Source organism: Glycine soja, chromosome 5 (genome assembly GCF_004193775.1).
Source record: "Glycine soja cultivar W05 chromosome 5, ASM419377v2, whole genome shotgun sequence".
In the NCBI taxonomy this organism is placed as follows: domain Eukaryota; kingdom Viridiplantae; phylum Streptophyta; class Magnoliopsida; order Fabales; family Fabaceae; genus Glycine; species Glycine soja.
The window spans coordinates 5,455,294-5,506,395 of NC_041006.1; the positions used below are offsets into that span (position 1 = coordinate 5,455,294).

At 32.2% G+C, this 51,102-nt stretch overlaps 2 protein-coding genes across 3 annotated transcripts; both read left to right on the forward strand.

The window, feature by feature from the left end:
• Window positions 1-5,077: 5,077 nt before the first annotated feature.
• LOC114412163 (protein arginine N-methyltransferase 1.6) lies at window positions 5,078-11,402 on the forward strand. Of its 2 annotated transcripts, none has more exons than XM_028375958.1 (14): window positions 5,078-5,682; window positions 5,781-5,988; window positions 6,769-6,894; window positions 7,268-7,432; window positions 7,509-7,627; window positions 7,721-7,800; window positions 8,009-8,280; window positions 8,432-8,662; window positions 9,714-9,787; window positions 9,931-10,024; window positions 10,170-10,319; window positions 10,444-10,518; window positions 10,776-10,872; window positions 11,054-11,402. In XM_028375958.1, the coding sequence occupies exons 1-14, from the start codon at window positions 5,348-5,350 to the stop codon at window positions 11,206-11,208; spliced, it is 2,181 nt and encodes a 726-aa protein (XP_028231759.1). In that variant the 5' UTR covers window positions 5,078-5,347; the 3' UTR covers window positions 11,209-11,402. The 2 variants fall into 2 exon arrangements, with proteins under 2 accessions (XP_028231759.1, XP_028231758.1); XM_028375957.1 differs by having other exon boundaries at window positions 5,081-5,682; window positions 8,426-8,662.
• Window positions 11,403-31,985: 20,583 nt separating this feature from the next.
• LOC114412164 (protein CWC15 homolog) lies at window positions 31,986-36,361 on the forward strand. Its single transcript, XM_028375959.1, has 7 exons — window positions 31,986-32,252; window positions 34,082-34,185; window positions 34,326-34,367; window positions 34,518-34,605; window positions 35,356-35,449; window positions 35,774-35,877; window positions 36,002-36,361. Exons 1-7 carry the CDS (start codon window positions 32,122-32,124, stop codon window positions 36,123-36,125), a joined length of 687 nt encoding a protein of 228 aa, XP_028231760.1. The 5' UTR covers window positions 31,986-32,121; the 3' UTR covers window positions 36,126-36,361.
• The last annotated feature ends 14,741 nt before the right edge of the window (window positions 36,362-51,102 follow it).

Below are 51,102 nucleotides of genomic sequence, written 5' to 3' on the forward strand. Positions count from 1 at the left end.
AATTAGAAGTGGTATTGCATTCCCAATAAATAAACTATGCAACTAAAAAGTGCAAATAAACACTTAATCTAATAATGCTCCAAAAAAAGAACTGAACCTAATATAATAGATATTGTGGTGACAAAATATATAATAGAAGCTCCTTGAGGCACATGAAAAGTGCTCCTTTAGGTCACAGCGAAAAGAGTCATCTCAGCACAATTCGCAGGCAAAATAATAGCTGCTAAATTTGCTGGTTGTGGCCCGTGGCCCACTTCCGGCCATTAATGGGACAGTGGGTAATAGTAGGTAATTGGGTCTTGCAAGTAACATCTTAATTCCAACGAATTTGTCTCTAAACATTGGAAGCAAAGGAAAATGGGCTTGGGGTTTTCCATGCTAACGTTCCTTGTGACATGTTCACTAAAGTTCAAGTGAACATAATTTGGATAATCTGCTTCCTTTATAATTTAAAACACACTTATTGTCATTGTTATTTGTTATTATTAATATGGTCGGCAATATGATAAAAGTGTGAGATTAATTGCTTCCAAAAAACACAAAGTCATATATTGTCTGTTGACTCTACCTAATGGATGGATCATGGAACACCAATCCTATAAAGTAGTATGTAGTGTCTGGTTCTGTATAAAGCTATTATGTATTATAATGCTTCCATGACTTGTAGGCGGTGGCAGAAAGAAGACATAAACAAGATTGGCCATGCACCTAATATTTGACACAATTCAGAGGCTACAATCAGTCTTATGAACCAATTCTCATATAGGCCAACCCCGGAAAATCCAATTCATCCACTCATTTGTTTGTTTCTAATTCATGCATACATTGAATTTTGTGGACCAAATCCTTTTTGTGTTCCCGGTTTCATTATTGTGTTTACATATAAAAGTAAGAGAAGGTGTATTTGTATAGCATTTTTATACAAATTTTATACAACAAAAAAAGAGAAAAGAATAAGATAAGATGATGTCACAGAAAAATAGAAAGAAAATGATTCATGAATAATACAACGATATTAGACTAAATATAAGATGCTTTGACTACTAAACTTCATTATGGATATCATCTATGTTCATGATTCTTATGTTAGACCAACCCCGAAAATCCAATTCATGAAATCATTTCCAAGGTGTTTAAGTCATGCATGCATTAAATTGTGTGGACCAAATCCATTTTTGTGGCTGGTTTCGTATTTTGTTTGGATATAAAAAATATATAGGGCGGTTATAAGATATCTTAACTACTAATTTTCAGGTGATGTAAAAAACAAAACTAAAATATATTTATGATTTTTAATAAATATTTAATTTTTTGTTTTCTTTTTAATAATTTTTTTTATATTTGCTTCATGATAAAAATAATTTTTTTTGTCTTTGACGCTTTTTTTAGTCTTTAATAAATCAATAAATTTTGTATTTGTTTTCTAATAAAAAAAATCATTTGTTATTAGTCCCTGAAAAAGACTAACAATAAATAAAAAAAATTATTAATAAATAAATATAAAATTCGTTAATTTATCATAAACTAAAAAGTATAAAATTACTAAAAAAATTTTAAGGACTAAAAATAAAATTACTATTTTATTAATAACTTGATGTAAAAATAATTTTTATTAGAAAACAAATACAAAATTCAGTTATTAGGGATAAAAACATTTTTTAAAAAAAAACTATTAATTTTCAGATATTGGATCATCTATTTTTCGTAATTCCACTTCTCAATGGTGGAATTTGACAACTGTAGTCCTTCTTTGTTTACATATTTCCTGGCTACAATTTCTATTTTACACCTAGATACCTACTTTTGTTCATTTGGAACCCATGAACACAAAATGTTTATTAATGCCCTCTTTTTTGTGAATCAAAAACTGGCATGGCGTCCTACTTACAATCTTTTTTGTGGGAAAGCTCGTGAGATTTTGGTGCTAAAGGTTTGTCCGATTGCCACTGCAAAATATCTTTCGTACATGTTCTTCCAAAAACACAAGCACTGAATAGGGGATCAAAGTTCAAGCCCACCAATACCATCTATGGAGCCTTTGCTCCCAATAATAAAATTCATTCATTGTCCTATGTAAAATGAACTCTCATATTTCAGACCTTAAGGGCAAGGCTTATAGTTTACTTTCACAAAATCTCAACTGGCCATTGATGAAAAGAGAAATTTCCGAGTCAGATTTATTGTGACATAAAGAGAGTCTTTTCACCCCACCCTCCTATTTATGAGCAAGTCATATCAACAATCTTTTATATAAAAAAAAGTTCACATGTACCTACAAATTCAATAGCCTCGTACATTACAGACTTGTAAGTTTACGTACGTTGGTATGTAGTTGCTTAAAATCAGAAAATCTTTACAAAAGCATTTACTTTGGAATCTAGACACAACACACAACTCTTGGAATAATCAATAATTTATCCTCTAAAATTGGTTAAAGTGAAAGTAATTCAGGATCTGTGTGCTTTGTTGTCACAGACATATAAATCCCATTGATTGCCTCCGTAGTCCCACACATCAACGTCCATTGCAAGATATTATATCCAATACTTTTTCTTTTCTTTGTCTTTTTTCCAAGTGCCAAAGATTTCATTCACTGTACTGTCTCTCGTAATGTCTATGTAGTTGCCCTAGTTACCAGCTAGAATTATGCTATGTAAAATAATTTTGAACTCAATTATTGTATTCTTTAGCAGAAAGGGAACTACCATATCATATAATAGAGACGAAAAAGTTACCAAGTTAAAGTCATGGTGACCAATGCAATGTTGTAACTGTACTGGACATCCCATATTTTGATTTGCATTCATTAATCAGAAAACTAAGGTTGCCATTTTGATTCTGACCAATTCACGAACTACAAGTCCCCGACATAACTCACAACTTTACCACTTTGTAATCTTTTGCTTCCTGTGTCACCTCTTGTGTACAGTTGAGCTCCTTAATAAAATTATTTGCTTATAACAAAAAAAAGCTTGTACTTGTAAACTCAGGCATGAGTACTCAGCATCTCCCTACCAATAAGTTTCAACATAGATAGTAAATAGTTAGATTTTTTAAACATGCTGAAAGAGTTTGATTTTCTGATTTTGTATATTGAAAAGATCTTATTGAAAAAGATGAAACACACTTCAATCTTTATGTCTTTCTGATTACAAGGATATATCGCTTTCAGAAAAATAAAAATAAAAACTTAGCATATGGAAGAATTCAGCTTTTGTTCTTAATTTTTTTTAGTGAACTCTAACGATAAAATTCAACTTGAGAGTTAACTTATTTGTCATTGACACTAACCCCTGTTTTAACTTAAGAATTGTTTTTTAATTATTAAGTAGTCTTATTTGTCGTTATTTATATAAACAATTTTTTTATAAGAATTAAAAAAAAAAACTTATTTACTCCAGTAATATTCTCACGTTACATAACTTTAAGAAATACTAACGTATACAAAGGCATTGGAGTTGCTCTCATAAGGATGAAGAGTTTAAGTGGGTGCATAACAATGGAAACGTAAGTGGTTAATGGTGGCCACTCAAGGGTGATGAAATAAATTCAAAGTGGAGTAAGTCAGAAATAAGTAACAAAAAGAACTGGATGGTCATGCTTAAGTGTGACAATTGACTGAAGGTTGAGTCAACCAATTTATTTATGCTAAGTATACATTCTTGTCCACGTTGACGCCATCTATTCATTTTTAGCAGTCCAGGTTTCACTAGCATATGCAGTGGCAAAAATCTAATTAAAATAATCCCAATGAACTTGGTCCATAAAGATTATTATGTCCACCAAATGGTATTACATCAGCTGCTCAACAGATATATGTATCAACTGCATCCCAAAAATTGAGCCAGGGGATCGGAAACTTTCCAACAGTACGAAAAATATCCACTTGTTCTTTTATTGCATTAATTATCATTTTTTTCATTAACTTACATTTTCATTCTTTACAATTAAAATACGAAGGGTAATATTTTAAACACCCACTAGCAATTTTCATTTTTTTTTATCTCTATTTGCCTATCACATTATATTTTCTATCATACTTATATTTTTCTCTTTTTTTCTCCTTTCTCAATAAGTGTTTATAAACATTTGAGTGTCAAAATATATTTTTCCTATAACATAAACTAGGTTAACATAGCACTTCACTTATATTATCAACCTGTCATAGCTTTGCCTATGGGCCATAAGCTTGGTGAATTTTGGACCAAGGCTAAATCGCTAAAGTAATCTTGTACTTGAATAGAGTGTGTTGTTTCGTGCATTCTCATCGTTGTTTCTTGGACTTCCCTTTACATTTTAAAATGGATTTTTGGGAATACAGAGAAAAATGCAGGAAACAATAATGGGAGTAGATCAAGTTTTAGGCTTGACAAATTCAAAGTATTAGTGACAACTTGAAATTAATGACATCAATTGCAGTTAAAAAAATACTATAACATTTGAGAAGTCCAATAGTATACATTTGAAAAAAAGAAGTTACTCAATTAGTCAATTAGCATTGCTTTTGACCTTTTGTAAAGAAAAGAATACAATAACTTGTACTGCTTGGATTGGAAAGCACCTCTAAGTTTTTTTTAATGGAAGAGGCTTAAGAGTAATAAGGGTAAAATCTTAATTTGATTTCTAGATTTTGTTTTTTTAATTTAGAGAATAAAAACCGCCAATTAATTATGTAAAATAATTTTATATCATCATATAATCACAATTAGTATGTATGTGACTTTATTATCTTATATCATAATTAATTTAAAAGTTATACTAATGATAAATTATGATCCAACGAATCATCATTAAACTCTTTAATTTATTAATCTCTTGTAAATAAATACTATTTAGTCCCTTAAACCTTTATTTTAAACCTTTATTTTTTCCCATCTGTCACTCGTTTAAAATGAACATTATCAAATTCTAATGTAACCAATCAACCAATTTATACAATTATCCATATTCATTTCCTTGTTCCCTTTCAGTTTGAGTCGTTTTTTCCCTAGCCCTTCTCAGACTATCTAGTAAATCTTCAAAGTCAAAACAAAGGAAAGTACACTAGTTCAATCTGAATTGGTCAATTGGACCGAAGAAATTATCTACGTTACACCATTAATTCATTACATTACTTTGTGTACTAACACTCTCCAGGTTCCAATCTTGCCTTTGTGGATCTTTCCCTCTAGTGCCAATACCACCCCTAGTTCGAACGAGGTACACATTCAAGTAGTTATATATTATTTAGGCAAATGCTTAGTATTGTGTAATTAAATTAAACGTTCAAATGCTTAGTATTGTTTAGATATAGGATACATTTTTCTAGTTCATCCACAATGTCATTGAAACACTGCCATAGAGTTCCATGATTTCTGTGTTCCCCAAAACCCTAATCGCCACTCGTTTCCTTTCCCGAACCCGACCTCGAATACATACTCCCAAACTAACCGCCATTAGAACCATGAGCTCGTCCACCCAGCGCATGTTCCAGCTCAAGCTTGACCCAATAACGGGTAACTCTGAATGGGTCGTCATCGAAGACAACGACGACGGAGACGAAAGCTTCGCCCATAATTTCCACCAACCCCTCCTCGCCACGACGTCGTATCTGGACATGCTCAACGATTCCCCCAGAAACACTGCGTTTCGCCAAGCCATTCAAAAAACCATCACCAAACCTTGCCACGTTCTCGATATCGGGTACTCCAAGATCATTTTAATTTTTAATTTTTTTAATAAAAAAATGGCTTCATTGTGCAGTTTTTGTATAATGCGATTCTACTTCTTCAATTGTGTAGTGCTGGAACTGGGTTGCTTTCGATGATGGCTGCACGTGCCATGGGTGATGAAGGGAGGGTCACGGCGTGTGAGTCTTACCTTCCAATGGTGAAGCTGATGAAGAAGGTGCTGCGAATTAATGGCATGGAGGGAAGAGTCAAGGTCATCAACAAGCGCTCGGATGAACTCGAAGTTGGTCTCGATATCCCTTCGCGTGCAGATGCTCTTGTAAGTGGCATTCCTAAATTTTCCATGTTGGTGAACTTGTGAGTGTGCTTGTTAGCAGTTCCTCGATCTTCATGTTTCAATTGATTAGTCACTTCAGAGAATGTGAGGCAAAGTTAAAGCTAATTGCAGGAGCTTCAAAACATGTTGGCATGGTTTTAAATTGCGGTCTGTTTGGCCGCGACATCAAGGTATTTTGACATTCTGCAATTGCATCACGACCACAATTGCGGCCGCATCAGCCGCATTTTCCCACAATGTTTTTGGCTCACTGAAATGCGATCGCAACTGCAATTTAAAATCATGCATGTTGGTCTTTTAAGCAAGGATTTGATCTTCTAGACTGAGTAAGGCTAAATTAAGCAAACTAAGGGCCTGTTTGGATAAGCTTATCCAAAAGCATTTCTAGGATAAGAAAATAAGAAGAAAAAAATGAAATTAGCTTATGCATAAGTTTAAAATAATCTTTTAGAGAAGTTATATGAGAGTTCTACAAATTACCCTATGATTAAGCTAATTTTAGCTTATGGAGAAAGCTCATTTCATTTTTCTTTCTTCTCCTAAAAATGCTTCTGGAGAAGCTCATCCAAACAGGTCCTAAGTCGTTAATGAGAAAATCCATAAATTGATATTTATAATTTGTGATGCATGTGTAGATATCAACCTTTGATTTTCACACTTATATTATTCTTACTTTAGAGGAGTAAGATCCTATGAGCACAAGCTAGTGCCTTTAATATCATTCCTCCTTCAAACAAAGGTAAATTGGGATGATTGTTACAGGTGAGCGAGATACTTGATTCAGAGCTGCTGGGCGAGGGGCTTATACCGACCCTACAACATGCACATGACAATTTGTTGGTAGAAAATGCTCTGACTGTGCCATATCGAGCAACTACATACGGACAGGTATTCAAAGGACATGCTACATTCTTCTGTGTCATCATTCAGTTTTTAGTTTTATTGAATTGTAGGTTAAAGATGATATTTAATATGCTTTTATCATTAGAGAAATGTCAGTAACACACTCTCTAATGCACTCGTTTGAACACACTTTCTACTTTCATAAAATTTTATGGATCTCACTTCTTATTTAATGAGTCCCACTCATGATTTTGTAATTTTCAATAAATTTTAACCAATGGTAGATAGTGTGTAAGGAGTGTGTAGAGAGTGCATTGCTAACACTCTTCTTTTTCATTGCATTCTTTCCCTTTCTTTTAAGTTTTGACTTTTGAGTCTAACACAAATTTGTGCTTCTTCATTCATATTCCTTCTTCAGCTGGTTGAAAGCACATTCTTATGGCAGTTGCATGATTTGCATAGCATTGAGGCTACTGTATCTGATGGCATTCAACTTACTCCTCCCGGACTTGATAGTGTGTTAAGTGTCAAACGTCAGCAATATGCCATGCATTGCAATCCTATACAAGAAGAAATAAAACTGGTGTGTTTAATAAGAATTCTGCAACTCCATAAACATTATTAGTAGTATCTTGCCTACTCAAATTAAGATCCTCCAGCTTTCAGAACCCTTCAAAATTTTTGAATTTGATTTTTGGAAACGGCCAGAGAGTTCTGGAGAAACTGAGCTGTGTGTAAAGGCAACTAATGATGGGAGAATTCATGCTGTGGTCTCTTGGTAATCATATGCCTGTTTTAATACTATTATATGATTGTATTATCAGAGTATTTCCTTTCCTTTCAGTTTATCACAGTCCTGTGTGTGCTTCAGGTGGGTACTTCAACTTGATCGTGAAGGGACCATCTATTATTCCACTGCTCCTAGGTGGATAAGCTCACCAACAATTACAAGTGAGAGTTTGTTATGATTTAATTTGTTTGTTAGGTGTATTGACTTCAATTCCATTATTATGATAGATTGCTTTGATTAGTTGATATTGTTTGAAAGTTACATGGAATATGAATTATATTAAAATAAATCATAGCATGTCTTATGAATATTTATAATTGTTAATATTTTAGAGTCTTCATTGATGATGCTGCATTGGTTCTACCCTAGGTCCTGTTGGTTGGTGTGACCACTGGAAACAGTGTGTTTGGTTTGTTCCTGGCAGTGGTATTTCCATATTCAAAGGGGAAGAAATTCATTTACATGCTACTCATACTGAGACAAGTATCTCATATAATTTAGATACTCAAGTACCTACATCTGAGATTTTGAACCATAGGTGTATGACTGGAGATTTGCAGCTTGTACTGCCACCAGAAAGGGTTGCAATCTATGGAGACAAAGGATGGAGGCTTTCAATGTTGAAAGCAGTACAAAGCATGGTAAGTTATTCCCCCTCCTTCTCATGGCATATGATGTGACCTTTCACTTCTATGAGGAACAAATTTTAAACAGATCTTTTTGCTCTTACTTTATAATTCAAGTTAACCTATCCTTTTTGTTTATGAGAACTAATAATTTTCACAGTTGCAGGGAAGAGATCACCCGTTATGCTTAGTTGCAGATGATAGTGTGTTTTTACCTCTTCTTGTGGCACAGCTTTCAGAAGCATCACATGTAATGTCATTACTTCCGGGGCTTAAGGAAAGAGGCCTACAATATTTGCAAGCGGCTGCCCATGCAAATGGTTTGTCACGTAATTGCATAGAAGTTCTTGAAAAAAGGGTGAAACAGTTAACCATGCATGATATACACCAGAAAAAGGTTGTATTTTCCTGATTCCAATTGCTTGGTGGATTTACTTTGTATTTGATTAGAAACCTATATCATAGATCACTTTGCTTATGTCTATGAAGCATAAATCTGAAATTTAAATGACTTTGCAGATGAATGGTGAGGCTTGGAAGCCATGAAATTGAACAGATTAATTAAGCAGATATTTTTTTTACTTTGTTTCCTATACTTTTACTATGGAACTTTGTTACTTATATTGAACTCGTGAAGAATTATTCACCTTAGTAAAATAATAGTAAATGCATAAATTTTTACAAATGCCTTTTTCTGATTATTGCATAATGCATACAAACAATATTTGATTGTGTTTCTTCCTAGTAATAAACCTGATGTGAATTGGACTACTACTTACTTTATTATTTATGGTTTTTATTTGGGATTATTAATTGTTATTTGTTATCTAGGGATTTTATTTATCATATTCCAGCTTAGAGTATGAATAACTTATTTGGGTGTTTGGCTATGCCGGGTCTATAACTAGATCTTTTGTGTAAGCATATAAGACTCTCTTGATTAATATATGATATTGAATATCTTACATTTAAAGAGTATTTGATATTTGAGTTGGAGGGCATTGGAGAAAGTTGTTAATAGGGATCTCATGGTAAATAATATCTTTGAGGATTAGGTCTTTAACCGAGTCCAATAGCATCGCATGATTCATACAGTCAACCTCATTTAGTGAGATAAGGCTTTTGTTGTTGTAGAGTGTATTTGATACTTGAGTCAGAGGAACACTTCGTTCAAGAGGATTACTCTAGGTTTTTCAAGGAAGCACCCTGTCAAGAATACTAATGGGTTATCCTACTCAAAACCTTTCCTATTCTTTTAATATTATTTATACTAGAATATATTCACTACATTTTAAGAAGGTATTTTGTTTAACCGAATGTTGCGTTCAGTAGAAAATAAATCTATGTTGTACATGTGACATTAATTCCTTTTCCTTGCATGTTTAAGCCGTTTGTCCCTTTTTGAATTGTGTTAAATATCTATGCTTATGTTTTTCTTTTTTCTGTAGGTTGATCTGTTGATAGCAGAACCTTTCTATGTAGGGCATGATGGCATGCTTCCATGGCAGAACCTGCGGTTTTGGTATATTTCTTAATAGCTCCTCTTGCACTGATCAATTTGAGTTTCTATGTCATATCAGTTGTGCTTTAATAATTATAAAGTATCAATGATATATGATTTTAACTTGGCACCTAACATTCTCAAGTTACTTTTATTCATTTTAGGAAGGATCGTACAACACTTAATGATATCCTCTCTGAAGATGCTCTGATAATTCCTAGTAAAGGAATATTGAGAGCATGTGCCATCTCTCTTCCTGTAAGTTACTGTGGATTAAGAAAAGCTATCATTTTTTGTAGCTTGGGAATTTTTCTTTTATTTATGCAATGGACTAAGAGAGCATAACTACTGTTTTTTGATTGGTAGTTGGGCTGTATGGATTAATGGGACAAAAAAATTTCAGGATCTTTGGAAAAGTCGTTGTTGCTTGAGTAATGTTGAAGGTTTTGACCATTCAGTTGTAAATGCTACACTGGGGGCCTGCAGTAATCTACCTGAACTAGAAGAGGGTCCTTGCCTGCCTTTTTTTGTCTGGCAGTGTGGAGAATTTGATGTAATTAATCTATTTACAGTTCACGTTTTGCAATAAGCTGGTTCCTTGAAGAAAGAAAATTCCACTTATCCAATGACAATAGTGTACTAATATCTATTTGGCCTTATTACGTATAATGTTTCAGGTGCTTAGTGAGACATTTGATGTGATGGAGTTTGATTTTTCAAAACAAATATGCCTATGTCAAGGAAAATCCCAGGTATTATGATACATCATCATGTTAGTGTTGGATGCATTTGCATGATCAGCAGTTTGGTACTTAGTGTTCTCAATTGTCAGGGACTATGATGTCTAATGATTATCACATGGGGAAAACTTGACCTAATTATTAACCAGTTATTAACAGAAGATTACATAGGCAATTCTTTCATTATATCTGCCTTCATATCTTACAGAATAGTAATTTGCAAATGCAATTCTTCATACATATTGAATACTGAAAATTGTCTGTTGCAGGTTAAGTTCACCAAGACCGGGGTATGTCATGGATTTGTGCTGTGGATTGACTGGGTGATGGATTTGCAAAATTCTGTTGTGATATCAACTGGTCCAGGTCACTCTCATTTCCATTTCCAACATTAACTAAACCTCTGAAGCCCCACTCTTCCATCTAACACCTGTGGCAAAAATTATAGATGATAGACTAAATCAAGACTAAAGATAAAACTCATCTTGCAAAGGATCTAGAACAATACTATGAGCTATTGCTTATTCTTTCCATTTTAAGATTGCAGATAGGAGATATTGGAAGCAGGGAGTAAAGCTTCTTGGAACACCTAGAACAGTAGGACCTCAAAGATCAAGAAATGTCCAAGCATGTTCTGCAGTTCTGGAAGCTTGTTTCAATCCATTACAGGGGGAACTCAAAATTATACTTGATTTCTTATGAAACTTTTTCACTCTAGCTATTATGTTATTATACCCTGGCTTGATAGACTTTTTCACAATCAGTGGCAGACAAAATCGGCTGTCAGCCAAATGTTGGTTTGAGATTTTTTTTTTTGTTTAGTTTATGATTTGCATGCATGGTGAACTTTGTTCTTTGTTCTTTTCAATGAAACTAATTTCACTGACTTTATATCATTGGAGTTTCGCTGATGTGATACTATAAGCGGTTGATGCTATACTAAGATCTGGTGGGATTTTATGAAATTCTCAGAGGACAGGCTGGTAATCTTACTGAACACCATTTGTGGCCAAGAATTCTGAAAACGACTTGTAGCACAATTTACTTACAGAGCAATGTTACGATCATTGTTTACTGCAATTTTGAATGAAATTTGGCAAATCAGTAGGAACGCAGACAGATAATATTTTAATTAAAGAATTACTACTAAATCCCAGAATACAGTCACATGAACAAAGAATATAAAAACAAGAAAATAAAAATTGTCTTTAGGTTTTGATACGAGACCATGCAGCTAATTTACAGTGGAAAAAGAATTGATTTTTCAAAGGTCAAATTTCTAGAATTTAATTAAAATATAGAGATAATATAAGATTTTTACATGATCTTTTAATTATGAATTGACATAATAAATAATTATTGTCTTTTATAATGATCATTTTAAAAATTATATTTAGAGTAATTTTTAGTTGATTGTGTATAAATTTATATATAGCATATCAAAATTATGCTTTCTTGTTCTGACCCAAAAAGGCCATCATCGTGTGTTGTAATGAAGTGGGAAAATGTAAGAACAAAATCAAAAGTCTTCTGTTATAACTATTAAACACGTAAATCAATTGGCGGGTTCAGTTTAATCAGAAGTTTAAGTCTGAAGAAAAAAGTACGCTGTTAAGCTGATTAAGTAGCCACGTTTTGCATGTTTACTGGCACTTAGCACCACTTATACTGTAACATAAGCTAGGGGCGTTTGATATGATCCAATTTAAAATAAAACTGTAAATTGATTAAAAAAACAAAATTTGATGAAAAATGAATTTTTTTTAGATATTTTTTGGATAACTGATTAAATCGGATTGAATTTCAGATAATGTTCCAAAACGAAACCATTTTTTTTAAAAACATGTATTTTTTTTTGGGTTTCACATGTATATTAAATGCATTTTATGTTTTTCAACTTTCACGTATTTGAAACTTTTTCCTTTCATACACGAAACATATTTTAATGTTACAAAACTACCAATTAAAATTGTTTAGCCTTTTAGAAATACTATCTCTAATTGTGAGCATTAACCCTTTAACATTGTTATGTATTTTATGCATTTTAACCTTCACATTTCACTTTATTTTGTGTTTTGTACCTATATTCTATTTTTAAAATAGCCACTATAAATGGATCTAGTAATATAATTATGTAAGGATGTGTCAATAAAAATAAAATCATTCAATCTAATCCACAAATTGAACCAAGTCGCAAGTTACTTCAATATTTGGATTAGATGACTTTATAAAACAAAATTGATCGAAATTAATCTTGTGAACATCCCTAATTATTAACTATTTCAATAATAATTAAAAGTAATTGTTAAAATGGACCCTACTGAGCCCAACCATAATAACTCTTTTTCGGCTGCTGGGGATTTTGGGCTTTGGTGGTTGGAGAATAAAGAGGTGGGAAATGCTAGGTGCACCCAGCAATATTGCTGGTGCACCCAGCAAATTATTGAAACTACCATTTTGCCCTTTAAGATAAAATTATAAAAAACGTGAATTACCTCCCGGAAGACACTGTTTGTTCGAACAGCTTCGTCTTCTCTTCCTCTTCCGTGAACCTGGTTCGTTCTTCTTATCTTCTTCGTGAACTTCCTTCTTCTCCGCGAGGCGCGCCCAAGGCAAGGTTTTCTTCTTCTTCTCCGCGAACAGGTTAGTCTCCCTCCCTACCCTTTGCTTGTAATATGCAGCATTGTTAGCATAGCAATGGAACCTTAGGATAGTTACCTTAGGATAGTAACCTTAGGGTAGAAGACGAGAGGGGAGAAGACGAGAGGACGCCGGAAAAAATGGCGCAAAAGGCTGACGACGGAGTCTTCCGGAAGACCCGTTAGGGGTTCTTCCGGAAGTTCCGGAAGAACCTTTTCCGGAAAGTTTCCGGAAGAAGTGTTCTTCCGGAAGTAACCAAACGTCTTTCGGAAGAACACTTCTTCTGAAAGACTCCCGGAAAACCTCTTCCGGGAACTTTCCGGAAGAAGTGGTTCATCCGGAAGAATTCCGGAAGACGCGCACTTCCGGAAGACCTTTCAAAGTTCCGGAAGACCTTTCCGGAAGAACCCCTTCTTCCGGAATATTTCCGGAAGAACCACTTCTTCCGGGAGTGCTTTTTTTGTTTTTTTTTTGTGTTTTTTTTTTTAAAAAAATTTTTAAACAGAAATTGTTTTGTTTTTTTTTAAATGAATTATTTTATTTATTTTGGTTATTTTGTTTTTTAGATTTTATGAAAAATGAAGTTTGGGTTTTTGATGTCATATTTTTTTTATAATTTAAATTGTGTATTTTTACTAAATATTAATTTGTAAATTAATTTTTTTTTATAAAAGTAGTTGTGTTTGTTTTTGTTTATTGTTTTTTTTTAAATTAGTGTTTTTTCTTTAAAAATGAAGTTGTCTATTTTTATAATTAAAGTTGTGTGTTTTGGAAGTTTTATAAAAATACTAATTTTTTATAATTAATTAGTTTATTTTATTATAAATGAAGTATTTTATTTACTAAAAAAATTGTGGATGTTTACTAAATAATTTTTTTACATTAGTTGTTTAATTTTTTTTTAAAAATTAAGTTGTGGATGTTTAGTAATGAATTATTTTTATATTAGTTGTGTTTTTTTTTTATAAATGAAGTTGTTTATTTTTTTTAAAAAAAAATTAACTTGTTGATGTTTACTAAGTAATTTAGTTGTGTTTTTTTTTAGAAATGAAGTTTCTTATTTTTTTTTAAAATTAAGAGTTGGATGTTTACTAATTAATTTTTTTTACATTAGTTGTGTTTTTTTTTATAAATGAAGTTGTTTAATTTTTTTAAAAAATTAAGTTGTGGATGTTTAGTAATGAATTATTTTTATATTAGTTGTGTTTTTTTTTATAAATGAAGTTGTTTAATTTTTTTTAAAAAAATTAAGTTGTGCATGTTTATTAATAATTTTATTTTACATTAGTTGTTTTTTTTTATATAAATGAAGTTGTTTAATTTTTTTTTTAAAATTAGGTCGTGTATGTGTGAAAATAATTTGATTTAAGTTAGTCTTATTTGTTTATAAATAAAGTTGATTTTTTATAAAGAAAATTGTGTATATTTTGACCGAAAAAAATACGTGTTGGACATGATTTACAGATCATGGCCAGAACACGAGGTTTAGGTCGTGTCATAGGTAGAGTTGTAGGTAGAGATAGAGCTGCTGACGAGGATGCTGACCATGTTCCCGAGAGGCGTAGGCCTACTGCCTCAGCCCGTAGGCTACGCGTTCATCAGATGACTACGGAGGGACGTGATATGGCTGAGGACGTCGCTGACATGACTGATGATGTCCCTGAGCAGCCTACGGAGGCACCTGAGATGCGTGCGGACGCACAGGGTGCTGATAGTGGTGAGGGGTCAGATGGTGATGATGCTACAGAGGGATTCCCTGGTGGTCCACGTGACCCGTCAGTGCTCACATCATTTGCCGAGCATGTTGCACATGCCGTGTGGAGTGGACAGGTATTTTTATTTATTAATTATTTGTCATTGTTTATTTATTTGTTTATGATTAATTTTTTTTAATAATTGTATAATTTGTACTTCAAATCAGGAACGTCCTGATTTGAAGTTAGTGTCACATGGGAGGAAGGTGACACTGATTGGGAGGCCAGTGCCTGAGATTGAAGGCCTGGTGGCTGCCATAGGATTAAGTCCACTGATAGATTGTTCAGTTATTACTGGCGATCCTGGACTTATATCCGCATTTGTGGAGAGGTGGCACAGTGAGACAAGCACCTTCCACCTTCCAGTAGGAGAGCTGACGATCACATTGGATGATGTGTCGTCCATTCTACATTTGCCCATCACTGGCGCCTTGCACAGTTTCCACGCTCTTTCTACGGAGGAGGCCAGATTCTTGCTCACGGAGTTGCTGGAAGTGTCTGCGGAGGAGGCCAGAGCCGAGACAGCACTTACACGTGGAGCATATGTACGATTAAGATGGGTTCGTGACATTTATGAGACCAGATGTCAGGCCCGGCGGTGGATTGTCGCAGCTCGCGCTTATCTGCTGCACCTTGTCGGTTGCACTCTTTTTGCTAATAAGAGTGCAACATACGTGCATGTGGTCCACCTTGACGCTTTCCGGGACCTCGCTCATAGTGGTGGTTACGCTTGGGGGGTTGCCGCGCTGGTTCATATGTACGACCAGTTAGATGAGGCTTGTAGGACCACCACCCGACAGCTTGCGGGGTACTTGACGCTACTTCAGGTAAATTTTGTGTTTATTAATATGATAGGTTCGACTATGATTTAAACATGTTTTTATGTTATGTTAACCTCAATTATTGTGTAGTGTTGGATCTATGAGCACTTCCCTAGTGTGCATCAGTGCGTGACTGACGATACATACCAGGAGACGTCCCCACGTGCTTCCCGGTGGTTGACGTCGAAGGCGCACATGAAGGGCATCACAGGAGCACCCTACAGGGCACGTTGTGATGGTTTGACCGTCACAGATGTGTCCTGGTTGCCGTACACGGAGCATCGGGGTGTTAGGGCGTTTCAGGAGATTTCATCGTTCCAGGGTCAGCTCAGATGGGGTCCTATGATCGTCACAGTTCGACCGGAGAGGGTGGTACGCCAGTTCGGTTACATCCAGAGCATCCCTCCGCCGCCTGTTAGTGCACGATTGTCACAGGATCAGATAGATGACAGGTGGATGGAGTTTGCGGATCACTTACTACCTGCGAGTCAGCCTTGTTTAGTGCCTGGGCAGGTATCTGCGGATTACATTGAGTGGTTTTTCCGCATATCTCACCCTTTCATGACACCAACCCAGGCAGCTGACCAGCAGAGGGATGCACCAGCTGCAGACCCTGAGGACTACATACATCCGCCCAGCCCCCAGGTTCCAGTGGCATTTGACCCCCCTCCATATGTGGTAAGATTATTTGCGCGTTTAATGTTTTATGAGTTGTTGTTTATTTTGAATTTCATAATAAATGTTTTTACTGACTTTGACAGGATGATTACGAGGGATATGAGGCGATTGCACAGAGGTTGGAGCGTGTGCTCAACCTTAGGATAGTCACTGCAGGCACAGAGTTATATGACATTATGCAGGACTGCCTGACGATCGCGAGAGGGGGACCCAGTGCTGATGGGACGGTCAGGGCTCGTCAGAGACGCCGCACGGACCATTGATCATTGTATTTATTTTGTTGTGTTGTAGTTGACATGAATATTTGTAATTATTACAGTTTTTGTTTAATATAGTTGACGTGTTTTGCACAGTTTATTATTTTATAATATAGTTTGTTATTCCGATTGTTTGTGGTCCTTAAGCGAAGTTTACGGTTGTTTTAAATTTATTTTTAAAAAAAGGGAACCTAGAATCATGAGTTTTGTTTGTCAGAATTACATAAAAAATAAAAGTTTTTAAAATGATTAATAATTCATAAGTGAACCTTTTTTCCATGTTCAAGTACCCATGTTTGTAAGAATTACATAAATGAACCCTTTTTCCATGTTTGTAAGAATTACATAAAAAACATAAGTTTTTAGAATCATGAGTTTTGTTTGTAAGAATTACATAAATGAATATTTTTTCCATGTTCAAGTACCCATGTTTGGCATTTTTTTGCGTGGGTGTGCCAGTGCCCTGAGACAACGGAGGGCGGCCATTTCTCATGTTTGGACGTCAAAGAATCCAAAAAAAATAGTCCCGTTCCATGGTTCCGTCAACTAACACGTCAAAACAAAGCCTCAAAATCCAAAAAAATACGAAATGAACCCTTTTTCCATGTTCAAGTACCCATGTTTGGGACTTTTTTGCGTGGGTGTGCCAGTGCCCTGAGACAACGGAGGGCGGCCATTTCTCATGTTTGGACGTCAAAGAATCCAAAAAAAATAGTCTCGTTTCCCAGTTCCGTCAACTAACACGTCAAAATAAAGCCTCAAAATCCAAAAAAATACGAAATGAACCCTTTTTCCATGTTCAAGTACCCAAGTTTGGGATTTTTTTGCGTGGGTGTGCCAGTGCCCTGAGACAACGGAGGGTGGCCATTTCTCATGTTTGGACGTCAAAGAATCCAAAAAAAATAGTCCCGTTCCATGGTTCCGTCAACTAACACGTCAAAACAAAGCCTCAAAATCCAAAAAAATACGAAATGAACCCTTTTTCCATGTTCAAGTACCCATGTTTGGGACTTTTTTGCGTGGGTGTGCCAGTGCCCTGAGACAACGGAGGGAGGCCATTTCTCATGTTTGGATGTCAAAGAATCCAAAAAAAATAGTCCCGTTCCCCAGTTCCGTCAACTAACACGTCAAAACAAAGCCTCAAAATCCAAAAAAATACGAAATGAACCCTTTTTCCATGTTCAAGTACCCATGTTTGGGATTTTTTTGCGTGGGTGTGCCAGTGCCCTGAGACAACGGAGGGCGGCCATTTCTCATGTTTGGACGTCAAAGAATCCAAAAAAAATAGTCCCGTTCCCCAGTTCCGTCAACTAACACGTCAAAACAAAGCCTCAAAATCCAAAAAAATACGAAATGAACCCTTTTAACAATTAAATTTTTGGACCACTGAAACAACGCATTCAACTTTATTATGGGAATTAAACACGCCGTAAACATATAAAGGTTACATCAACGAAAAAACAAAAAATTAAACATGACATTCAGTTGTTTAGCGACGTCCCACTGACCTCGTCTTCAACATATTTAGTAAAGACAGCTAAAATTTCTATTGGTCCATATTTTTTCCAGTAGTTAGATTGTACTAACACCTTCAGCAGTTCTTCGTTGGTGATCAGCTCATTTATTTCATATTTTATAACCGTATCTGAATACTCAAACCGAGCTGGTTGGCGGAAAAACAATCGTCTTACCGTTTGTGATTTGTGAATTCCAAGAGGGGGAATCCCTTTAGGTGCAACTTGCTTGATTAAATTCTTTAGTTCATCGATGGTACATGTTGAAGGAATTTGAAATTTCTTAGGATTTTTTCCTGTGAACGCGCAACCAACAAATTTGTTTTGCGGTGGCATGTTCCATTTGACGTTGTAATACAGGATCGCGTCATGAATACGAGGCATAGTGCGTTCAAGTAAGTTTATTATTCCATCTGGTGTTCTTCCAACGGTGCATAATAACTCAATCGGACCAACACAAGAAAATTGATCATTACACATTAACATTGTGTTGACATCGTCATCATTTATCAATTTGATACACTCAAAGCGAATTTGGTTACCTGTATCGGTGAATGGCTTCCGGTAGTGAATTTCATCCAAAAATTGTTTGTCGGATAGCTGAAGGGTATTGTGTATTCTGGTTTTTAGGCTTGCAAAATCACACCTATTTGGTACTCGAATGGGCACCGGAGTTGAAGTTTAGAAGTAAACCCCAGTATCATTGTGAATAATCGATCCATTTGGATAAATGAAAGCCAACCTTGAGTTGACAATCGTCTGACTGCTAGTTTCTCCTAGAAATGCCATAGTTTGTGTATCAGTTGGGAGATTATTTGAAAGCAAGATAATGTGTGATTTAGTAGAGCCTAGTCTGCCATATATATAGATGGTTGTCACCGAGCCTTTGTTTAACTTTGTTTAAAAAAAATAGACACGCGTAAATGTGTAGTCAAGTCAGCCAATGTGTTGTCGCTAATGTGTAGTCAAGTCAACCAATGTGTAGTCAAGTCAACCAATGTGTTGTCGAGCGACTGCTAGTTTCAAAATGTGTACTGAAGTCAACCAATGTGTTGTCACGCTCAAACTGTAATACGCATGCATGTCATTATGTGTTGTCAATTATGACAATGATGTATGCTGTACGCGTAAATAATTTTTGTTGGACCAACAATTTCCTTGCTTAACCAAACGAGTAGTTGATAATATTAATTGGTTAGTGACGGGTTACAACGAATTATATCGCATAATGAATACAAATAAATAAACAATGAATGTTTAGTCTTCATTTAGGTCTACATAGTGTGTTTTGAATGACATCAAGCTTGTGTATTCTTGCATTCTACTAATATATGGAATTGCCCATTGCTTTGCCTGAGAATAACAATTGGTTGACCACAACAGCGCTGGGGGCGGCAACGGACAATGGTCTTTCAAATAAACTTGTTGTACATGAACAAACATTATATCATGCGCTGACCGTGCCAAACGAACAAGCGAAGTCATTGCATAATTGTTACACTAACTATATTCAATGTACCTGAACAAAATGATTTCCAAACACGTGACCGACACATATGATGCGGTGGCCAGAAGAGTCAGGTGGTGGTTGACTTCTAAGAGGGAAAAATGTCATGCTTTGTTGTTGGGACAACGATACAAGGATTACGTTATACCGTGAAGCAATCACATATCCCATGTCTGTTATATCCATCCACTTGTCCACACTAACCTGAATGAACCAAACATACACATGTAAGTAATTTAAACATTGTTATTAAAAAAAATTAACCTAAAAACATACCTTTGAAAATCCATCAACAAGTAGGGACAACTTTAATTGTTCAAATCTCTCTGTGCCACCGAAGAGGTTCATGTACTCATGCGACCACCTGCCAAGTTTTTTAAGCAATTCATTACGCACTAACGGCCACGAATCTTCCCCCATACCTAATAAAGCGCCAATGGACCGATATCCACAGTTACCGTCCGCTTTCACATCCACAACGTCACGAATGAAACCTTGAAAGAATGACGCAAATTGATCCAACATCGGGATGATCCTTGTTGGCTGACGCGGTTGAGAACATGATGCACTTCGTTTCACTGGAGAGTTGCTGCTTTGAACAGAATGAAAAGCATCAACATACTCCCAGTAAGACGGATCACGCTTTGTGGATGTTTGACTTCTTTTCATCGGTTTCTTCGGTGCACCTTTAGTGTTCACCTTTGATGGAGGAGGGCACATAGAGTTATGATCAGGGTATGCGATTTCTCGAAGTTTACTCTTCAGATTTACTTTGCCAGCCACATCAAGTTCATCAAACCTTTTAGATATGACCTCTATTTCTTCCTTGATGGTGACTTCTGTCTCACATAACCCTTGGTCTGAAAAGCAAAGTCTCCTCCAAAAAAGATGGACTAACTCCAATGGGATGCTGCTAGCAGTATACCTAGAAAGCTCACATGCACAAGGAAGCCCGTGCGTGCTTCTCATCACACAACCACAAGAAGAGAGATTGTTGCCGAGATAACGTAGACGGTCAATCTCAGAAGCAATCTGATTTAAAGCATCCCTCGAAACCATCCCAAGAAGCCTCTTGTATAAGGTTTTTTTATATACATGGCCAACCACATGCGTACTGGTTTCAAAGGATGCTTTAATTTCGACGTGTTGCAGCGTGATCATGTTGTTCATGGCATCCCAAACACTACATAGGTCTCCAACGCTATTTTGTAGTACTCTTTTGAGAGCCCAATGAGCTGATTCAACCCTACATTTAAAATACACAACATACATGAAAATATACAACAATTAAATACCATTTAATATTAATCGTTACTAACAAATAAAATCAGTTGTTAATATCTGTTTGTTGTTGTGTTGCCTAGGTGCATGACCTTATTCGTCCATGCTGTAATAAATTTTTCCTTGTGGGGGATAATCCATGTGTTGTTAACATAGTCAACGAACATCGGCCAAGGCGAACAAGCAACTTGAAACTTCTGATGTGACTCATGGAACTCGTATTCGGACGGACAATCAACCAAAGTACCCCAGCTATCCATTACATAGTCCCACGCATTTTTTTCCCCGATTAAAGATTTGCACTTCGTCTTCACATTCTTATCGATATGAAACCTGCACAACAAATTAGTAGACTCGGGAAACACAGTTTTCACTGCATTCATCAGTGTTAGGTCTCTGTCAGTGACAATAACAAGAGGGAGGCGATCGTGTCTTAAAAATAGGCCTCGAAATCGTTCCAAAGCCCATACAATATTATTAACACGCTCAGCCTCCAGATATGCAAACCCAGCAGAGAATGTCATCGCCGTTGGTGTCACTCCAACAAAGTCAAGTAGTGGGAGTCTGTACCTGTTTGTTTTGTAGGTACTGTCTATAAAAAACACCAGATGACATGCATTGCATAACTTTACTGCATCTGGGTGACACCAAAACAGATCACGCACCACAACTTCATCCTTCAATCTATGCCAATGAATGTATTGATCACGTTCGAGAAGCTTCATCAGATGCTGCATTTCGGTATCAGCTCCTCTTATTGAAGAACGATATGCACTTCTTGCATTGTAAATTTGCTTTATCGTGGTGTAACTGTCGGCATTGTGTTCCTTCAACGTTAGCAAGATGTTTTTCGGTTTCACCATCGACTTTGTCATATCAGCAATAATTTTCTTTTCTTCCTTAGTCAATCGCCCGGCGTATGGATGTCCAACTAAGGACTTCGCCAATTCATGATTATGAATCCCACAGATCAACTTCACCATCCAACCTTCCCCTCCACGCACTGGTTTCCCACGAAGCCTGAAGGGACAACCACATTTCCTACTCCCGGTGTCTTTTCTAACGAATTCTTTATTTCTACACTTGTACGTACCACTCCTTTCACACCCAATTAACACAAATGAACTTCTTCCTCTGCTACCGGTCTCTGTGTCAGATCTCATAATCACTGCAACAAATCCATTTTCATGGGCAACTGTTCGAACCCATTGCAAAACATCATCTCGAGTAGCGAATACCTACAACGCAACCCTAACACATTAATTTTCATACAAACCATCAATTCAACCAATAACTCAAATTATCTATGATTACCTGAGATGTATTAAAAGCATTTGAACAATCGACATGTGGTTCATTCACTCCACATTCTTCTTGATTATCATAATCATAATTCATATGAACTTCTTGTGACATCGCAAAGTCATACCTCCATTGATCTTCGTCCATCTTAAGGACATATGCATCATACACAAGTACATTCAAATTATCATATAGCCACATCCAAAAATTTACTACACCTTAAATAACAAACATATTAATAGGACATATGCATCATACATGACTATATTAAAATTATCACTATATTCTAAATTTATAACTACATTATTTACTTAAACTAAACTTATCACTATAATAAACAACTAATAAAACATTTTTGTACCATTATACATTTAAGTTACCTAAATCATTTAATATTATACCATTATACCTAATTAAATCAATAATCCACAACATATATAAAACAGAAATACAAAAAATTATAAAACAGAAATATATATATATATATATATATATATATATATATATATATATATATATCATTATAAAACAAAAAAATTATTAAATGAATTTTATTGTTATAAATTTTAATGTCCACAATATATACCATTATACCTAATTAAACAAATAATCCATTATTAAACAAATATATATATATATATATATATATATATAAATTATAAAACAGAAATAAAAAAAAATGCTAATAATTTAACATTCCGGAAGACCTTCTTCCGGAAGTTACTGAGGCCTATTCCGGAAGAAGTGCTTCCGGAAGTGTCTTCCGGAAGCACTTCTTCCGGAATGGGCCTCAGTAACTTCCGGAAGAAGGTCTTCCGGAAGTGTTTTCCAGCAACACTTCTTCCGGAAAAGGCCTCAGTGCCTAAAATTTCTTCCGGATACATATTTTTTTACTACTTTTCTTCTCTAAAAAGTAGCCGGAAAAGAAAAAAAATACCCATAAAAGCGTACCTCCGACAAAATAGGAAGAACAGCCACTAACAAAACACGGGACCACCGAATCTCTAAATACTTCACGGGACCACCACCAAAATAGCGAAAGCGCAACCGGAAGAAACAAAGCAGAAGAAAGCGAAAGGCAGTAAAAAGAAGCGAAGAAAGCGAAAGCGCAGTAGAAAGAAGCGTTTACGCGTTAATTTAAAGAAAATTACACAAGGGCAAAATCGTCATTACATACGCATTAAATATTATTTTATTTTTACTTATTATTATAAAATGAAAATTCTTATTTCGTTACATACGTTCACTAATTATTTAATTATTTATGTATAATAATATTAATTATTTTATAATTTAGTTTATCCATTAAAAGTAAATTATATTATCAAATAATTTTTTTTAAAAAAAAGTTCAGTTCCGGAAGAAGGTTCTTCCGGAAGTTTCCGGATGACCATCTTCCGGACGAAGTTTGTGAGTACTTCCGGAATTCCCAAATTCTTTTTCCAGAAGAAGTCTTTTTCCGAAAATTTTCCAGAAAAGCTTTTTCCGAAAAGTTTACGGAAATACTTCTTCCGAAAGAAGAATTATTGAAGGGCAATTTTGCCACTTCACTGTTTGCTGGGTGCCCCAGCAATAATGCTGGGTGCACGTAGCACCTCCCTAAAGAGGGGGAGGTTTGTAACTATGGCACAATATTTTATGACACGCTCATTATTATTATTAGATAACACTCATCCAATAAGAAACAGGAGTACAAGACTCACTGTTTTGGACACTAAAAAAAAGCATTTTTTTCTGTATAAAACCGATTTATATTGTGATTTAATTGTAAATCATATAAATTTATTAACTTTTATATTTAAAAATTATATTAATTATAAGTTCTGATTGATGGAGAACATTACAAAATTTATACTAACAATTCTTTTTTATAATTTAGGTCAACATGTCTATCTTAGAACGAGAATAAAATACACATTTCTTCGCGGTGGTCTTTTAAAGTTTCAATCCAACCGACAATAATATAGTAAGCACGACGACAATTACAATGCAACTGGGTCGTGGAGTGGAAAAGCAAAATCAGGACCTTACAACAACATTCTTTTAAGGAGGACAATATTTATAAAAGAAAATTAGGTTTAAATACTTTTTAGTTATTATAATTTTTTTTTTCTTTTTGCTTTTTATATTTTTTTTTAATTTTACCTTTATGTTTGTTTTATTTTTCGTCTTAAAATATTTAGATAAGATTTTATTTTACTATATAAAATGTTTTTTAAATCACTACAAAAGTAAAAATCACTAAATTATAAGAATCCATGTTTAAGTTTTTTTTATATATAAGAAAAATATTTTATTTATGACTGAATGGCATATATGGTCTTTTATGTTCTTTTTTTTCTAGTTTGGACTTTTATTTTTTAAAAAATTAATTTAATATTTTTTTTTATTTTAGTCATTTACCTTTAAAAGTTTATTTAGTCATTTGATCATTTAATCTGATTAAGATTCACATGGTTAATCATTTAAAAATAAGTTTTTTTTAATTCAATTTTCTTCCCTTTTTCTCCATTTCATTTTTAACAAAAAAAAACTATTCTTAAATGATTAACAACATCAATCATAAACAAAAAAAGAAAAAAAATAAGCAGCCAAAATAAATACTTTAAAAGATAAAAGATTAAACAAAAAAATAATAATCAAACTAAATTTTTTAAAAGAAAATGGATGAAACTGAAAAGAAAAGAAAAAAAAAGCTTTAATTATTATTAGATGATAAGATGTTTGAGCCTTGATTGGTGGGATTTACATGATCCGTGAAGGATTTTAACACTTTGATCCAGTGGATGGCAGTGATAAATTGATAATTAAGGATAGCCCCTCCTCAGCCACCCTTTAGATAAACCATGATTCCATTTAGCTCCAAACCACACTTGATTTTCTTGTAGGATGGTGTTGCATTTGGTGGCTCTGGCGAATCTCCACGGGCTAAGGCCCGCGGTGGTCGGGCTGGCGTGCCCGCTTGTCCTCAAGTTCTTGATGGGCTTCAGGATCTTCCGAGACGACGCCCTTCACCACTCAAGACTCTTCCTTTTCCAATTGGGTCACATAGCCTTCAGCACCCAAGCCCATATCTCCCGCCTGCCCAGAATGGAACGTGCTCTTAGGTTAATTTGGACAACACTCACTCCTTCTCCTTCTCCTTCTTCAACCGCCGATAACTCCCAATTCACACAACAGAGCTTCTACGACCTTTCCATGCTTTCCCTTTAATCACCACCACTCACTCACTATTAGAGAAAGGGGTAATTCTATTTATACTGATATAAGTAAAGAGAATAATTGTAATTTACTCGGTTTTTCCTCTATCTCTTTCTTACTCATCTTCTCCACTTTTCTTAGTAAGTTTGTACGTGTGATTCAAGTTTCTATTGTTTGATTTGTGCTAGGTTAATGTTCTAGATCCAACACTCACTCTACTTTACTTCCATCTTACGGTTATGGTTTCTTCTATATTAATCACATATTTATTACTGTTCTTTGCTATCTGAAATTGATGTATGTTTCGGTTTTTGTCCTATGAATTAGGTTAATCTTTTCATGAGAGTTGTTTGTGGTATTGTGTGTCTAATTAATCTTGCATCTTGCATTTGCAATTCGATTTTTCTGTATGACAAACTTTGTCCGATGAATCCAAAAAGGTATTAATGATGAGATTCCGATGGTCTCGATTGCCGTTTATGTGTACCATTTTGGTGGTATGTTTTGTTTTATTCACGACCTCTCCCGTGGTTGAGATAACAATCGTACGTTTATGCAATTTTAATCGCATTTATTTACATATGCATTGTTAATTAATTTTTTTAGCTACTAATATTAGCGAGCAAAGTGCATTTAAGTTTCTGATTAAATTATCTGAATCTCCTCAAATGATTTTAATTAGCTCAGCTGCGAGACATGAATTGTGACTGAACGGGTTTGGTTTTTTCATGAGTTTCTTCTCTTTTCCATTGTCTCTTCTGTTGGTAGTGTTCAATTGAGAGGAAAGAAACAAAATGAAAGTGTGAGAAATAAAAAGAATTGAATGAGTGTGAAAAGTGAAATTGTTTGTTTAAAGTAAAAGATAGTGAAAAGAAATGAAAATTTTGAATTAAAATAATGTAGTAGGTAATAAAAATAAATAAATATTTTTACAATTCCAATTTTTCAGGTATGTATAATTTTTTTCAGAAACAAAAACCTTTTTTTATTTTACATTTTATAATTATATGTTGGACTTGTGCTATAAAAAAGGAAGGTGCATAATCAAATATGCTAACACATATTCGGTTGAAATCACGAGCTTCCAGTAGACTTTCTCTGCATTTCGCCTCATTTTTGGAGTGAAATTGAAATGCATGGGATCCTCCCTTTTTCAACAACTTTCGTCAATGATTGAACACATGAAAGTCTTACTTTCCACTCGTTTTATTGGCACTCTCACTTTCCTCCCTCTTCTTTCACTCGTTACGAACACCACCTTAGTGAGAAATCTCATTTTTGGATCTATTTATTTCTTGAGGTTTAAGTATCTTTCATATACTTTTGATTTATAATATTTTTTTTACATATTATTGACATGTAATGTGGGGTTGAGAGAATAAACGGATTTTAATTTATGCAAATACTTGTGCACAATATGATGATTTTTTAAGGATAAATTTTGTAAAATGTAATTTTCCTTTACTGATCGTCGGTTTTAATTCTCAACCATTAATGTGAATTCTGAAACTCCCTATGAATTTAAAATCCCCTCAAATCAATGGCTCACACAATATGTTCCCGAACCAACACATGCTAAATGGACAAGAGGCTAGTGCTATTATTTTTTAAAAGAGAGAATAGGGGACATTTTATTGCAAAGAAGTGGCCAAAGCTATTACATTAACATGAATGAAAGTGGAAATATATGGAAGAAATTACTCAATTCAAATTCTCTCTTTAGAAGTAAAAGCTAATTTTGCAAAATTGTGTCAATCAATCAGCATGTTAGCCAGTTGCTAGCTTTGAGCAATGAGAACCTGCAAACATAAGTTGCTATATGAGTGAGCATTCTTTTTCCTCCACTGATTGTAAAGTTGCTGGCAATAATCAGTCTCTATCAATAATATTCATAATGCAAAGTTGTAAAGTCATTTTAAGGGATTCTTTAGCTTAATTAATAATTTCAAGTTCTAATGTTAAGGGACCACCTACTTGGAACCACTTCTGCAATACTCTTTTTAAAGCGACTTCTGCAATATTTGGGTAATATTGGTCCCCTCAGCGATCAGCTCACTCATGATTTCGAAAAGCAAAACCAACTCTATATTATGGATATATTACGAAAATAGCTATACTAGGATTTAGGAAATTAAGGTACCAAACGATAGCAAGTTGGCTTTGACAATTCAGCTGTTGGTTTAAATTTCAATATACTGCAGTGTAACTGGCTTTAGCCTCCTTTGAAGCAAAATACAATAACGTATTTTGAAGAGACGATATCTCTTTCAAAAGTCCACAAGATTATGGAGTTATCTACATTAAATTACAGAAGACTTTCCTATTATACTTGTACAACAAATTACTAATACAAAGAGAGAAAATTAAGTAAGAAAAAACAGAATTTGATATACAATAAATGATAGGGTGTAAGAGAGATAAACACAAAAACGATGTTTAATGTCTTTCTATTTTGTGTTTATAAATACATTTTTAAAATAATTTAAATCTGATATATCGCCGGTGTAATTTTTTTTATCATAATATATATTATTTATTATAAATCTAAAATATAATTTATAAGTTAAATATTTAATTTCAAATATTTTTGTAAAATCAACATTCTTTATTGTTTTAAACTATAGATGTTTTGACAATTTATTATTGTGTTTCTGTCTTGAAGGTCATTTTATTGGTGGGAAAATTATAAGTTTATTTTGAAGGTCATTCTTTATGTGCCATGACTTCTTTGTTTTTCTTAATTTTAATTTAATAGATTTTGTTACCTACGTGTCTTATAAGCTGGGATGGGAATCTTGAGACAAGTGTTTTTAAAATGATTTTTAGTTTTATATGTTTAAGATACTTATCGATTCAGTAGAAATCCTACAGTGATATAAAATTTTAAAATGATATAATTCTTAAATTATTTTTGATGAAGGGAAATGGTTTTCTTTTCAACCTTTTATGTGTTTGCAGTGTTTTAATTTGTTCTTTTAGTTGATTGAAATTAAACTTTATATCAGTTCAATAGCATCTAATTTGTTCCTTTGTTTTTTAATTTCTTCATTTTTCCCCTTCTTTTTTCCAAAATCTAGCTTCCTCCTTTTCTTTTCTGACTAATCTGGGTCATGATTAAATGCTTCTTTTCCGGAATGAATGAATGAATAACTATAGTATTCAATCTTTTAAGACTTGATTAATGCAGGGCAAGTGATAAAGAGATGGGATGAAGGTATCAAAACCATGGATAAATGTGAGAATGCCCTTTTCATCTGTTTAGCAGCACTCTCAGTGTTGTTTAAAGTTTCCTTCTTTCTCTCTTTTCAAAATCTGATGGGGTGGAGTTCAGTGTGGAAGAGGGTCAGTCTCATGTTTCCAAAATTTGAATTTCATTCTTACCATGTAACTGGATTCTCATTGCAAGTAACAATAATATGACTTTTTTCTTTTCTTTTTTCATGCAAGGCTGTGAAAACAATGAAGTAGGGAGAGAAAGTTCTCTTGAATGTCAGTTTATGGTCCGTGGAAGTGAAAAGAAGGGTTTTAGGTAGCTGTTGTTTGAGTTTAACATATAACATTTTTTAAATCTTTTTTTCTTCTCTCGGCTAAAAACTTGGTTTTGCTTGTTATGTGAGTTTTATTGCGATCAAAATGCATATATCAAAACTAAACAAAGCATCAAAATTGCTACCATTGAAGAATTCAAACAGACATATTTTGTTTTTCATTTGCATTATTCGCCATGTTTATTTCTTTATTTTCCAGTTTTATTCATTTATTTATTTATTTTCCCTTCTCTAGGCTCCAAGTTATTTTATTTGATTTAAACTACCAAATAAAAATAAAATAGCTCCGTGCGTATGCAAAGGCCACGTACTAGTTTCTATTATACTTGTACAACAAATTACTAATAGAAAGAGAGAAAATTAAGTAAGAAAAATCTGAATTTGATATACGATAAATGATAGGATACAAGAGATCGAGATAAACACAAAAACAATGTTTAATGTTTATGTGTATCACGTCTCTTTCTATTTTGTGTTTATAAATACATTTTAAAATAATTTAAATTTGATATATTGCCAGTGTAATTTTTTTATCATAATATAAATTATTTATTGTAAATGTAAAATATAATTTATAAGTTAACTATTTAATTGTTACAAATCTTAATGATGATATATTTATATTTTAAAAAATATTTATCTATTATAAATTTTAATTATATAAAAATAAACATGTATCTTATGTATTGCACAATTAAAATAGTAGTTGAATATATTAATTGCAGGTCGTGCAAAAACAACCCATATTTTGTAGAATGATATTTCTTTCAAAGTCCACGAGATTATCGAGTTATCTTTATTGAATTATAAAATATTGTTCTATTTTGTGTATGCAAATACATTACAAAAAAATAATGTTAATTTGATATGTTATTACAAATTTTTACACTCAACAAAATTTAATTGTTATATACATAGTTTTAAAGTAATTAATTTAAAAGTTAATTATTTTTAATATATAATAATTTATAATTAAATGAAAATATTAAAATATTTAATTGTGTTTTAATTAAATTGTATAAAAATTTACAAATAAAATTTTCTTTTAAAAATGATTATATAAAAGGTATAAAAATGTTCAGTTTTTCTTAGTTTGAAATATTTAATAAGCTGTATTTCATATTTCTACACTCTATAATATCCCAATTACAATAGACACTTGGAATTCAAAGTTATTTGGGTGTTTTTTTTCACTCTTTTTCCTTTATAGGTTAAATTATAAATTTGATTTTTTATAATTTTTTATTTTTGATTTTGGTCTCCTTATTTTTATTTTATTTTAGTCCCTATATTTTTAAAATTTGTAATTTTACATTTATTTTATTTTAGTCCTTATATTTAAAAAAATTGTCATTTTACATTTATTTTATTTCTTTTATTTTAGTCTAATTAAATCCTAAATGTTACTTATTCATTTAAGGTTATATCAAGAAATATTTTAATTAATTAAAATGTAAAAAGAAAAAGAAATAAAATATACAAAAATTTAAAAATTGAACCAAAATTATAATTTTTCTAGAATGTGAAGATTAAAATCATTGAAAAAATAGGGAGACAAAAAATTACTGATTATGAATTAAATAAGGATAAAAGTTACAATTTAATCTTTTTTTGTATGTCTATTTTTAGAATAAAGTTTTACTTTTGTTTATATATTTAATACTATAACATTAATCATATTATTTTAATTATATCTTTATGTATATTTTTTAAATACTTTATACACTTAAAGCTTTAGCCCCTAAAGTTAAAAAAAAAAGATTATCATAAAAATAAGAGAAATGCTGATAGAGGATTACTAGCAGTATATTATCTAATACACTCTCTTTTTATGATTAAAACTTATTAAAAAAAATATAAAATTATGGATGAAGTTTATTAAATAAATAGTAAAATTCACAATTTTATAATTTTTAATAAATTTCAACTGATAATATAGTATGTTAGAAAATATGTTGTTAATATTTCTCATAAAAACGAACATCATATTAAGAAGTTGAGATCAGTGTTTTTAATATAAATAATGATATTAATTAAATTTCTTAATGTATGTATTATCATTTAAAATTGACAAATAGAAAAAATGAAAAGTGTAAATTTTTAGTATATACTCCAAAGCAAGTCAGCTCAGCTCAAGACATATCACTGAAGGCCCATCCCTAGTGCTCCATTTTTATAGTGGCCTCATAAAAAAATATACTCGTAAGTATATATTTAAATAAATAAAAATTAAATATCATATTTCGTTTTTGAAGTTAAAATTTGTTTTTAAAAAGTATTATAAATATAAATTAAATAGTATCTGAAATATAAATATAGATGAATTTCTTTTGGTTCATGGCCGAAACCAAATGGTTGGTGTGCAATAGGCCGAGGATAATTATTTAACACAACACATTTTTTGTTTGATACACCCCAAAATTTATAAAGTCCTCATTTTATCATTCTTCTTCCAACTTTCCTCTCTCCAACCACCTCAGCCTTGTCAACGTGCTTCTAGTTACTAAGCAATCATCTTCATGAGTCGATCTTGTGTGTGTGTGTCTGGTTTCCTCGTAATGCATTTTTTTATATTATGGATTACTTAATCTGTAATGTATTTTTTGTATGATTCGTAATATTAAAAAATGCATTATGATTGAGCAGTCCATAATGATTGTTCAATCCTATTACAGATAGGATTGTTCAATCTGGAATAGTCGTCTCCCTTAGGTAATTATGACTAGGATGAAGAGGAAGATGGAGAAAAGAAGAGAGTGAGCTGGTAAGGCGAGGAGCCTAGTCGTTGGAAGCATGTTGACAAGGCTGAGGTGGTGGGAGAGGGAGGAAGCTTGGAAGAAGAAGAAGAAGGGTAAAATCGGGATGTTAGAAGATTTGGAGGTGCAACAAGCAAAAGTTGGGATGCGTTAATCCATAGGCGAGCCCGTCGTCACAGTATCGAATGAATAAGCCCACTTAGTTAAAAGCCCGCACATAAACATTGATTAAGCGCTTCTTCTGGCACTCTTTCTCATTCTCTCTTCGTTCTATCACCGAAACCCTTCTTCCATTACCGGCGAACGAAGTCGGTGGCAGAAAAGGAACAACCTCGATTCCCAAATCGTAAAATCCGATGACGACCGCTGCAAGACCCACATGGGCACCTGCTAAAGGTGGCAATGAACAAGGCGGTACTCGAATTTTCGGTCCCTCACAAAAGTACTCTTCTAGGGACATCGCATCGCACACCACTCTCAAGCCCAGGTATGATTCTTTTTTCTCCTAATCCTTTTCCCCAATTTTGTTTTTCATATTTTGCTTTGGTTGGAAGACAAGCTAGGTTTAGGTTTTCTTACGAATGGAACATCACGTAGTTGAAATTTACAATGGAATTTAGGTTATCACGATGATAATAATTGGGGTTAGTTTGAGGCTAGGGAAATAGGTCATGCCATTCTAGTTTAGGTTAATTGGGCCTCGATATTGTTGTCGTACTTATCAAGATCGTTGACTTGTCTTGGTTATGTTTATACGGGTCCTAACTCGTAAGGTGCAGTTTCTGGAAACTCTGTTGTACTTTGAGATTTTTCGTTTTTCAAATTGTTATATTGGTTATATATGTTTGTTGATACGTTTGTTGCTGGATTTTAATTCTGGCAATTGAATGGAATTGCAATTTTCAATATCAAATCCTGTTGAAGTATGTCACTCCAATGATAAGAGAAAGTGTTGCCTTTTACCTCCCCCATCTGTAATCCTGTATAGTTTATCATGGAAAATTCTACGTGTTAAATCTAGTTTATTAGTTGTTTTCGAGTCAATATTGTTGATGGGGGAATGATCATACATCGTCAATATGGAATAGGCATCTCAATGAATATACAAGTAAACGATCTTGATACAGATTAATCATATTTATTTAAACCTGTAATCTGACTGGATGCAAAATGTTATCATTTTTCTTTCCTCCTTCCATTGAAGGGAAAAGGATTGTGAACAACATTATGTTGTTCTTGTACTTGGTAATGTGAGCTTCTTGCACTAGCAAAAGTGCCTCAATCTCCTCAATGATAAGAGGTTCAAACTTATTACCAAAGAAAGTGACAATGGTTTCATACCCTTCTGGTTACCTTTTGAAAGTGACATCCCAATTGCTCCTGAGCTGAGATAGGATCACCAAGAGCAAAAGAGAGAATGAACAATAGCCTTGATTAGGAGAGGCTCAATAATAGAACAATATCCAAGTTTGGTATTGTGCAACTCAGTTCAGAGTTGTCAAGCTTTTGTGCAAGTTTGATTGTGAGAAGTGGTTGTGTTGTGGATGTGTTCCCACAACTCCTAGGGATGAACACAATACCCTATGTCATGAGTGAGGATGGAGCTTGAAAGAGAAGATTGAAGCCATGACTAAAGGAGTTGATCTTGCTGCTCCAAAACAGCATATGCATCATTCACTTTGCCTTTATCAGGATCATCTTTCCTCGAGAATTGTGTAGGAATAATCAGATTTACATCAAAAATATATAATCTGTGACCTTTGATCACTGGTATGATTTGTTGCTCACATAAAAGGAAGTGGTGATTGTCAAACTTTTCAAAAACCGCATGAGAGGAGATGACAGCAGCAGAAGAGTTCACCAGTGGTGGAAGAGAAGGTGGTGGCTGATTGTTGGAATTATTTGGATCAAGACCAAGATCTTGATACCATATTGGAAAAATATGTTTGAGAAACTTGGAAAATGAGAGCTGGGAATAATTTCAGATCTTATTGATTGATTAAATAGTGCGGAAAGATACTTATATAGAGAGTGAAAGTGAGGGTTATTACAAGGAGTTGCCAACTGTACTAACAGCTGGAACTAATTGGGTGGTGGCTGATATACTATTATAGTCTGTATATCCCATGTCAACTTTAAATTAAATCTGTGTCCTGACATGATCGAATGCTTTCATTTTCCATATTTTCCTCTCATTTTTCTCTTGTTAAATGATTAAGAAGCTACACTGCTCCATACTTATCATGTTGGATGCAGTTTTGCTGATACAAGTGGTGTAGTTCTACCTTGCTAATAACTGTAGTTCTACCTTTCCAGGAAGGAAGGGCAGGACACTCAGGATGAATTAAAGAGAAGAAACCTACGTGATGAACTGGAAGATCGTGAACGAAGGCATTTCTCATCAAAAAATAAATCTTATGGTAAAGTTATCATTGTGTAATGTTACTCTAAATTTCTATTTGTAGCATTTGAATTGTATCATTTCTGTCAGATGGGGTTTTTTTCTTCCTGTTTTTAATTGTAATTTGCAACTGTTCAATTCTATTCTTATTTCTGACAGATGACAGGGATCACGGAAAGGGTAGCCATCTGTTTTTGGAAGGTATTCTATCTATAATTAGTATACATTTACTAAAATACTTTGAAATGGCCTTCTATCTAAAAGAGGAGGAAGAAAAAGAAGATAAGGAAAGAAACCATAATTGTATTTTATATTCAGTATTGTTGACTGATGGGTCCTTTATCTTGACAGGTTCCAAGAGAGACATTGAAGATCGCATTGTTGCTCGTAGTGTTGATGCAGATGATTCTGACGTTGAAGTCAAAAGTGATGATGACAGGTTTATAATTTTCCAATTTGGCATGAACTTTATGTTTAACTGTCTCAAATGTTAATTTGATGTATAGTTCGTATACACATGCAATTGAATTGAACTCAATATTATATAAAAGTGCAAGTGCACAACACAAGTATATATAATAATCAAAACTTATATAGTAATAGTATTACAGTCATATGAATATAATTCAAGTTATTATGTACACATGTATTATTTAGGTTTTCTCAAAACAAACAAGGCTTATTATTTTATAGTTTTATTTAGGTAACTTAAAATGTATTTGCCCTTCATTTGTGCATTATGCGTACTATTTTTTTCAGCAATTCAGCATAGCCAGTCTTTTGTTGATACTTAGGTATGTAATGTAATGACATGTGTAAGTGTGCAGCACAACTTTTTGGCATCAGATATAATTTGGTTTTGATGAAGCTGTTTTTTCTTTTTAATAATTTATATACACTTTATTGATGCTTTTTTTTTTCAGCTGGCATTTTTCTGTGTTATTAGTTTTGTATGAAAGTTTGGCAGTGGGGGAATTGGTTTTGTTGGAAGATGTGTGTGATATTTTGGATGGGAACAAGTGGTTTCACATTATACCTGTTCTCTCCTGTCTCTGGGTGCATTTGGAATTATCTTTTTTGTAATTTTGTTGGAATTTGAAATCAAATTCCTGACATCAAATTTTGGAGTTTAACAAGTGTTTTGACTTGTTAATGGTAGTATATACTAAAGTTTCCTTAACTTTCTCAGTGATGAAGATGATGATGATGAGGATGACACTGAAGCATTGCTGGCTGAGCTTGAACAAATAAAGAAGGAAAGGGCAGAGGAAAAGCTACGCAAGGTCTTGTTCCTTCTTTTACTGTTCCTAGCTTTGTTTATGTCTTGCCATTAAAGCTTTCCAGATGGGGGGATCTTGAACTGCTCTGTACACTAATCTTTTTACTATTATTGTTACTAAACTTAGTTTTGAAGAAAGGTGGGTGGATACAGTTGCCTTTGTCCCTCCCTCGTGTAATTCATTTGGATCTTGATGAAAACATATTTCTATCTCTTTTTAGCGACTTATACCTTGGTTGATAAGTGGTTCTGATGATGTTAGTTGTAAATTGTAAGTAAATGTGAATTGCTCTTGTACAAAAAATTAGAAAATGTAAATCTTTTGCAGGAACGACAACAACAGGAGGAGGAGCTTAAAGTAAAGGAGGCAGAGCTTCTGCGTGGAAACCCACTGCTAAATAATCCAACAGCATCTTTCAATGTGAAAAGAAGGTTTGACTTTAGATATTTTTCAAACTGCTCGCTAAACCAAAATGACTGTTTTTCCTGTTAACCCTGTTGGTTTGCTGTCTCAATCTCATTTTTTTTCGGTTTTGCATGCACTTGTTTTGTTTAGGTGGGATGATGATGTGGTGTTTAAGAACCAGTCCCGTGGTGAAACCAAAACAGCTAAGCGATTCATCAATGACACCATCAGGAATGATTTCCATAGAAAATTTCTGCATAAATACATGAAGTAAGTCCTTGTGCCAGAAGTCCGAGTTGTTTGGATTTTGGTCTCAACAGAACTTATTAATTTGCAGTTTGTATCTAAATGTATGATTCAATGTTGATGGATATATTTGTTTCTCTTATAACCGTATTTTAACATGTTACTCGTAGTTGCTGTAACATGGTGTATGCTTGTTAATGCCAACTGGGTTTAAGAGTCAGACCATAAAATAACATTCAATGAAGTTGTCTCTCTCTCACCCTATACTATTCGTTGTTCTATAATTCTGTTCACTCGTTGGATCAATCACCTAATTGGCCTGGTATGGTATCAATTATCGTCTTTGAGACCTTGCATCTAAAAATTGCGGGTAGACATTACAGTTTAATATTTGTAATTAGTAATTACATCTCATTGTTCATTTTTTTGCGCTTACATTACAAAGTTTTCAAGTTAAGACATGTCATCATGGGACCTCGCACTTGCTCTTTGTTTCAAATAGAAATTGGGAAGAATACTGAGAAGAGAGAAGTGGAAGAGAAAAAGTAATTAATTATGTTTGGTTAGAGAGTAGAAAAAGGAGAAAATATTTGTGTGGAACCCATCTAAAAAACAATCTCTCCAAGTTCTACGTATATTAAGGGTTAACATGTTTTGACTGGAAAAATTTATTCTTTCTCTCCACTTTTCTTTCTTTTTCTATTTCTTACTTCATTCAATCTAAAATTATATTCATTCTCTCACTTTATCCATGAAGTGTTTAATAAGTTGAGACCATTATCATCTTGGGAGCTTGAACTTGGAGAATACGGATAGAGACATTATAGTTTAATATTTTTATTAAATCTTATTTTTTTGGAGGGGGCGGGGTTTATATTAGAAAGTGTATAATGATTTTTTTATTAACAAATATTAATTTGTCATTTTTGTTAAAAATGTCAATTGAGGGATTTGATCCTGCAACCTCTTGTTTTATTTTTATTCAATTATTAGGTTAATCTTATATCTCCTTTGTATAATAAGTTGAGATGATAATCATCTTGGGACCTTGCACTTAGAGAATACGGATATGGACATTTACAGTTTAATATTTCTGATCATATTCATTATAATTTTTTTGGCTTACATTAGAAAGTGCTTTATAAGAAGTTGATAAAATTATCATCTAGGGACCTTGTACTTAAAGAATATGGATAGAGACATTGAAGTTTATTTCTAATTACATTATCATTGTTTTTTTGGGGGCTTACATTGCAAATTGTTTTAATAAGTTGGTCGGTATTTTTGTAATCTGTGGAGCCACAGTCAAAGTCCCGCGGTGAATGCCCTCATGGACTAGGATGATTACTATGTTTACCTGTTGCCCCTCCCCTGCATACTAAAATAAAATTTGTCTAAAAGTTACCTCCATGTCGTTTTACTAAATCGACTAACTACAACTTGACATTAATAGTCATTTTTAATCTATAAAAAAATCTAAATTTATAATGATTTTAATATATTTCACCCTTTTGCAAAGATCAATATTTCATCTTTTCTTTTTTACTTCCATCTTTGCCAGCCCATAGCATAATTTAGCCTTGTTTGCGGATAATTCTGATACAGTCGGTGAGATAATTCTTAAGTAGTTATGTTGTTGAGTTTAATATATTTTTTTTGTCATAACCCCTTGGTTTGTTAGGAGAAATAAATTTTGACTAAAAGATAAGTAAAATTTGATTAAAAATTATTTTAAAAAAAAATTTGAGTTTAATATTACGTTAAAAATCTTAATTAGTTTGAAATTCGACCGAAAAATAAGTAAAATCTATTCAAGAAAATATTAAGTAGTTATGTTGTTAAGTTTAATAATCTGTTAATTAGCTCGTAATCTGTTCGTATTGACTTAATCTATGAATATTTATTAATAAAAGTTAGTCAATTCATAATCTGTTTGCATTGACTGAATAACACTATAAACCACCATTTGTTGGAAGGAAGTTATTTTCTTCGTTTGAACGTGTTTTGGGAAACCCAATTTTTACTTTTGGGTCCAACATAATCTTAATCAAACATACAGTCAAACTAAATAAGATAAAATATAAATTTTAAACAAAATTAAATTTAATGTCATGTGAAGAACTTCAAAGTTCAAAGATAATTGTAATTTACCTTTATATAAAAAAACAGTTAAACCAGATTTGAGATTAGAGACTAGAGAGTACTAATGCATGTGAGTCGAACTCTTCCTAGTTTGTTTTTTTCATTTTAAAGATGTTGCAAGTATTTTAGAAGAATCTGATGTATGCAAATCAATCCATAATTCCTTTCGTTAGGATTTAGGAGCTTTGTCTTTAATTGAGTTTTGACGTTTTGTCGTCCACAGAAGGAAACTAATTGAAAAATGTTAGCCAACATTACAATCAGAATCAAATATCAGCAGAACTTGAAATTGTTTAAGTATTTTTTCGGGACATATATTTTTATTTATTTAAGCAATTAAGTTTGGTAAGTTTTAGTGCATATTGTAAGCTACGTCTGGAATAACAAGTGGCTTAGGACATAACATTATTTTACTTGGAATTATTGATAAGGTTACTTAAACTACCTTGCTACACTTAAAAAAAATGTGGCTACTCGAGATATCAATGTGTTTGATAATTTAAGTTTGAAAAGGACATTCTTTACAGTCAGTGTGTGTGGGCATTCTTTACAGTCTGTGTGTGTGTGGATTTTCTTCTATCCAAAAAGGAAACTTACTAATCAATAGAGTGTGTGCAAGTTTTATTATTTCTATTGTTGTATGTGGTCTAATATTAGTTAGTTAGTTGGGGTTAGTTTGCAGCTTTATTATTTTGTTAATAGCAAATGGCATGCCATCACATTATATTAATTCTTTTCTATTAATAAAATAATACTAAAGCTTTCTATTTCCAATAGCTCTATTTTGTTCCCAATTTCTATTTCCACAATCAATTCATCTTCTTGATTCATAACAAGTAGTATTAGTAGCTGAGTTGAGATCCTAAGGAAAAGAAGGAAGAAAATCGTGGCTCTCGCAAGAATGAAGATTGACAAACTCGTTGGTGGAATAGATGATTTCAGTCTACGACAGGTGAAGATGAATGCATTGCTCGTTCATCAAGGCTTGGATGCAGCACTTTTAGAGGAAGCAATCACAAAGATAGAAGAGAGGAGACACGTAGATGTGACGAAGAAGGCTCATAGTGCAATCTTGCTCAATCTTGGAGATGAAGTGCTTTGAGAAGTGGCTGAAGAAAAGTCTGCCGAGGCGGTTTGGGATAAGCTGAAGAAGTTCCTAGCAAACAGATTATATCTCAAGAAACGCTTGTTTGCTTTCCTGATGGAGGATGAGAAGCCCTTGAAGAAACATTTGGATGATTTCAATAGGACCATCTTGGACCTTAAGAGCATTGACGTAAAGATAGATGATGAAGATCAAGCCATCATTCTATTGATTTCTCTTCCCAGGTGATTTGAGCATTTTGTTGATACAATGTTGTATGGGAAGGCTACTTTATCAATGGATGACGTCAACACTGCATCGAACTCAAAAGAAAATCAAAGGGAGAATGACTCCAAGAAGGAAGAGATTGCTAAAGGGCTTATTGCTAGTAACAATAATCAGAAGAAAGATTTCAAGAATAAGAAATAAAGGTCTAAATATAAGAAGAAGAAATCATCTTGGACCTTAAGAGCATTGACGTAAAGATAGATGATGAAGATCAAGCCATCCTTCTATTGATTTCTCTTTCCAGGTTATTTGAGCATTTTGTTGATACAATGTTGTATGGGAAGGCTACTTTATCAATGGATGACGTCAAGATTGCGTTGAACTCAAAAGAAAATCAAAGGGAGAATGACTTCAAGAAGGAAGAGATTGCTAAAGGGCTTATTGCTAGTAACAATAATCAGAAGAAAGATTTCAAGAATAAGAAATAAAGGTCTAAAAAGAAGAAGAAAAAATCATCTTGGACCTTAAGAGCATTGACGTAAAGATAGATGATGAAGATCAAGCCATCATTCTATTGATTTCTCTTCCCAGGTGATTTGAGCATTTTGTTGATACAATGTTGTATGGGAAGGCTACTTTATCAATGGATGACGTCAAGACTGCGTTGAACTCAAAAGAAAATCAAAGGGAGAATGACTCCAAGAAGGAAGAGATTGCTAAAGGGCTTATTGCTAGTAACAATAATCAGAAGAAAGATTTCAAGAATAAGAAATAAAGGTCTAAAAATAAGAAGAAGAAATGTTTCCTTTGTGACAAAGAGGGGCACTTCAAGAAAGACTACCCAAGCAAGTCAAAGTTCAATGAGTAGAAAAAACACAATGCAGATGTGGTTGTGGCTCAAGAAGGATATGACAGTGTAGAGACTCTTGTTGTATCAGAAGAGGATTCTCAAAAGGAATGGATCTAGGATTCAGGTTGCTCATTCCACATGTGCCCCAATAAAGGTTGGTTTAAAAATTACAAGCAAATAGATGGTGATATTGCACTGCTTGGAAACAATAAGTCTTGTAAGGTTATTATGATTGGTTCATTAAGAATCAGAATGCACAATGGAGTAGAGAAGGTGCTAGAAGATGTGAGACATGTTCCAGAATTGAAGACAAATTTGATCTCCTTAGGCACATTGGACAAGGAAGGTTGCGGCTAGAAAAGTGTGATTGTGGTAGCCTTGAAATCTATAAGGGGAAGAATTTGATCGTGAGAGGAGTAACAAAGAATGGATTGTATTCCTTGGTCGGACAGACAATTATTGTTGATTCTACAAATGTTGTAACTGATGATAACACAAAGTTATGGCACCACAGATTGACACATATCTGTCAAAAAGGGTTGGAAGAGTTAACAAAACAAGGTGCTTTTAGGCAAGGCAGGATTGAGCCATTAAAGTTTTGTGAGAATTGTGTGCTAGGTAGGGCAAATAGGCAGAAATTTCTCGCCAGCACTCATTCCAGCAATGCAGCTCTCGATTGTGTGCATGCAGATCTATGGGGACCATCAAGAACTGAGTCACATGAAGAGGCAAGGTATTTTCTGTCCTTAATAGATGACTTCTCCAGAAAGGTTTGGGTTTACTTTCTAAAATACAAGAATGAAGTTGTCAAGGTGTTTGAAGAATGGAAATTTTTAGTAGAAACTCAAACAAGAAGAAAGGTAAAGAAATTAAGGACGGATAATGAACTTGAATTCTATGATGAAAGGTTCAAAACCTTATGCAAAAAAAGTGGTACTGCTAGGCACTTAACTATGAGAGGGACACCACAACAAAATGCCTTAATGGAGAGGTTCAACAGAACCATACTTGAAAGTGTTAGGTGCATATTGAATCATGCTAGTCTGCCAAATTCTTTTTGGGTCAAAGGCTATAAGCACTATTGTCTATTGCATATACAAAAGCCCATCAATTGCCATTAGCTTTAAAACCCCATAGGAAGCTTGGAGTGGCATGAAAGCTGATTCCATTGAACTGAAGACATTTGGTTGTATTTCTTATGCTCATCTAAAGCATGATAAGTTTGAGAGGAAAGAAGGTATTGAAGGAGTTCAAAGTGCAAGGTTCAAAGCTAGGCTAGTAGTTCATGGATTTACTCAAAAGGAAGGAGTAGATTTTGTAGAAATCTTCTCACCTGTGGTAAAGCATAGTTTGATAAGAGTTCTTCCTGCTATGGTAGCTCATTTTGATATAGAGCTTAAGTAGATGGATGTCAAATCAACCTTTTTGCATGGGAAGTTGGATGAGACCATTTATATGAAGCAACCTATTGGTTTTGTCAAAAAGGATAATGAACAAAAGGTGTGTTTGCTCAATCGATCCTTATATGGTCTTAAACAGTCTCCTAGGATGTGGTATAGGCGCTTTAATGATTATATGATTAAGATTGGATTCTCTAGGAGTGCTTATGACTGTTGTGTGTACTGGAAATGTCACAAGAATGAGAAACCAATTTACTTGTTGCTCTATGTTGATTATATGCTATTAGCCATCCAAAGCATGACTGAAATTGCTAGAGTTAAGAGATTGTTAAATCTAGAGTTTGAGATGAAAGATCTTAGACATGCTAAGAAGATCCTTGGCATAGAACTAACCAAGAATAGGAAGGAAAAAGTGTTGCACCTATCTCAGGTAGATTAGTTCAAAAGGGTCTTGGAAAGATTCAATTTAAAAGGAGCAAAGTCAATTATCACTCCTCTAGCACAACACTTTAAGTTGTCTAAGGAACAAGAACCAAAGCCTGATGAAGATATAGCTTATATGCAGAAAGTGTCATATGCTAGTGTTGTTGGAAGTATCAAGTACTCCATGGTGTGTTGCAAGCCAGATATGTCATACTCTATAAGCATGGTAAGCAGATTTATGGCAAATCCAGGCAAAAGCCATTGGGAGGTTGCTAAAAGGGTTCTGAGGTACATATTTGGGACCATTGATTTTGGACTAAAGTATGCTAATCAAGGTGAAGTTCCTAGTATTGAAGGGTATGTGGATTTTGATTTTGTTGGAAGCATTGATACAAGAAAGTCCACTACCGATATTATATGCTTTGAAGGTGTTTGGAAACTTGGTCAGTTGGAGGACTAATTAAAGTCAAGAGTGGCCTTATCCACTACTGAACCTAATACATAGCAGCTAATGAAGTTGTAAAGGAAGCATTGTGATTAAGAGGTTTGACTTCAGAACTACTACAAGAAAGAGTTCAAAACCATTGTAATTCACTATGACAATCAAAGTGTAGTGAGTTTGAGCAAAAACCAAGTGTATCATGACAAAACAAAGCATGTGGATATCAAGTATCACTTCGTCCGAGATATGATCAAAAGTGAAACTATTATTATTGAGAAGATATCTACAAATGAGAATGTTGAAAATATACTTACAAAGACTTTACCTTCTAAAGAAGTTCAACTATTGTTTAGAGTTGTTGAATATTACTAGTTCTAACTAAGCATTAGACCAAGATAAAAATTGTTATATGTGATCTAATATTAATTGATTAGTTGAAGGGGTTAACCGACAATCTTAGGTAATTATTTTATGTTATTCTATTAATAACATATAACATGTTATCACATGTATATTAGTTCTATTTTCTATTAATAAAATAACTGATTTCTATTCGAATAGCTTTATTTTACTCCCAATTTTTATTTTCAGAACCAATTCATCTTCTTATTCATAACATGTATTTATTTTATTAACGTATTGTACTTTGTTTTACATGTTATGCAATATACGCAACAGCAGGACATGCGGCAACTTGGCATTTTTGTGCAACTTTTAGTTTGACTCAGTAATAATAATACCAAACCAAGAAGTGGATATTTAAGTATAATATTCAATTGTAAATTACAGCAGCAATTTTAAATATGCATATATTCACAATTTTTGTTCAAATTAAGTTAATCTTGCACAGGCTCCGCAACGTAACCGGATAAGATTCTAGTATTTATATTAGTTACATTTAAAATATATAGATGACAAAGGCGCCAAGAATTTACCCAAAGAACAATCAGTCAGGTATCTTTTTTCTTTTAACTCTTCTCACACTTTTTGTGAATTTGGGGCATGTTTTTTCAGTTTTTGGTGCTAATGAAAGTGGCAATATCCAAACTTTTGATATGTCTTTATCTAAAATCCATAGCAAGCATGACAACTGACAAGCAAAGCGAAAGTGCTGGATGTACTTGGACAAGCAAAAGGATTGCTGCTCTATTCTTTTTTTAAAGGATGGACCCTTATTAAAGAAGATCTTGTTTTGTCCTACCTTTCTGAAGTTTTTTTTTTTTAAGAAAAAAAAGATTCATGAAATACATAACAAGATAACTTATGAATATCATTGTTTTGTGGACTATTTATACGGTTTAACCCCCACGTCAAAACGATTCGCATAAAAAAAAAATCCCATCATGTTATTGTTGTGACATGTTGGTGATATGCCTTAATTTATATTTATCTCTAATTTTTATATATTGTTAGTGTAAAATATTTGCATTATCAGTTAATTAAAAATTATTGCTAATTGATATAATTATTATAAAAATTAATAAATTTATCAATATATGATAACACATAATTAAATTATAGTACAAATTTGTTACATGGTCAATGCATGTACTATATTTATTATATTTATTTAATTTTAAACCAATATCTATGTATAATTAATGGGAAATTATTTAAAAGAAGAGTTCATGTGGACCAAAATAATGTTATTGAAACTTTTTTTGTATACATTGTCATACGAATAATTATTATGGAATAAAAAATTTCATAGAATATAAATAGAGGACTGAAAGCAAGCAAAAAAAGTTTTTAGTCTAAAATAAAATAAAAATATAAAAATTTGATAAAGATGAAAATGCCATCAAACTTTTATATATACAGAGAGATACATATACTACATTACAAGAGCTTATTAGCATGACATCATTGTAGTAAGATTTTGTGTTTTTTCTCTCTAATGTTATATTTGGTTTGAGCATAAAAATAAAAGATAAATATTTGAAATAGAGTAGACGGTAAGATATGTGAGTTCCACATGACACACATAATTTTCTATTTATATTTTTTTACATTCTCTTAACTAAACACAAATATAAAAATACTATTCCTGAAAAAATTATTAGATAATTTAGGATCATTACGTGTTATGTAATCTCAACCAATGACTTAATAAGTAGATAATTAAATATATATATATATATATATATATATATATATATATATACTCACTAAATTAAAAATATTATCATTACCAACCTTATAATAATTAATGATGTTATCCTTTAATTGAGATATTATGAAATTTAAAATTCTTCTTAATTTGAAAATTGTCCCTGTATCTCACGATTATTAATTGAGATCACAAATAATATAATTGTCATCAATCATCTAATAATTTCTGGGTTATCATGGTGATGATGTGGTGTTGGTGCCCCCATTTGGAAATTTTTTATTTACGCTTAATAAAGGAGGCTAAAACACGGATAGACAATTGAGGATATTTGGATCAGTATAGCTTTTATGAAAAATTGATAAAGGCTTCTCCACTTGAAGATCAAGTGATCAACCGTTGGTTTTCTAAAAGGTCAGGATATATAAATTACAAATAATGCTGCTTAGTATTTCCTTCGATATTAAATATAAATAATAATAAAATATTTTTCCTCTCAAATATAAGATAAATAAAAAAAATTATATTTAGAATCTTAAAAAAATATTTTAAAATTAAGTTTAAATTGTTTTTTATTTAATAAGCAGAAATATTTATAAGAAGATAATTTAAAATTATTCATATATAAACAGTGTTCCCCATAAACAACAATTGATCGCATGTGTCCACTATCTGCTTCTCATCTCCACAGTGGCCAACCCCATTCTAGGCCATTGGGAAAATGAAGAAAAGTAGAATCAGCGTAGACTTTTTCAACGATCCGTGTACCCAGAAAAAAAAACAATATTGTATTGTATGCAAGAAACTATTGCCTCTTTCTTAATTAGATAATAAGAAAACAAAATAGGGATAATATAATTTAGGAGAATCATTGATGGACATTAAATGTGTCATTAAACAGCTAGTGAGAAAATGATAAAAGAAATTAAAAAGATTTTGTGAATATTTGACAGATGTTTAAAAAGTATGACTATATGAGTATTTGTGTATTTCTTTTTATGATTTATAAGCATTTGTTTATGATTACTCTATAATTTATATACAGATTTTCTTTATTATAAGTATTTGTTTATGATTACTCTATAATTTATATACAGATTTTCTTTATGAACCGCGTACACAATTTATTGTTCAAATCAGTTTTTAATTTTCATTGGAATATGTCAATATTATTCTCTAAGTACTTGCTTATAATCTAACAATTTATGAATTGATTTCATCTTCTCGTTTTTTTAGACTCATCTCTATATCTTCTTTCTGAATTCTTATATCTATACTCGAAGTTTTTGTCCAAATATATTCAGAATAAGTATAGAAAAAACAAAAACAATATGCATATTTACATAAACAGAACTACTGTCTAACTTAGCTAAAATGATTAAATGGAATGATACAAAAAGCGTTTGTGTACTTTGTAGATTTTTCCCAAGTTTTGGATTATGAGACTGTGCATTGTCCAGGGAAAAATACCTATGTACATATGAGCTACGTTGATGTTAAGTGGGTAAGCTAAAATTCAAGTCAATTATACCCACTTAAACATGTATATCATGCAAGTGTGAATTTAGAAATTAATTAATGTTTAATTAGTGCGAAAATATACACACTGATGCTGACTTACAAGTGTTATATATATGTTTATATTAATATGCCATCATAGAATGAAGAAAAATGTTATAGTTTTTTTCCCCTTTTGATATTGAAGCATTTAGCAATTAATAAGCTCGTCATTCTTTGCGAAAAATATGCATATAATTGCCCTCAGCATGAGGTCATAATCTATTAATAGTATTCTTTTATGTCAAGATAACATATCCTTTAAACTTTCAGTAAATAAATCGATCTCCAAATTCATATTTCATTTGATGGCGCTTAAAGATAAGTTGGATAAGATATTTTAGTTGATTTTTAATTTTTTTATTATTGAAAAATTTGTTTAGTTATTTTATTAATAATTTTTTAATAGTTTCTAATATTTTTTTAAACATTTAGGAAGTAATATTTTTTAAAAAACTAGCTTTTAAATTTTTAAATTTTTCATTTTTATCCTCAATATATTTATTGAATTTTTTTATTACATTTTTTAAAATAAATCATAATTTTATTATTTTTATGTCATTATTTTTTAACCATTTTAACTGCTAATTTTATCGAACACTTATTTATTAACAAATTAGTTTTTTAACTTTAATTTTTGACTACCAACTAACTTTTAAGTTTTGAGTTAATTTTTGAATTAATTTTGTCAAACATAACCATATTACAAATTATTTGATTTTTTCGTCTCACAGATGTATGTGTAAATGAGATGATTTTTTCATACAAACATGCAAAAAATAAAAAAATATATACATAAACATACATATTTATTGTTCACAGTATGGGAGGACCCGAATTTCAAATGCGATTTTTTAATTTTTTTTAAATAAAGTTAAAAATTTGGGTTCCTTAATCTGAATTCTTAACTTTTTTGTACTTTCTTAAGAAAAAAAATAATTTTAAAAAAATATAATAAAATAATATAAATAAAGAAAAATAATTCAAAATAATAAAATTAGAAAATATAAATAAAGATAAATTAATTCTAAGTAGTATTCTTAATTTGGTTTTGAATTTTTTTTGAAAAATTCACCGTGTAAATTTGGATCTCCCTAATTCAAATTTACAATGTGAACAATAAATATGTATGTTTGTGTATATATTTGTTGGATATGTATGTTTATGTTTATGTTTATATTTATTATATGTTTATGTGAAAAAATCTAAATGAGACCATCGGACTTTTACGAAATGTTTTATTAAATATTTTTGTGAAAGTTTTGAAACAATTTGAAGTCAAAGCTTACCGGAAAATCATCTGTTTTAATGTGAGAGATTTTAACTTGGTTAACTTTCAAAAATTAAGAAATTTGATTTTGATCGTTTGTCATTAATTATTTTTGTTGTCAGATTAATCTCTGATTCCTTTATCGTTTTATTAAAACATTTGATTACAATTTATTATTTTGGTTTCTTTGCCATTTTGATGCCCAATTTCTGTTCGTCATATGAGATACATGTAATGTGAAGTGGCTAAGCTAAAATTCAAGTCAATTACACCCACTTAACAATTAGAAGAAATTTTAAAATTTGAAGAACAAATTCTAAATATAAAAACATTAACAAAAATGTTGGAGATATAAGATTAACACCGTGATTGAGAAAGGGTGGAGGGAAAAGAAATGAGAGAGAGAGAGGTTGCGGACTTAAATCGCTAGTATTTCTAACAAACTAACATTAGCTTATAAAAAAAACACTAAACATGTTTAACCGAAAGTATAAGGAATAAAAATACAATTTTTCCTAAATTTTGTGTTCTTCCTCAAGATGAGTTGAGCTTGTTCTCAAATCAGGCCCAGCAACTCTTAACGCTAGCTTGAGATTAATTAAGACCACTGGTTGGGAAGGAGCTACTGAGACTTAAAGATTAGTTTCAGTAAAAGGCTAGGCTTCGAGATTGGTTTTGGCAAAAGGCAAGGAACTTTAATTTTCTTAGTCATTCACTGCATTTAGTGAGCAGTTGAGCCAATGTTGATGTGTAATTACTGATGCAAAACATTCTTGCGTCCACCCTGGTTATAGATAAAATGATCGAAGATTAACGCAATGATGCAAAGTGATCAGGAACAAACATGAATGGATATGGAATTCTTTGATGAGTAAGAAAAAAAGATAAAGATTCTTCCCCTCATATGACACTAATGTTCACGGTTGAACATTGTAGGATGAATTGTGCATTTCACTTAAGGGCAAAACCAATGGTGGAGCAAATAAAACTATCTTGAAGCAGCGGTTGATCAACGGAAAGAAAAAAAAAAACGTTATCTTGGCAAATTTACTTAGTTCTAAGACAACAAGTTTCGTATAAAATTTATTAATATTAAAATATATCAATAAAATAATTCTAAATTTTCTCCTAAAAAAGCTGCTAGCTATTTAAGTAAGGAAATCGCACTTCACATCTCAGTCAAATCTCTTTCCCTCTCGTATAGTTCGTGCTCTTCTAGTTCTAGCCCTATCCCATGAGGGCGTTATCTTTTGTACTCGTTTTAAATATTGCAACTGAGGGGGAAATAATGCTTAATGCAAGTAACGTATTATATTTATAAACTACTAGTAACAGATTTAGCTTTTATATAATTTATATTTATATAATAGAAAGTAACGTATTATAATTCATAGAACATTGTACCATTAGCTTCCTAAAGGACAGAGTTTATGAAATGTTTCTTACATGGAGTACAAGTTGAGTTTTGGGCGAAAGTTCCTAAATCCAAATGCGAAGCTGTAATTTGAAAACGTTTACAAATAACGTCAACAACCAATTTGGCTCTTTGTTAAATATGTGGAAATAATAACCGTACATAAATTTCTTTTTATTTTTTTTTGGCAATACTTGTAGCATCTCATCAGTTCAACTTTTGAATACAAATTATTCCATTTTGTAATGACTCACAGCACGATTGGATCCTAAAGGACGTTAAATACGTATTACTAAATGTTTTTAAGTGCTTAAAAAATTAATATTAGGTATTTAATTTTCTTTTATAAAAATTCATTTATATTCACTTAACCTTTGAATTTAATGTATGAAATGATTATTTTTTATCAACCAACGGTAGTTCGTAATTTTTGTTAGTATTGTTAGTATGTCAGTCAGAGAATTTCAACTCATAATCTCTATTTCTCACCTCTCCCTCCAGGCTTCAACCTTTATTTTTTTGGTTAAAATGAAAAATTATTAATAATACTTTTCCATAATAGAAGTAAAAATCACTTATATTCTCTTTATAACAAGAGTTTAAAGATCAAGTTATAAACTTTCGTTTTTTTAAGATATAAACTTCCATGTTAAAATATGATATAAAATATTTACCCTACCGTAATAAAAAAAATTCATTATAATTATTAATACTACCTTAACGTTTTATATCTATTTATAGAAATTATTTTTTTACCTTAACGTCTTATATTTGATTAAATTTTTATAATAATATTTATCTATTAATATTTAAAAAATATAAACTGATGTATTTCATATTTCAAATTATTTTTAATTTAATTCTACTATAAAATGCATGGTTGTATAATAAATAACATTGTTAAGTAAGGCTACAATGATAGGTTGAATTTGTTTCTTGTTTATTCAGGCCGGACCGACCAAACGCGGCATAATTTCCGGACGCCACATGGTGAGTTTGCTAGATAACACATCTGTACGGACTTCAAATATTTTTAGGTAGCTTTTCTTTATTTCAGGCACCAATAACTAATTCGTTGGATGAAAAAAATTATACTTAAAAAAATCATTTATTAAATAAAAAATATAAAATTATACCTAAAAAATCATTTATTTCAGGTAATATTTACTTTTAACAATCCCTAATAAAAGTTTTTTTTAACAAATCTAATAATTCATATTTTATATTCATTATATTTATTCTATTCATGATATATATAATAAAATTTTATTTTATAGGATGATGTGATGCAATAATTCAATTAATTCATATTTATATTTACTATACTATTTTATATTGAATAGAATCTTAAATTAATTAAATCAATTATATTACATAACAATTGTATAAATTGAAATATTTAGAATTTATATTTATTCTATTTTTTAAATTGTATATAATAGATATAAGAATTGTGTAAATTAATATGGTATATTTTTTGTTGACCAAAGTAAAAATGTAAAAAATATCAAATTACAAATATATTTTAAAATATAGTAATGTGTTCCGGTATAAAACACTTGTAAAATTTAAATAATTTCATTTTTTTGAATTATTTAAAAAATTTCATTAGTAATGAATAAGGGCAATTTTAATTGATTTACATAAAAAAATTTAAATTAATTCACACATTACATTTTCCTATTAGGAAACATATATACAAAGAAAATTTTATTTTATGGGGCGATGTCATGTGATATTTTATATTTATTTCCTTCAAATAATTCAATTAATACATATTTTATATTTATTCTATTCTATTTTCAATAAAATATTAAATCAATTATAGTACCTAATAATCATATAAATTGTAATATTTAGATTTTATATTATTATATTTTAAAAAAATTTATATAATAGATATAAGAATCATGTAAATTGATATAGTATATTTTTTGTTGATCAAAGTAAAAACGTAAAAAATATCTTATTACAAGTATATTTTAAAATATAGTAAGTTGTTTTATTATAAAACATCTACGTGTAAAATTTAAACAATTTGATTTTTTGTTGAATTATTTAAACAATTCCATTAGTAATAATGAT

Bases quoted from the DNA above. Each gene is read 5' to 3' on its own strand.
- LOC114412163 (XM_028375957.1), top strand. From the start codon at position 5,348: ATGATTTCTGTGTTCCCCAAAACCCTAATCGCCACTCGTTTCCTTTCC. The intron at 5,989-6,768 runs GTAAGTGGCATT...TGATTGTTACAG, and splicing joins CTTCGCGTGCAGATGCTCTT to GTGAGCGAGATACTTGATTC. The intron at 7,433-7,508 runs GTGTGTTTAATA...AAGATCCTCCAG, and splicing joins TACAAGAAGAAATAAAACTG to CTTTCAGAACCCTTCAAAAT.
- LOC114412164 (XM_028375959.1), top strand. From the start codon at position 32,122: ATGACGACCGCTGCAAGACCCACATGGGCACCTGCTAAAGGTGGCAAT. The intron at 32,253-34,081 runs GTATGATTCTTT...CTACCTTTCCAG, and splicing joins CACACCACTCTCAAGCCCAG to GAAGGAAGGGCAGGACACTC. The intron at 34,606-35,355 runs GTTTATAATTTT...TAACTTTCTCAG, and splicing joins GTCAAAAGTGATGATGACAG to TGATGAAGATGATGATGATG.